This window comes from Candoia aspera, chromosome 3 (assembly GCF_035149785.1).
Source record: "Candoia aspera isolate rCanAsp1 chromosome 3, rCanAsp1.hap2, whole genome shotgun sequence".
NCBI lineage: Eukaryota > Metazoa > Chordata > Lepidosauria > Squamata > Boidae > Candoia > Candoia aspera.
The window spans coordinates 108,317,813-108,373,192 of record NC_086155.1 but is presented as its reverse complement, the minus strand read 5'-3'; the positions used below and the strand labels follow the sequence as shown (position 1 = coordinate 108,373,192).

Below are 55,380 nucleotides of genomic sequence, written 5' to 3'. Positions count from 1 at the left end.
TGTACCATTCATTCTGCTTCATTAAAACAGTTAAAGGACCACAGCCTCCTGATGCTTATTGTGTGAATGCTCGAATGAACAGGTGCTGACAGTGCTGTAACGAAAGTCTCTGGTGTTAAGCTCTAGCTAAATAGGTGTTCAAATGTCTGTTGACAGGAAAATAACTAAATCACTCAAGGGATACACATGCTTATCTTTTTTTTACTTGGCTCAAATGTCAGAGATTCCTCTCATCTTTTTAAATCTGAGTGATTAAACAGCTCCTTTCCTCCAGCTTACTTCATGTCAGCTTATAAAGTTCACTTATGTAATACAACACTAATCAAAATAATGTTTGTTTTTTTCTCTCAGTAAAAGTTCCTCCCTTCCACACGGTCTTGCAACATACTTTATGCAACATACTTCACTGCAAATACGGTACTGTGCATCTCATATTTCAAAGTTAATTCCCTCAGAGCTGCTTGGACAAGCTCGTGAAATCTCAGCAGATTCTACTGGGGGCTTCTGAAATGAGGTAAGATAATGACTATCTGTCAATCTCCTGCTGGAGATATTCCAGAGAAGGAATATATGCATAATAAGGATAAATCAAACTTTGCTGATGAATGCAGCTAAGGGATTGATTTGTCACTATAATCCTTTTAATTGTTCTTTAGAAATATATAATGCAGGGAGGACTAATTTTGCCAGCTGACCAGAATAATTAGTTGTTCACCTTTAATAGCAGTTTTGGTACAGAAAGTAAATTTTGTATGACTTTATGGAGATATATATTGTCACTCACCAATTTCAGCACATTTGTCCTGCTTAGTTGCAGGGTCTCCTTGTTTTCACACTGAACTCACCTAGTTCTTACAGTGAGGCTTATGAGGGGTTTTCAGCCAGGTGGTCACAGAGCCTGAAACTACAGTATTTAGGACTCAGAGGGTGTGGCACGGCCCAGGTCACTCAACTGGCTTTCATGCCTAAGTGAGGATTAAAACCAGAGTTTTCCCACTCCTTCTCCAGCTCCTTAACCACCTCACCATGTTGGCCGTCCACCAATTTCTGCACATGAAACTATTAAAGGCTTTGGCTGAATATGTTAAACTGCAATGGGCCCAGCAATTCAAAATAATATTCAGAGGAGGTGGGCAATGTGGTCATCAATTTAAATTGTATGGAAGCTCCAGATGTATGTATGCATATATGTGGGCTGACTCTCTATTTCTTTAAAAATCATTCACTTTTCACATCCTCAGAGAACTTTGGTACTTTAAGCCATGTATTCTTTTAAGGATGTTTTGAATTCAGACTTACTTCTTAGTGCTTGCTCATAGTTGGAGGTATAAGCTAAGACAAGGGTAGGCAACCAGCTAGCAGCCATGGCTCTTTCCTCTGGGGGCCCTAAAATCTCCACCACACTTGTTAATGATGGATAGATAGATATAGATAATTGATGCTGTAAACTGTTTTAAAATATTTTTAGTAGAATTTTTATACAATAAAAGTATAAACAAAGGAAAAATAAAGAAAAAAGATAGAAAAGAAGAAAAGTGAAAAAAAGAAAGAAAACAGAACTATGACTTCCACCCTTCCTTCTATCAAATTGCCATCTTACTCTTTCCCCTTCCTCTTTAACCTTTTTAATCTCCAAATTCTTAGACCATCAGTTCAGTCTTTTCTTCTTTCAGCAAAAATTCCATATAAGGTTTCCAGTCCTTTAAAAAAAAGTCTCTATTGTTTCTTCCCTGACCAAACTGGTCAATTTTGCCATTTCCACAAGCTCCATCAATTTTATAATACAATTTTCTACCGTGGGTATTTCATTATTCTTCCCTGTGGGTACAATAATCTTGCCGCAGTTACCACATACAATATTAGTTTCCCATATTTCTTTTCTAGTTCAGCAGATAATGAATACTTTAATTAAGAAAATAATTACATTTGACACCAACATATCACAAAATCTCTGGCATCATCCTTATTTCTAAGAATATTTCTGTGCCTTGCATGGGCATTATTCATAATAAAAAGAGGGGGGAGGGTATTCCAATAAGTGCCTTGCTTGGAAGCACCCACTGACCAGAGAATAGGGAAAGGCAACATGATCATAGTTGCAGGTATTTCACAGAACTAGGAGAAGTAGAACCTTGTTTGTTTTATTGTGACTGGCCACATATGCCAGTCATTTTATGAGCAAATGTCCTACCCATTCACCCCCATATTCTCAGAATTTCAAATGGACCTCCAGCACAAAAAGTTGCCTGTGACTTAGCGAAGAAATAGAAATTTCACTTCATGCCTTGGTTGCTCTTTTTTTTAAAAAAAACTAGTCTGGCTTATTTTAAGATTACTGTATATACTCCCATATAAGACTATCTGTGGCTATGCCAACCCTTGAATTTTTAACCAAAATACCATGAAAAATGTACCACCCACACCATACGAAAAATATAATTAGGTGCAGATTTATGGTCATCAGCATTTTTCTCCACTTTGTCTACTAACTGATTGCTTTGTTTACAGTCTTGCATGAAGAAAAGTTCTGGAGAACTTGAAAGCTTGCATACTATTTAGTGAACTGAAGTTGTCGTAATAAAGGTATTGCTTTATTTTTAAATGTATTAATTCTTCTGTTTATGCTTAGTTTTCATCTTTAATTTAAGTATATTCACCATCTCAGTCTTTGGGTTCTGCCAGTTTTGTGTATAATTGTCATGATATGCCTTACCATCATAATTCAAGATCATGGGATAAAATAAGAAGAAATGTTAATGGTGTGAATAACTAACGTTGGGAGAGTCAGTCTGGTGTAGTGGTTAAGGCACCAGGCTAGAAACTGGGAGACCAGGAGTTCTAGTTCTGCTTGAGGCACAAAGCCAGCTGGGTGACGTTGGGCAGTCACTCTGTCTCAGCCCTAGGAAAGAGGCAATGGCAAACCACTTCTGAAAAACCTTGCCAAGAAAACTGCAGGGACTAGTCCCGACAGTCACCAGGAGTCAAGACTGGCTCAAAGGTACCCCCACACCCAAAAAATCTTGGTAACACTGTTAACTTTTAACTGACAATGAGTTGGCATTTAAAAATTTCAGTTAAAGTATAATCAGCATGTCAAGCATAGTTAGGAAGCCGTACTAATCATTGTTAGCAAGGTATGGTTGTTTTTCTGTATCTATTGACATTAAGTGGAATTTTGCCAATAACAGCAAGATTAACAGCAGATATATTTATTCCTGACACAGTTTGAAGCAGAATAACATCTCTTTTCCATTCCTTAAGGAGATTTTGCCTTCTAAAAGCTAAGTGCAATATTTATTTCCTTGGTTTAGAGCAGCATTTTTCAAACTTGGCAACCTTAAGATGTGTGGACTTCAACTCCCAGAATTCCCCAGCCAGCAGTACATGTTGAAGTCCACATATCTTAAAGTTGCCAAGTTTGAAAAATGCTGGTTCAGAGAAAAGGTTGATAGTACACATATTTCCCAATTAGAAGATTTCCATTTCATGAGGACTACAGCTGATCCAAGCAATATATTTTAGGTGTATAGGTTTAAATCAGTAGTACACAAGAAAACCTCAAAGTTCTGTAACTCAGTTAATTATGTACTGGAGGGATTTCCAAATGGCTGGAAACAATCCATTTTCAGAAAGTTATGCAATATTTCCCAAGATAAATATTTGAGCATTTCAGCAAAATGAGGCAGGGAAGCAGGCAGAAGGATTGCCAGCCAACTCAGACACTAGAGTCCTTTCAAACTGAATGCTTTCTTTCACCATACAATACTACTGTATTGTGTGAAGGAGTCCATCAATTGCCAATAATATGCCATCAGCGATATGGTAATCGGTGCCAAAGAGGAGAAGGTCTCCTGTGCCTTATGGAGTTGTTAAGAGGAATGTTATACTAGAGATAATCAAAATATGAATAATCAATTAATATAATTAATGTAATAATATAATAACTCCTGAATATCTGTGTCTACAGAAATAAGAATAAACAATCACTGTACATATATGGGTGATTCACCACAATTTGTCTCAGAAAGCCATGTGCCAAGTCTGAAGAGCAGGCATGGTAACATTCTGTTCCACACTTTTTGCAAGAATTCTAGCAAATGACAAGCAGTTAACGGGCCATGTGAATTTCACAGGCCAACAATCCACTGATGACATGTAACCTTCCTGCAAACCCTTCTTCAGTTATGCACCCTTTTTGTCACCTACCCAGAGGAAATGTGAAACAGACAGAGATATGTTACTGAAGGGAAGCTCCAGACAAAATTTGGGAATTAAAACAAAGTACCTTGCATGAAATTTCCTGCCTGAGAAAAGCACATTTCAGAACTCAGACTTTAAAGATGTAATTTAAACATAATTATTAAGAAAGGTCCAACCAGCTGTCATGAGAAGTTGAAGTAGGAAGCTAATTTCATCTTTAAAAACAGCAACCCCATATGTTTCTACTCTTCTTGCTTCAAGAAGCCATGCCGAAAAAAGTAGCCATTGTTGGAGCAGGCGTGAGTGGACTGACCTCCGTCAAGTGCTGCCTGGAAGAGGGGCTGGAGCCAACCTGCTTTGAGCAAAGCGATGACATAGGGGGGCTGTGGAGATTCACAGTAAGTTATAATGGAGTGTGTAGACCCACCCATGTGTTATGTTGCTCAACTATGACAAGAGACAACTGTATGTTTGGACTATGTGAGGTTGACTCCTGTTACAGGATTATTTAAACAGCAAAGTAATTGAGATAAATAAAACTACTTTTTCCCTCAGCAGATCCAGATGAGAGAGAGCAAATTTCATCCCATTCTTCTAAAACTTCATGCTTGTCAATGATTAGCACAAAACTTATTTCAGACTCAGTTCCCCAGTCAAATTAGGCAGCTTTTCATTCCCTATTCAAGTCAAAGTGAGCTATTTTCTGAAGCATCAAATTGGGCTGAAACAAATCCTGTGGCTGCTGCACCTTAAGAGCAAATGGTAGTTCTGTAAAGCCCTTGAAGGATCTTAAGGGAATTCTCAAATCCATAGCAAACTATAATTCTCTTCATGGGAAGGAGATCTGTAATGTTTAAAAATGTAGTTCTATAACTGGTTGTATTTCAGGAGATGGAAAGAACTCACCTGTTAATTTTTATGTTCATGTAATACAATTTGTCACACAGAGGTGAGATTAAGCACCTCACTACACTTCAGATGCTTCTGAAATGAAAGGATTGGCCAGCTATAAGCTGTTGCCCAGGGGACACCCAAATGTGTTAACAGCACATTCTTCGAGGAGGCTCCTTTCGCAATTAATGTCGCCGGTTTCAGGGCAAGATTTGTTTAACTTTTATATATTTTAACTTTTATATTTTATATTTTAAATTCTATGTTTTACAGTATGCCTTATTTTAATTGTTATGCTTCTGACATGAATGAATGAATAAATAAATAAATACAATTTGTGGGATGTAAAGTAGAGAAATATGTTTTTCTTTTTTAAGTATCCAATGTTGTTGGTTTTGATTGCTACATAAAAAAGACCAAGGAACTAACTTATGAAAAATATTCTTGTAATATTTTATGGATAGGAGTATGTTGAAGACGGAAGACCCAGTGTGTACAAGTCAATGGTCAGTAACAGCTCTAAGGAGATGTCTGCATTCACAGATTTTCCATTCCCAGAAAATTTTCCAGCCTTTTTATCCCATGACCAACTCCTGGAATATCTGAGGATGTATACAAAACATTTTGATCTCCAGAAATACATTCAATTAAAGGTAAGCTTTAGAAGTACTAGAGAGCTGAACTTTCATGTTAAAAAAAAAGTATAACATTTATTTCTAGAGACTTTGGTTTAGTGCAACTCAAAACCAGAGTTTGCCGCTCAGACTGTAAACTTCCCAGAGCAAATAAATGAGTTTGGCTCAAAGAATCCACTTATTCACCCTCATTTCTACATTCATCTATTTATTTCTAACCTAAAAAGATCCCTATGAACTCAGAGCCAAGCACACTTGCAAGTTCAGTCCTTTCTGGATCATCACAATTGGTTATTTTCTGGAAATCTTTCAGACAAAAGTGATCAGCATAAAGAAGGGTCCTGATTTTTCTACCACTGGCCAGTGGGATGTGGTTACAGAGGCCAATGGAAAGCAGAAGTCAACCATTTTTGATGCTGTGATGGTTTGTGTTGGTTGCCTTACTGAGCCTTCATTGCCACTCAACAGTTACCCAGGTATATCTATTTCTGAGCATCTGTTTAATTTAAAAATGCACAATCAGGTAATTTAGTATTTACTTTCAAAATGCACAGGCAGCCATTCTTAAAAAGTGATCCACTGTTACAACAAAATGAGCCGAACTTTGTGTTTTCTAGAGTGCTTCAAGATCATTTTCTCTGCCATTAATACATCTGTTTTATTTTGTTCAGTTTAGGTTTAACTTTGTAATACTTAATGAAATGACAATATAATATGTATATGCACACATACTTAAGTACCTTTATAAACACAAAGACCACATTTGTAACATTAAACAAGATGAGAGTAAGAGCTGGTCCTCAGACTGATCCAAATTCAAGCAACCTTTAAGTAAACAAGCCAGCTGCAGCCCTCCCCATTATCAAGGAAGACACCTGCTTCCTCCAGTGTACCATAAGGATGTGAGGAAAAAGGTTCAGAAACTCTCCACCTTAATAGACACTGAGATACATTGGTTCTAAATTGAACATTAGTTCACTTGCTGGAATTCTCATTATGCATTCATCTTAATAAATTGTGCTAAAGAAAACTTCGAATTATCTTCGAATTTTAGTTTCTTGTGGTCAGAGGCTGCATTTGTTGGAATAGGGGATATTTGTTTGTGTTTTGGTTTCTGAGTGGAACAGAACGCATGGCAGGGAAGCAGCAATATCTGGTGGGCAAGGGGAAGCAAATATTGTTTGGAGGGAGATGATTTATACTGCAAAATAGATATGCTTACCCATGTGCAAACTTAATACACCTATTTTGGCCTTTTAGAAAAGTCCCCTGACCCAAAGAAAATAATGCCTTTGAAAATTGTCAGTTTTGCTGCTGAATTTTGCTGCTGCCATCTGGGAGGGCTCTGGAGGGACACAAAATGGACCCTAAGACCTTCTCCAATCCACAGTTGTCCACTTCTCTTTTAAAATAAAATTAATAAAATGACCAGTTGTAACTAAGTATATGTGTACTGTACGTAATGGGCCCAACAATAAAAATTTCTTTAAAAAATAAGAAATAAAGTCAAGCGTTACTACTGAGCCTTGTTGTTGTCCTACTTGAGGTCTGCACCATTATCTTTGGCTCTGGTTTCCCTGTTAGTTTCTACTTCCCCTCTTTATGGTATAGGATGAGATGGCCTCATTTCTGCCAATTTAAGTTCTTCCTTGTTTTTACAAGAGTCTCTATTGAATATGCTTTAAATTGACAAAGCAGGATCTCTTAAAAATTAAGCCATCCTAATTATGCAATCTTGCTTAAGAACTGGCACAGGCAAGTTGTGGCCCTCCAAATGTTGATCAACTGCTAATCCTATCATCTCTCATCTTGGTCATACTGGCAACTGATAGGAGTTGAATCTTGACAACAATTAGTGTTGTATTGTCTGTCTACTTTAGAATTACATTAGAGTTTTGCTGGATGACCAAGGTCTAAGTAGATCAGCATTCTTCACAAGAAACAAAGAAACCTACGGCTATAATCTCCTGGTTGACCTTCTGCCAACTTTTGAACATCTTCATAAAGAACAAAGAGAAGTAGCCTACAGCAGGGATCAGACATGGAAAAGTGTAGAGTAATTATGTGGCAGTGTCTAGCATAGGACTGTTATCATCAACTCTATTCTAGAAACATATTACTGAACACTGTTTTATGAAACTCAAATACAGTTATTAAATGAAGGGATATCAGCAACCCTTAAAATCTCCCAAAATGCTACCCATCTTTGTTTCTTACAGGAATATTGAGGAAAGCACTCTATGAATTTCTTAGATGGTGTCAATAATTGCCAAGCTACAGTTTCAGATTCCTCATGCAATAATGGGCTACAATATACTTTGTTGGGATCATGTAAGGGTACTGGGATAATACATGTAAAGCTCTTTGGATATTAAGGATGTTCTATATAAATGCCACAACTGCAACCAAGCTAGAATCTGATATTATTATTTTAAGTTTTATTTGGAGGCTAATTGGATTTGTCTTTGTTTCCCACAGGCCTAGAAAAGTTTAACGGTCACTATTTTCACAGCCGGGAATACAAAAACTCAGAGGTATTCAGGGATAAAAAAGTGCTTGTGATTGGCATGGGGAATTCTGGAGTTGATATTGCAGTGGAAGCCACTCAAACAGCAAAAAAGGTAGAGTATCTCAGAACTGCTTCACTTTTGGGAACCTGACTGGACTACATTTTAGCCTTGGTTTTGGTAGGGAAGCTCACTGACTGCTTTCTTATCAGTAGTGTTCTAATGTGAGGAACCCAATTCTGTGTAAATCTTCCTGAGGAAACTTCCCCCTCAGCTAATATGAGCATGAGAATAATAGGAATGATAATTAGCTTATGTAATTTATTCAGTAAAAGATGCTCCTTATTACAGTACTGAATAAGTTCAGAACTTAAGATAGGTGTGCTTGTTCCATACCAAATTTCTAATGCTAACAAACAGATGAGATCTTCCAGATGAAGGCATAATACCAGTAACTAAGTGAACTGATCACATGATATACGCCTTAAACAAAGGGCTTGAAGTTACAAGCAAGTTCATTCCTGTGCCAGTGTTTTTATATCTATGGACTGGGAAATGCCGTTTCAAAGCAGCAAATACCATTTTACAAATGACAGCTTAGGACCGCCTTTTGCTTGACAAGGTGATCTACAAACCTACTGGATACATACTTCTTGGTTCAGTCTGCCTTGTAATTTCTGGAATCCCCTTGTAGTAGCATAACGATGTGATGAGGGAAAGGAGCTCAAATGCAAATTACTGCCACCCAGCTGTAGCAATTCAGATGCCTGTAGGGTAAAAAGCTGGGGATTCTGTTCTCCCTTCCTCTCCCACAAGAGATAAAAGCAAACTTTATTTAACAAGAAAAGAGTTCACATATAAAGTCCCTTGTTAACATCAAATATGAATGTGCAACCATTCCCTGCTGAAGGAGAGAAAGGCAGAGTCGCCTCAACAAAGTAGCTGCCTCCAAATGAGTTAAAAAGGGGACCAAAAAGTTAAAAAACAAAGATGCAGCATTCCAGGCAGAGCACATGATCCTGGTCCACTACAAATTGCTCAGCTCAGGAACTTACAGAGGTTCAAGCTTGCCAAAGAAAAATGATGACTTAAGGACTATAAAGGTATGCTCATGAACAGAATCCCTCCTTTTATCATATATAAAACTGGGAATTGTGTACTATTTTCAATTTGTACAGAAACACAAGCACAAGAGACAAAACGAACTTAGCTAACACATACACATACAGCAAAATAAATAAAAGGTCTAATGCAGATTCCTGGCTGGAACATTGATCACCTTCCACACAAACAAGCTGAATGTCAGAGTTGTTGGGGAGATGGTACATCCTCGCTCTGGCACAGGATTTCCTTCCTTCTCTATGTTCACTATTTTTAAAAGAACAAGACTTTTTATCTGGAAGGGGAGAGGGGTAAGGATTCTCTTCTGAGCATATGAGCTATGCCTAAGAAGTGGTGTATATTCAAACTCAGATGCTGTCAGATATACAGACTAGCAGGGAGATTGCAGTATTATAAATACCGATTCACAACATCAGTATTAGCAGTTTGTAAGGCAGAGAGGATTTTTCACCATAGAGAATGCAGCAACATGGGAAAGTGTTTGCAATTCTTTTACAGAGAGAGGCAACAATTAAATTCTATGTTTAAGCATAGAATTGAGGGGGGAGGATGTGGCACTCAGTTACTGGCCTGCAAGTGAGCATCGATTGACTGCTGGGTCCCTCTGCTTGACTATTGGTCAGAAGGGGCTGGTAACTTTCTGTGGGCTCCAGATTCACAAAGGTATTTTGTGCAACTAGACAAACAGCCTTGATCAGTCATCCCCAATCAATACAGTCAAGAAACGGGCTCACTCACACTATCAGGTCCACAGGTTCGATGGCAAAACCAGGTCTTTCTTGGTTCAGTCTGCCTTGTAATTCCTGGAATCCCCTTGTAGCATGGGTCTAAAGCCAGCAGGGTCAGAGTGAGTCCAATCTCCAGAGGGTGGGTGCTGTGGCAGAAAAGGCTTCTCTTCCTGGGTCCCACCAGATGGGACTCCCTTGCAGACAGGACCCGGAGCATGCCTCTCCTGCTGGATCTAACAGGACTGGGGAGAGAGGGTGCCATACAATCCCTTGCTATTGCCCACATTGATTGAATATAAATCTGAAATACCTGGACAGCATCAAATTGCCTACCCTTCATACAAAAGCAAGGGCATAGTTTATTGGCAGACCACATGTTCTGCATGCAAAGGGTTAAAACTCTTCCATTTCCAGGTTGGACTGGGAAAATCTTCTCCCTGAAACTTTGAGTAACAAGTATAAATAATAATAAGTGAATGGACATGATGTACAGCATTTTGATGTAGAAAAATTCTACATGTTTCTACATAAGTCTCAAAACAGGATACAGAAGAATTTATTAAAATAAGCCTTAGGAAAAACTCTGATTTTCTATTCTATTGTTTGAAGCCTTAAGTGGAATGGTAGCTCCATCTTGTGTTTTTGAAAAACTGACTATGTCCCAAATATTTTTCTATGGCCAATGGAGAGATTCTTCATATGCCAAAGTACATTAACTATCTTCTGGTTTTCCCACTGAAAGCAGTACAGGGTTTTGTACAAGATTAGCAGAAGGAGCTTCTCCCATAGAAGGCTGACTGTACAGTTAAGATCATTTAGAGGGGCCTTCCTCTGATAGTCCCTTGTCAGTGATGTCACTGGAGCTTATTCTGCACGAAGGAAAGGGTCACAGAAGGAATATGAATTACTCCCTTACTGGTACTGAGTTAGTCTTCCAGTGGGTTGTGACTTTTTCTATATATGTTCTTTCTTTCTTTTTTAATTGTAAGCCACCATAGAGTTGCTAAGGAGTTGGGCAGCCTCAAAATTGAAATCCATCAATCAAAATATCGGCCTTTCAGAAAACCATGAAGATCTGGCTTGTCCCACAGGCAGTGGGGCCTGGATGTTAATTTACTGTAGCTCTAGCACATGTGTATAAATTACATCGGGGAAGTTGATATTTTTAATAGGGGCCTCAGCTTGGGTTTTGTTTTGTTTTTTTATGGATGGGAAGTTTGTTTTACCTAGTGGACACAGTCAGATGGATATCAGCAGGCCACATGATAGCCAGCAGAACTAAAAAAACCAGGTGGGCTTATATAAGAAGTAGATAGTTCCTGGATCTGTCTCAACCTAGCATGAAGTCTGACTGGAATTAATCTAGATAACTAATGTCTTCCAAGAGGGGCAGTACTGCATGGGTCTGTGTTATTCATGAAGCTTTATATCACCTCAGTCACAACTGACTCTAAGTAGTCCACCGCCCAATACTTTACTGTACATAATATGGGAAAGAGAGAGAAAGAATAGAGGTTCTCATCTTAAGAGATCCCAAACTTCTCTGGACTGAGATAATACTATAGGTAGTCTTCGCTTAACAATCATTCATTTAGTGACAGTTTGGATTTATGATGGTGCTGAAAAAACTGACTTATGACTGGTCCTCACACTTATGACTGTCGCAGCATCACCACGGTCACGTGATCGTGATTAGGGTGCTTGGCACCCAGTTTGCATTTATGAGTGTCACAATGTCCTGTGATCATTTTCGACCTTCCCGGTCAGCTTCTGGCAAACAAAACCAATGGGAGACCGCATGATTCACTTGACAACCATATGGTTCGCTTAATGCCCATGGTGATTTGCTTAACGGCTGCCACAAAAAGGTTGTTAAATTGGGTTGGATTCACTTAATGACCACTTTGCTTAGCAACCAAAATTCCAGTTCCAATTGTGGTCATTAAGTGAGGGCTACCTGTATTAAATATATTTTGAGTTGTAGATATGACTTGAGATTGTTGATTATATCAGGATGCTGCTATGTTTTCATGGTCTTCTGTTTTTCAGGTGATGATCAGCACAGAAAGAGGTGCTTGGGTAATAAGCCGTGTTTTTGATAATGGCTACCCCTGGGACATGGTGTTCCTATCTCGTTTTATGAATATTATCCGAAATAGCCTTCCTGGACATATCACAACAGCGTTGATTGCAAACAGAGTGAGCCAGTGGTTTAACCATGCAAACTATGGCTTAATTCCCCAAGACAGGTACTGGAAATAAATTGGAGGCTAAAGATGGGTACATAATAAAGTTGACCAATAAAAAAAAAATTCTTCTAAACTGTAAGTTTATAACATAAAATCCCAGTTGAAGGAAAATGGGAAGAAATAGTATTTCCAGGTTGAAAATGTAGAAATAGGCCTGATCTGGGAAAATTTTGTACCTCAGTCAGGAAAAGCAAAATCCCATTGCACAAATCTGCTGTACAAGTTTTTTTGTTTTTGTTTTTGTTTTTGCTTTTAATAAGGCTTGAATGGGAAAACTCCGTGTGTAGCCCAGACCAGGGCTTTTCTACTTCAGGGAATCAAGCAGTCACCCAAAGTATGCCATGTGGTTCATCGGTAACACGCAAGCCTGACATCAACATCAAAGTATGCTAGAATCTGTCAGGGCTAACACTGATCTCTGCCACATCATTTTTTTTCTTTTTTTCTCTTTTCTTTTTACTCTAGGGTCAAAAGCTGGGAGATCAAGCATGCTTATTGTTGAGGTTTTCCTACTAACAGATTAAGCTACTATTATACCTAATCATTTGGCCAGGTGAAGGGGTTGTATTAGATTGTCTCCTCTCACGTGCTTCATGCAAATAGCCTGGGGGAGGGGAGGAGCTGCCCGGACTTGTCTTCTCACTTCCTCTTTTTCTCACTGCCGATATGTAGCGAGTAAGGCTTGCTCCAAAGGGGGCTAAGTCCTTTAAATGTTTTGCTTTTGTTTTTGCTTTCTGTAAATAAATTATTTTTATAGAAATGCTTGGTGTGTGACTTTTTTGACCTCTCCTGGGCTAAAGGCTTTCCCAGCATCTGCAACAGGTTATGGGCCCAGTAAACAACGCAGTAAAACCCAGAGAGAAAAGAGAGATCAACTCCACACCTCATGCACAATTTAAAGGCAGGTAGCAAAGACCTGTGAAGATTTTCTTTGGAGCCACCTGGAGATTTTCCAGCAACTGCCGGTCTGCAGGAATTAGAAGCTAGCTGAGGTGACTTGCAAAAGAAGGAAGAAGCCATGGCTACCTCCCAGCCCTCAGTGATGCCTCTGGAGCGCCTATCAGAGACCAACTATTTGAATTGGGCCCTGAAGATGGAAATGTATCTTCGCAGAGAGGATCTTTGGCTGCCAATTGGTGAGCAAAACCCCCAAAATCCCAGTGCTGAATGGCTGAGACAGGATGAGCGGGCTAGAGCCACCATTATCCTGGGAGTTGAGGACAATCAGCTAGTCCACGTGCGAGGCATGCAGTCTGCAAAGCAACTTTGGGACGCTTTGAGAGACTTATATGTAAAGGCAACAGCAGGGAGTAAAGTTACTCTGACAAAAAAGCTGTACAGAGCCTACCTTGCAGAAGGAGATAGCCTTCCTGAGCACCTGCATTTTATTCAGCAGCTGTATGTTGAGTTGCAGGAGAGAGGAATGGAATTTACACCTCTCACAAAATCCTATATCCTCCTGTCCTCACTAAATGAAACGTGGGACACGCTGATTTGTACCCTGGAGGCTATGCCTGAAGCAGACCTCACCCCATTGTATGTTACACAGCGCTTACTCGCTGAATGGGAGAAGAGAGAGGAAAGATCCCCCCCCATCTCTTCTGGAAAGCTGCAAGACCAGAAAATGAGGGAAAAGAAGGGAAAGGAATCTGAGGCCACAGCACTAGCCAGCCAGCGATGCTTCACTTGTGGTTCAGCTGGACATTTGCAAAGAGACTGTGCCATGAGACCCAAGAGTAGAAAGACAGAGCAGAAGAACACAATGGCAACACAGAAGAAGGCTCTTCAGACAACCCAAATTGCACAGGTTGCTGAGAAGGGTAATTCTGATGTATGGGTGTTAGATTCTGGGGCCAGTTGTCATTTATGTAATTGTAAAAGCTTTTTTGTGTCACTGTCTAAAACTGAAAGACAAAGTGTATCTTTGGCTGATGGGTCTGTGACCAAAATTATGGGACAAGGTGACTTGTATTTATCCTGCTTAGGAGAAACTGTAAAAGGTGTGTTGTATGTGCCAAATTTACAATCAAACCTTTTATCTGTGGCACAATTGGCTGCAACAGGGTATATCATAACATTTAAGAAAAATGGTTGTGAGATACGTAAACATGGGAAATTGTGTGGTACTGGTATGTTAAAAGACTCCTTGTACATTGTGCAAAATGCAAGGAAGCCAAGCTGCAAGGCTGCAGTTGGCAACACACCATATCATGACCAATGTGTACACCTGATGCACAGGAGATTTGGTCATGCTAATTTTAAGTATATAGCACAAATGCCACAGCTGTGTGCTGACCTAAAGATAAAACCCTGTGATAAATACTTAGACTGTGTAGTTTGCAAAGAATGCAAAACACTAAAAGCTCCTGTGAGTAAGCACAGTGACAGAGTTACAACTAGACCTTTGGAAATTGTACACTCTGACATTATTGGTCCTTTTGCTCCAAGTCTTGGACAAGCAAGGTATGCAATGACCATCATTGATGATTTCTCAAGATACACATTTATCTACATCTTAAAACATAAAGATGAGGCATTTGAGAAATTTAAAAGTTTTGTGACATGGGCAAATGGAAAATTCCCTAGGCCTGTATCTGCACTCCAATGTGATAGAGGAGGAGAATACCTTTCTCACAAATTCAGAAGCTTCCTAGTGGAAAAAGGGATAGAACAAATTCTTTCTAACCCGTACACCCCTCAGCAAAATGGTGTTGCTGGAAGAAAGGGCAGAACCTTGCAAAATGCGATGGAATGCATGTTAAAAGATTCACGATTATGTTTTAAGTTCTGGGGAGAAGCTTTATCGACTGCTTGTTATGTTCAGAACAGGTTGTATAACTCTGATTCAGGACACTCCATTCCATTTGTTTTATGGTGTGAAACCAAACACAGGAAGAAGAATGGTAGCTTTCTGTTGAACCAAAGGGGAGATAATGGTAAAGTAATGTGAATGGAAAGACATATAAAGGTGTCAGAGAAGATTGGTTATGCATCTTAATCTGTAGTGTAAAAAGGGGAGTGTTGAGGTTTTCCTACTAACAGATTAAGCTACTATTATACCTAATCATTTGGCCAGGTGAAGGGGTTGTATTAGATTGTCTCCTCTCACGTGCTTCATGCAAATAGCCTGGGGGAGGGGAGGAGCTGCCCGGACTTGTCTTCTCACTTCCTCTTTTTCTCACTGCCGATATGTAGCGAGTAAGGCTTGCTCCAAAGGGGGCTAAGTCCTTTAAATGTTTTGCTTTTGTTTTTGCTTTCTGTAAATAAATTATTTGTATAGAAATGCTTGGTGTGTGACTTTTTTGACCTCTCCTGGGCTAAAGGCTTTCCCAGCATCTGCAACACTTATGGCTACAGATGACTATTTGATTAGTTCTACATTTAAATATACTGCATGTCTACAACTAAATTGTGCTTATTTGTTCATATATATTTTTAATATAAGGATATCAATAGCATGTTCAGTTTTATTCCTAAAATCATGAGATATCCCTCTTTCTCTCTCTCTCTATACACACACACACACACACCAAGGTATATTCTCCCGTCTGATTGTAGAAATATTTTAAAGTAGGGAATACTAAGGTCTGTAGAATAGAAGGCTGGATATCCCAAACTTCTCCCTCCCCTCCAGAAGTCCTCTAAGTCTTCACATCCTGATCCTTCCTCCTGCTTTAGTAAATTGGTGCTTCCTAACAAATCAAAATCCAAAACTTGAAATAATTTCTATAGTGCCATGTGCTGGCCATGTAGTCTAGCATTCTGACTAGATGATTCGGTACTCATTTCTTTCCCTTGGGAGACAGACCATCTCAATGGAGATCAACAGAATCAAACTTTATTGAGAGAGAGGGAGAATATAATGTAATGGGTTTTTTTAAATCTAAGGCGGGACTAGAACTCACGGTCTCCCGGTTTCTAGGCTCGTGCCTTAACCAACTACACTGGGCCAATCACTCTCTCTCAGCCCCAGGAAGCAGGCAATGGCAAACCACTTCCAAAAAACCTTGCCAAGAAAACTGAAGGGACTAGTCCAAAAAAACAAAAAACAAAACCCTAACTCAAAGGCACGCGAACACACACACACACACACATTAAAAGGCAAACATTCAATGGAGAAAGAGATAACTACAGAACTGTCAAGATCATAGTACTATAGCAGCCTGGAAACTAGTTAATAAAGAACTATCCAAAGAAAAATGAAAGCTGGCTGGGTGACTTTGGGCCAGTCACACACACTCAGCCCAACTCACCTCACAAGGTTGTTGTGGGAAGAATAGGAAGAGGAAGGAGTAATAGAGATGTTCCCTGCTTTATAAAAATAATAAAAGGTGGGATTTAAAAAATCTAAAAAAAAAAAATAGAACAGGCCACAATGTGGCAATGATCTGTTACAAATAAAGAGCTTGGTAGACAAATTCTCGGTAAAGAAATTAGGGATTCAAATTATTACCAATCATGAGATTCCAAAGAAAATTATATTTTCATGCATAGCCTGAATTATGAATGAATTTAATACCAATTCCATAATTTGTGCTGAGAGATGAAAAAAAGGACATGTTGCACAACACAGAAAACAAATCAAAAGGCTAGCACAAATTCATGGCTATACATATATCATATCTCTATAGAATTAACAGCCTTCTCAAAACAAATGTCTGCTTCCTTTTCTGAACTTCTACAGCTTCTTGGAGATTCCAAACATTAAGTGGGGGTTGCTGGAGAGATGGTAGCTATGTCCCTTCCCAATTTCCTTCTCCAGATTTCTTCCCTTTGTTTTAAAAAGACCAACCCTTTTCTTCATCCAGAGGACAGAATAGCTGGAGTAATCTGACGTGTATGTGACAAAGAACCATTCCTCGCTGATGGGGATATGGATTATATGCAGTCTGACATGCAGCCTCCATTCAAAACTTGAGCATTTGAAGGGGTGGGGGCTCCAAGGTTTAAAATTTTGTTCTACTGCTGATTGTGTTACCTCCTGAGACTACATCCTGGCCTTGCCTTAGGTAGATTCACTTCAGTCTTTCAGCACAAGGGAACGCTATTTGGTAGGGCAAAGCTGCAAGCAGAGTAATTTGCTAACTATAGTTGTACACATCTGGTCGTAACTGACAAGACAGCAAGCATTTTAAATTCCAGATCTGAAAGGGGTTTTTTCCTTACATAATGCTTAGTGTTTCTCCCTGAGTTTACAGGAGTAGTTTTCTAAGCTGTGATAGACAAAGACAGGTTTGCAGACTCTGCTTCTTTTGTCTTGTTTCAGAGATATAAATGAATTTTTCCTTTACCATAGTGCTAGATCTCGAGGCCGGCCAATGGAGTTTATGGGCAAGAGATTTGGGACACCTCAAAGGAAATACATCTTTATACCATGCTAATGGAGCTCACTTGTACAAGCTATGAGAACTGCCATTAGTTTAGCCAGCTTAGAACACACACACAAACATATATATTTTGGGAGGATAACATTATTAGCCCATATTTAGTCAGAGCTAAATGAATAAAAATTCCAGATTCAGAGTCAAAGAGAGATGTCTTTTTCATAACCTGCTTGCATGCTCCCCAGAAGCTAGCCCATGTTAGAAACCGTACTCTGATCCAGTAAGAGGGATGTATAAGAATGCTGAAAAGGAAAGATAGCCCAGGCAGTACCTTCTTTGCCTGAATATACTAACTGCCTTTATTTTTCTTCCTAGGAGTGTGATGAGAGAGCCTATATTAAACGATGCACTTCCTCCATGCATTCTCACTGGAAAGATCTCTATTATGCCTGCAGTGAAAGAGTTCAAAGAGAATGCTGTTGTATTTGTAAATGCTCCCACTGCAGAGGAAGTAGATATTGTTGTCTTTGCCACTGGATACAAAGCTTCTTTTCCTTTCATTGATGAATCAATCCTCAAGGTTGAAAACCGTCATGCTTCCTTGTACAAATACATCTTTCTTCCTCAACTAGAGAAACCAACACTAGCCATTGTCGGCTTCATCAAACCCTTTGGTGCAATCATGCCGGTTGTTGAAATCCAAGCACGCTGGGTCACACGTGTCTTTAATGGTATGTGGAATGAGATGCAAGCCTCTAATGAGTCCTTGAGCGAAATGCTGCTGGATCTCAGACTGGTGATATGAACTAAACTTGGTGTTCTTCGATAGTACCTTCCCCGTAGGAGCTACTAGCCTGCTTTCAGATGTATCTCTGCTCAGTACCATCATAGATATAGTGTAGATAACCAGCCCAGCAGATGCCATTACTGATGTTGATATTACTATTATATCTCATACCTTAATGGTTAACTCCAGGCAGTCCCCGACTGAGACACTGACCAGATCCATACTTGCTTGCTCTTAGCAGAGTGGCTGCATCCTGTACCATCTTACTATACTCTTTCCTTGAAGGAGTCCCCCTTGTTGTTCAGAGTTTTTGAAACTGGCCTGCTTCATTAATCTAAGAAACTCACTGTTCATAATAAACTTAGTTCATCTTATGCTGCTTGGCTCTGCTCACTCAAGTGAGCCTGCATTTTTCTACCTTCTAAAATAGAAGTAATTGGAGATTCAGGGGCCTTCTCTAACTTCAAGGTCTTTCCATCTGCTTTCCAGAATAACCTCTGTTCCAAAGATTGTACCCATTACATACCTCAGATGCATCCTTTGAACTGAAGCACACACCCCTTCTCACTTCTTCTACTCTTTAAACCCAGTTATTTACTTTATCTCTTCACTCTTGTTTGCAGAGGTGAGATGTAGGCAATGGAGAATAAGTAAGGAATATATAAAGAGGCAGGAGTAAGCCAATTCCCAGAGGCTGCAACTTGTTTCACTAGTCAGTCTTTTTTTGGGGGGGGGGAGGCACTGTTTTTAAGATTCTTAAGGGTGGGAATAGTAGTAGGAAGCCCTGGGGTGGCAAGCTACTCCCATTTCAGTCCTCAGAATATACCTCACATAGTTTTGAGAAAAACAAGTACACCTTCAACTGTAAGCAGATCACTCCAATTACAAGATAACCTCATGATCATTTCCTTTTGGGCATTTTTTATTTGCCACATCTTATTTGAAATCTTCATCTCACATAGTAATTTATGCTTATTGATGGATGAACAGCCAGTTTTTCTGTTTGGTAATAATCTTCCACTTAAGTTATTGTTTACTTGCTTTGGTACAAAAAAAAGTGCCTTGCTGAAACATTCCCTCACCTTTCAGGTTTGTGTAAATTGCCTCCAGTGAAAACCATGATGGCAGAAATCAATGAAAAGAAAAAAAACAAAGTCAACTGGTAAGTCTTTTTTGTGTAATGAAGATCATGTTGGGCCAAATCTCCTTGGTTGGAAAAAAATGCACTGGAATTGTTAGCTGACCAGCCTTCAGCACATGCTTGATCTTTGGAAAACACTTCAGGTTTTATACAGTGTCAATATTATTGATTGCTAATACTTTTATATCACACAGCAGATAAACTATCATCTCCTAAAACCAATCATAAACTAAAGCTCCTTCATTTGAGAGATGAAGGAGCTAAAATCTGCCGAGGTCTTTCCTTTGTCCAGAGCTAAGAGGAACCGGAGGGACTGGACAAATTGTCATCTAACAACCTCAGCCCACTAGTTTCAGGTCACATGGCTAAGTACTGGCATACAGTTAAAAAGGCTGTGAGCACTAAATTTTATTTCCATAAATGTTAATTGACTTAAACCAGATTACACAATTTAATCTTTTATACAAACATTCCATAAGCCTCACCAGCCTGATTTTAAATTCAGTTCTAGCAGAGGGCTGTTTCAATGCACATGGTGATACAATCTGAATTTCTTAATAATGTTCTACATTTATTCTTAGAAAACATATGATAATCTTTAGTGTACTGACCATCACAGTAGTCTTTGAGAGATTGGAAACAATATCCCTGTTCAGTCATGATGAAATTAATTAGGGGAAAAGACTAGTAGATTGTTATAAATCATACCATTCTGTACCGTATTTTAGATTCAGGATCCACTAAGTCCCAATATTTTAATTATGCTATTTTATTTTAAAGATTTTTATCCTAACCCTTCTGCCCAAAATGGTTCTTAGATTGGTGCCTTGCAATAAAAATAAGCACAATTATTAATACACATACAAAGCAGAAGAAATAACAATCATTTGATTGCAACTAATTCCCAAATCACTATATATGTCATTTGCTTGTTAACCCCATTTCCCTTACCTACTTCAGATTGCAGACACTGTTATTTTGCTTTTTCAATATACCTATTAATCTACAGCTCATAACTGATCAATAGCTTTGTGCAGAGAATGGGAGCAAGCCAGTGTTAATTGTACCTGTCTCAGACATAATACTTGCCAAGTTTACTACTCCCACCTGCTTTAAGCACTCCATGAATTCAAATAGCAAAAACAGAAACAAAAGTTTAAGGCACACCTATACAAGGAAAAAAAGCTTGAAGCCCCTCCCCTCCCCATGTACATACAGAGAATCCTTGAAGTTACGCCCTATATTTGTGTGCATTTGTCTGGTGGTGTAAGCACTGGCACATTCAAGCATTCACACAATGACAGTCGAGAGGCCAAGCTCCTTTTACTGTTTTAATGAAGCGAAATGACCAGCACAAGAGTAAAGCTGCGAATGGAGAATTCCCACTCAAACCTACATTTAAAACTACATTCACTTAATTACGTCTTTCCCCTCTTCCCACTAAAATATGTCACCCCACTTCCCAATCCAGGTGGCATCTCTGGTGTATCTCTGTTCTCTGGCCTTGATGTGTGAACACCATAAATCCCTAGCCATAATAATACAATTCACACTCCATCCCAGCACCCCCTCCCACCTGGCAACACGGCATCTGTTTCCAATGATAAGAAACTAGTGGAAGATGCTCCGATAAGGGGTTCTGTGAACCTTTTGATCGGAGGGATCTGACAGGTGGTGTCTGTACTTTTGGAGAACTACAGCACTTTCACTTCATGGTTGCACCTCAACATAGTAGATGAAGTATACTTGCCTTGCAAAGCTTGCCACGTGCTATCTGATCACTTACCGACTTCTTTGTTTAGTGACCATTCAAAGTTACAACAATGTAAAAAAAAAACAAGCTTTGCAACCAATCCTCACATTTATGACCATCGCAGTGTCCTGCAGTCTCAGGACTGCCATTCACATGCTTCACAACTGGCTCCCGACAAGCAGAGTTAGTGGAGAATGTGGAACTAAAGTCGCAAGTCAGTCATGTGATGTCTTGCTTAACAACCAAATGGGAAGTGATGTAAGTCCGTCACAGTCGTGTGATTTCCCACTTTGTGATCATGGCACTTAGCGATGGAGTTGCCAGTCCCAGTTGTGGTTACTAAGTGAGGACTACCTGTATACACCACTAGGGGAAGTGAGAGGAAAACAAAGGGAATGCATATATTTGAGAATGTTGAGACGTCTTGTCTCTTTTGCAGCACAGTTACTGGGAGGCTGTCAAGTTGCAGAGAACAAATACTCCCCTTATATGATACCCTTTAGACTATTGCAATGCACTCTACATCGGGCTACCCTTGAAGAGTATTCAGAAGCTTCAGCTGGTCCAGAATGCAGCTGCGCAGACAGTCATTGGGGCTGTGAAATCAGCCCATGTGACACCACTGTTACGTGAGCTGCATTGGGTACCAGTTTGCTTCCGGGTCCAATTCAAGGTGTTGGTTATTACCTTCAAAGCCCTACATGACATGGGACCAGGGTACCTGAGGGACCATCTCATCCCCATAACATTGACCCGCCCCACCCAGTCAGGCAGGGAGGGCATGCTACGGACCCCATCAGCAAAGGAATTTCATCTAGTGGGGTCCAGGAGGCGAGCCTTCTCTGCAGTGGTGTCTGCCCTTTGGAATATCTTGCCCCTGGAGCTGAGACGGGTCTCCTTACTCCTGGACTTCTGGAAGAAATTGAAGTCCTGGTTCTGCCACCTTGCTTGGGATGGGGAGAGTGATAGGGGTGGCTGGCACCATAGCACCCCTTATTGATTGTGGTTCCATCTCCACTTGGATTTTATATTTATTTTCTTATTTATATTTTTAACTATAACTTAGGTGGATATGTTTTTATCATTATTTTATTGTAAACCACCCAGAGTCCCCCACTGGGGGAGATGGGCAGTGACATAAATTTAATTAAATAAAAATAAATAAATATGATACCCTTAACTATTCAGCAATATAACAGCACTTAAAACTAATGTCTAAAATACTTGGATAAATGATTTTAAGAGAATTCTCTATCTGAAAATGCTATTTTGCCAATCACCATCTATCTGATCTTCAGTGTATGGAATTCAGAGAAAGGTCTCTGAGGAAGACAAGGGCCACATACAAAAGAAAGATCTCCTTTCAGGTATTTAGGGTAGGGTCCAGGCCACTGTTAAAGATAAAAGAGCTCTTTGAATTGTTCTAGAAACAGAACAGAAACCAATCTAGTTGTTTTAAGATGGGCTGCATTTATTACACTCTGCTCACTTACATTTATTCAGCAATCTTCTTGAGATGGAGATCAGAGTGGGGGGAGAAGAGAGCGCATTCCAGGCTGACAAACATTCTCACAGTTTGCTTTCCTTGGAGAAGGGGGACCTGCGAAGGTTGTAAATGAGGGCATTGGTCGCAAAGTTACTTTTTCATCACCATCATAACTGGGAACGGTTCCTAAATGAGTCAGTCGCTAAATGAGGACTAGCTGTATGAACATTTTCTTCAAGTGATGTCTCAAATTTTGCATGCAGATTTTGTCCATTTTCTGGAGCAATCAATTTTTGAACTGGTTTCCTGCTGAAAATTATGCTTCTAACTCAGAAAAGCAATGAAATAAATAAAACTGGCTCTCCTGGGGCCAGTGCAAACCTTTTGATTTTGTAGGGCAAATGATCATAGCTCTTCACAAAGCACCTGCTTTACATGCAGGTCAGATAAAAAGTTAATGGCATGTCCAGTTTTTAAAGTATCTTAAATGGAAAGGCTGAGAAAGATGTCTGCTTGAGCCATAATATAGTACAAAATATTAGGCCAGCTAACCAATGGATTGATTCTGTTTTTACTGGCCATTAGTACTGGCTGAACATCTAGTGGCCTGTACAAGGCTGAGTTTCACTTTGTCAAGGGACACGCAAATCCCTCTTTAAAGAGGTTTTGCAAAGAAACACAGTAGTCCTCACTTCTAAAACAGAAGCAGCTTCTCTTCTTCATTCTGAGCTGCTCCAGGGCCTCCTTCACAGCCAGGACTAGCATTTGATTGCTGGAAGACATTCTATGTGTGCACAAGAGCCCCTTTTGGATACTGGAAGGGCTGGTTGAAACTGTGTTGCCTTCATACCTCAGTGAGGTGAATTGTGTCACCTCTGCAGCGTGAGGCAAATAACGTTGTCTGACACATTACTAAGTTCATTTTTACTTTATCAGAAAAGCAAATGGTAAATGTTTCTGTTCATCTAACTTACATTATAACAACTACAGTATGCCTCCGAACAGAACTGTAGAAAGTAAAAGTTTTGGAGGAGGCTAGAGTGCCCAAGAAAAAGGACAGAATTTTCAGAGCCAGGTGGTATATTTCATTTACTAACTGTACGTATTTTCTGTCTCTTCCTTTGTGTTGTTTGATTAAGGTTTGGCCTGTCCTTTGATGAAGTTCTGAAAATAGATTGCCTTGTGTACTGTGATGAACTTGCTTCCTTTATGGGTATAAAACCTAGTGTGCCAGCTCTACTTCTCAAAGATCCCATACTAGCAATGAAGATTTTCTTTGGCCCCTGCTCTCCCTACCAGTTCCGTCTGACTGGACCAGGAAAGTGGGATGGAGCCAGAAACGCAATCCTGAACCAGTGGGAACGAGTCGTGAAACCTTTAAGAACTCGAGTTGTGGAAGATTCTGTGAATTGGTTCTCTTACCTATTGAAAATGTTTGCCATATTTGTTATCTTTGTTGGAATTTACCTTACTTTCAATTAGTTTTTGCAGATCACTTTGGGAGAGCCAGGTTCCAATTTCTCCTTCAAAAAGCGTGTGCTACTCCAGGCCCTCAGGCACCTCCACAAAAAAGTTTTGAGGGCAATCCTCAAAGTTCTCCAGAAGTTACTACAAAATGTTAACTTTGGATGAGATTATTATATTACATTATTACATGACTGGATAGTAATCACATTAATTATATTTAATTTTAATTAATGGTAAAAGAAGACATAAATGTTGACCTGATCCAGTTCACTACTTTTTGAAGTGCACCCTTGTCATGACACCAAAAAGCCATTATCTGGCCCTCAGCTTTAGCCATGACGTTTTCTTGTTCTTGTCAGTCATTCAGTTAACATAAATACTTAAAACTGCTGCTAGAATATATAAAAGTCTTAACTAATTGATCTTTCTGTGGCCAGAAAAGTAGGGCATGATTAAAGTTCCTGTTCTCCAAAAGCCAGTATTGAGAGCTATTGTGATAGTACTTATTGATAGATTTACTTTTCACAAGTGTTTCTAATCCCCTTCAAAATTATTCAAATGGATCATGCAACACTCTATATTGTGGAAGCAAATTTCATAATTTATGTGAAGGATACCTCTCTTCTTTCTAAAAGCAAAGCAGCTACACTGCTTTGCTTTACATTGATCCCAGCCTCTCTCATCAGGCAATTCTAGTGGCTGAAAGAGGCTCCTATGCTTATGCAGGAATCTCTTCCTGCCTGTCAGCCCTTCAAGGTAGTCCAAGCAGGAAACCAAAACCATGAGTACTAATGCTACCTTCATTGTAAGATTACAGTAACAGAATCTTGCACTTCCCCCTTCCCCTTCGTTTTATTTTCCAGAGAACTAAGGAGGGTCCCTTCTGAGACACTTTCCCCATCCTCATCCCTCCTTTGGATTCAGATTTCTCTAATCAGACTATTGTCAAGGCTGTGACTCTTCCTCCTGTCTCCCAAGGTTATTCTCACAGACCATTACATTGCCCTTCTAGTCAGCACCTGGAAGCATCAGAGGTTTTGGTGCATTTGCAGAGCACATATGTACTACTGGAACTGTGAGATGAAGTTTCAGATCAGTGTGAAACACTCTGATGTGAATTACTGTCATGTCAATTTGGCATCCAAGGGCAAACTTAGCCATTTCACAAAGGTCAGTAACTATAGTAGTTAATGGCTTGAATTTACCTTTACCCTTCCTCCCTCTGCTACCTGCGTGTCATGTCTTGTAATTCTGGATCTTCTAAGCATTGACCTTCAACTTCTCTTTTATGAATTTATTGGTACCCTCATGGTTTTAGATGGATTAGGGTTTTGAGAAGAGAAGTATAAATCAGATGTAAAAATGGCAATTTCCACTTAATATAAGAACATAAGAGCTCTGTCAGATCAGGCTGTAGACTCATCTAGTACAGCTTTGTGTGTCACACAGTGGCCAACTGGATGCATCTGGAAAGCTAAAAAGTTAACATCCAAAGGGGCTCCAAACCAACCTATCTGGGATACAAAGAGATGTCAGAGCTCCATGCCAGTGTTATAGATTTAAGCCATGATCAACCTTGTTTTCATTTGGAAGGCTCCCACGCAGGAATGATCTTTTTTTTCCCAGAATTTCTGGCCAATAGCTGCACAAACCCACCACTTATAAGGTGCCTTGTTTTGACTGATCTTGCAGATGCAAAATTATAAGAGAGCCAAGCTGAGAGATTTGTTTGAATGTTGCCTTCATTTCCATTTTGTTTTAATGAACTTAATTAAGTTTCTATTTACAGAGCTCATTAGAGAACAAGTGTTTAAAGAAAGTTAGTTACGTGACTGAAAATGTACTAACCAAGTCAGCCTCTCCAACCTATTACTCTCCAGATGTTTTAGACCATACCCTAAACCATCTTCATGTGGCTAGAAGCAAGGGATCTGAATCATTTAGCATTCTTGGTTGTGGTATTTTCCTAGTTTATTTTAACTCGTTTACTTACTAACGTGCTATTTACAAATGAAGAAACTGGTTTAATATCTTTGGCTACCATACACATATGATTCTATTTCTATTCCTACTGCAAATGTTTGCCACACCAGGACATTAATTTACTCTGTAAGACTGCCTTTTAAAATCATGGAAACACATTAAGAATATAAGATGACTCAGAACCTTGCTTTCAGCATTGCTGAACCTGATCCCTTTGGAAGGCTCCCATGTGGGATGTAAAAGCAATATGATTCCTTAACCTGGCAACTGACCTTGGAGGTTTCATTTGACTATGATAATTTATAGATATTGATATATGCAATTTTGTACCATAATTCTCACAAGTCTCAGTCACCAATGGTCAGACATAATGGGAACTATAATCCAAAAAATTGTGAAACTTCACAAGACCTCAGTCTGAACTTGGCAAAAAGGTCAGGATATGGATCGCTTATCTGAAGTTTCATAGTCTTATCTTAGATAAGCTCATGTTCGTGATATCAGTGATAGAACCTAACCTTGTCTTCTAAAACCTCTTTTTCTATTTCCTTTCATGTTTACCATACATTGGGTCTTCTCCAAAGAACTTTGCTTGCACTGTGTCCAAAATATTTACTGTAAACTTTAGCTTCATTATCTGTGCTTGCAGTGAGCAGTATGGTTTTACTTCATTTGGTATTGAATGACTTATGCTTGTTACAGTCCAAGGTAGTCTCAAAAACTTTCTCCAGTGCCACACTTCAAAGGCATTGAGCCATTAGCCTTTTTGATGGTTATATGTTAAGCTGGTAAGACCATGGCCTTGACAATATGTACTTTCACTGTCAAGATATTACACTTTTAATAAGCAAATTGCATTTTAAACACTTTAAATCATGTCATATTAAATATGTTTAACTTTAAATACCATTGCATAATAATTAGCAAAGATTTTCTGTTTGTATGCTCAGTAATAGTTACAGTATGGAAAAGATGGCAAATTTCAAAATGGAAAAAAAAAAGTTACAACCTATTTTGCTTTATAGCCTTTTTTATAGTTATATGTTAAAATTTGTAAGGCCATGACCTTGATATGTACCTTTGCTGTCAGATATACTATGTTTTAATAAGCAAATTGTACTATAAACACTTTAAATAATTTCATATTAATTACATTAGCAACATCAAACATCATTGCATAACAATTAGCAAAGATTTTCTATTTGTATTCACAATAACAGTTATAGAATGGGAAAGATGGCAAGTTTCAAAAGGAAAAGAATGTTACAACAGATTTTGCTTCATATTCAAAGGAATTATACATGCTTACATGTTGATATTTCTATAAAATAATAAACACTAAGATAATTCAAAGATGTGTTTTCTTTTCCTAAATTACTTTCCCTAAACTGGACAATTTCTTCACTTCAACAGTTCTCTGGTACATTAGGTTGTTATTCTGTAGATTGTGTGTGTGTGCATGTGCGCGCACGCACATGCCTTCAATCAATGTGTCATGCTCCCTGATCAAACGTTCCCAGAACATCTGATTGGACTCGCATGCATGAATGGAGTCAACATGTGTTAGGACTTGCAGGTCAGTGGAATTGGGAGGGGGAACATGCCAGGAGTGTGAAAGCATTCTGTTTGGGCTATCTCTGCTATCCAAGGTCAAGCTGCCAAGCTGTTGAAGACATCTGCAGGGAGCTGAACTGATTGGCACGAAGAGGGGGGCTGCATGTCTGAGTAAGGGAGAGGGTTTGGACTCATTGGACTGTTTAACGTGGGGAAAACGCGGGAATTTTCATTTGCAACTTTTTCTCTGTATCGTATGCTACACTCCATTAAAGAGATTTCTACTTGAACGTGTATGAATCGAATTTAATGGCAAGCTAAGTAATACAGTAATTACACAGTGATGACTCCTAGTGACTGCCTGGACTAATCCCTGCAGTTTTCTTGGCAAGATTTCAGAAGTGGTTTGCCATTGCCTCCTTCCTGAGGCTGAGAAAGAGTGACTAGCCCAAGCTCACCCAGGTGGTTTGGGCCTAAGGTAGGACTAGAACTGCCTGTCTCCTGGTTTCTAGCCTGATGCCTTAACCACTACACCAAAGTGGTTCTTCTGTAGAAAGAAACGACTAAAATGTGACATTTGTTGGCAATTTCATGTTTTGCAGTTGTTACAGAATTCCAGAATAGAGGGTCCTCCTCCCAGTGAATCATCCCAGCAATATATTTCTCAGTTGGACAGCTTTCTTGAAGCAGAGCTGTATGTTTGGACAGGCCAATCAAATTTATATCACCATCAGTTTCTGATGGTGCAGTGTAAGTTTTATTTGTCTTGGAAACTTTATTTATCCTATATTGACTACAACACTGCAAAAAAAGTGTGTATATGTGTGTGTGTATAAAACAGGGGAAAGCTGTTAGTGCTCTTGAAAATATTTTTCCAGTCTTTTCTATAATCAATTGCACTATTTTCTTCTGTCACAACTTTCAGCAGCAGCATTAGGATTAGACTAGGAAACCCCAGATAACTTCCCAGATAGCGACAAAGGTAATATGCCAATAGCCCCATCACCAAAATACCCTCCAAGTCACATAAACCAACCAGTTGAGGATGCAGCCTTATACCCTTTTGAATGGCACTGGAGCTGCTACAGGCTTGCTTGCTTGCTTGCTTGCTCATTATATCTGTGGAAATGCTTTCATCTGAATTCTGCGTGGCTGCACAGGAGTTAATACTGAAACATCATCTTCTGTTAGTAACTCTCATTTCCCAGTTTTTCCATTGTGGCAAAGATAGAACAACTCCATAGTGTCTTTTGAGTCATAATACTGGGAATCCTCCATCCAAAATGAACCTATGGTACCCTTCTTTTTCTTTTTAAATATGAAAGCAGGACATAATGAAGGACTTGATCTTTTCTCTTTAGAGAAGAGGAATTGGCTGTTTTTAACACACACCCCTGAAGAGTACAAGCCCTATCAGTGTCACGATCATCAACTTCCCTGCAATACCTTGATCAACCTGTTCATATAATTTTCACACTGGTCATGCAAGTGCCACACATGCAACATAGTGGTCACAAATCGCTCTCTCTGCATTCTAAATTCTGCTACAAGTCCTGCTCTCTGCCCAAGACCATCAGAGGCATTTTCATGGGGAAGAAAAGGATATCAACTCATTAACCTCTTAAAAATGTGCCATTCCCATCTTCCTTAATAGAAGAAACTTCTTCTCATTCTTCGTAAGAGGAGAATTGTTATCCAGTAACTGCAGAAATAGTGATGTTACATTGATCACCAGGAGGCATCTGATGACTAGTTTTATCCTTATTGGGGCTCCTCAGATACAGGTAGCCAGATGTTATTATACGGGGCTCAAACCTCCCACTGGGAAATAGACCTTCCCACTTAAGATGACTATATACAGAATTTGCCATCGTCTCTTTGTTTGGCTGGCAATGTCTTCAAATGGAAGAGACCGAGCTCCACCAGCCAAGCATGGAGGCAAGTAGCAAAGAAAAACCATAAATCTGGATTTAAAGATGAAGATCATCAAAGCGCATGATGAGGGGAAGAAAGTTAACATTATTGCGCTAGAAGAAGGGCTGGCCCATTCCACCATCTCCACTATCCTGAAGGATAAGGAAAATATTAGAGAGGCGATTAAAGAAGTACCAGGAATGGATGCCATTATTACCAGGCACCAAAAAGGACTCATCCATGAGATAGAAAAACTGCTTGTACTGTGGATTGAGGATCAAATCCAAAAGAGGATTCCGATTAGCCTTCTTCTGATTCAAGCTAAGGCACAGAGTATTTTCTCAATGCTGAAGGATAGAGCAGGTGAGGAATGCATCGAGACATTCACTGCCAGCCGTGGCTGGTTTCTGCGATTTCAAAGAAGATTTAATTATCATAACTTAGTGTACATACAACAGGTGAAGCCGCAAGCACTGACCAAGAAGCTGCCCAATGCTTTCCTGTCCAGCTTGATCAGATCATAGCAGAAGGCAACTATTGGCTGGAACAGATCTTCAGCGTGGATGAAACTGGGCTGTTCTGGAAGAAAATGCCAGAGCAGACCTACATCCACAAAGAGGCCAAAGCAATGCCTGGATATAAAGCATTCAAGGACAGAATAACCTTGTTGTTGGGTGGAAATGTCTCCAGATTCAAGCTGAAGCCATTCCTGATCCAGAAATCAGAGAACCCCCATGCCTTCAAAAACATCAGAAAGCACACACTCCCAGTTTCCTACCAAGCCAACCAAAAGTCTTGGATAATACAAGTGCTCTTTGAGGACTTATGAGCTGTTTTGTCCCCCAAGTAAAGATCTACTGCTTGGAGAACAGGATCCCTTTCAAAATTCTCCTGCTCCTTGATAATACCTCTGGACATCCTGTGTATCTTAGCAATCTCCACCCAGATGTAAAAGTAGTTTATCTCCCCAAAAACACCACCCCTCTCCTACAGCCCATGGACCAAGGAGCTATTGCAACATTCAAGGCCTACTATTTGTGTGCAATGTTTGCCAATGCCATAGCTGCAACAGAGAATGAAGGACTAACATTGTGGAACTTTTGGAAAAGCTACAGTATCCTCCATTGCATCACAAATGTGGCAGCAGCCTGGCAGGATGTCACCGCAAAATGCATGCAAGGGATTTGGAAAAACTGTTTAAAACATTTTGCTGCTTTTGTAAAAAGTTTTGAAGGTTTTGACCACAATGAAGATTTACAAAATATCAATCGGGACATTTTGACACTCACCAAATCCCTTGATTTAGAAGTTGATGGTGAGGATGTGAAAGATTTGATAGCCTACACTGAGGGAGAGCTTTCCAACAAAGATTTAACAGAACTGCAAGACGAATTGGACGGACGAGGGTTGTTGGGGTGGGTGGAGTAGAAGAGGAAGAGAAAGATGTCAAAGCAGGAGGAGAACGTATTGCATTTTAGTCCCAAAAGTTAACACTGAAAAGATTGGCAGAGTTTTTCTCAATAGCGAACTGTGCTTTATCATTTTTATAAGGTGTGGATCCAAATGTGCAGCATGTTGGCAAGGTACACAGAGAAAATGATAACACCTTAAAGTGCTATCGGAAACTGTATGAAGAAAAACAGAAAAAAACAGTGCAAGCCACACTTGCTGGGTTCTTCAGGAAAATTACTCCTTCCCCGACTGTACTCCCTCGCCATCCACAGGAACAGAAGACTCAGATGATCCTCAGCCATCAACCAGCTGTACCAGCCTATCCAACATCACCACAGGAGAAGACTAGTCTGGCTGTATATTTATACAATAGTAGCCACTTTAACACTCTTACAGTATTTTGCAATTTATTTTTGTATTGTTATGCAATGTTATCCCTATAATAATAATACTTATATTAAGCAATGTAATTGTGTATTCCTGTATAGTATATTGCTAAGTTATTGTTCTTATTGTTATTAAAAATGTTTTATACTGTTATGTTAAAAATGTTGTTCAGTTCACTGAAGGATAACTGAAATTAATTACAGAAGTTTTAAAGGGAAAAAGTGTTTAAGGGGGAAAAGTTTCTGAACTATTCAGAACGTTTTTCTCGTACCAAAGGGAGGGGAAAAAGTTCCTCAGAAGCATGCTAGATGTGAGAGAGTGTTGTATTAACCTCTTTTAAAAACATACAATTAACAGTCTAGAAAAAGTGCAACTATTATACACACTGTAAAAAAAGTACAGTAGTGTAATCCATTTTATCTGTACAGAACATCGACAATTACAATAGTTTCATTAAGATGCATTCACAGCACTCTTATGCAATTCATGGAAATACGGTTCTAGGAACCAAGAAAACTTGGGAACCTTTGTATTAGGGTACAGTATACCCATATAGGGACGCGGTGGCGCTGCGGGTTAAACCGCTGCGCTGCTGAGCTTGCCGATCGGAAGGTCGGCGGTTCGAATCCGCGCAACGGGGTGAGCTCCCATTGCTAGTCCCAGCTCCTGCTCACCTAGCAGTTTGAAAACATGCAAATGTGAGCAGATCAATAGGTACCGCTTCGGCGGGAAGGTAACGGCGTTCCGTGTCGTCATGCCGGCCACATGACCACGGACGGGTCTACGGACAACGCCGGCTCTAACGGCTTAGAAACGGAGATGAGCACCGCCCCCGAGAGTCGGACACGCCTGGATTTTACGTCAAGGGAAACCTTTACCTTTACCTACAGTATACCCATACACATAAACTCGACATTACAGTAACAGATCACAGTTCCACAATTCCTCAGCCAATGTCTTCTGGTACTCCTCACCCACACATCGATCTATGAATGCTACCATAAAGAGGGAACAGCCAGGTACTGTATATAAATCTGATTGTTTTTATAAAAATCAGATTTATATACAGTACTATACAGTAACAAAAACTGCAGAGTTTACTACAGCAGGAAAAAAAGTTACAGTACTCTACAGTATCTTTAACCCTGTTTAGTACTGTACTGTAGAACAAAGATTCCAATGAAGACCGTACAGTAAAAGTTTTTCATAATCAACCAGTAATACTAGTTGAAAATAACAGTAATATTAACTGAAAATAATACTACGGTAGCCACGGAAGCATTTCCATAGTCATGTTTTGGTGGAAAACATATGTGTAATGATTGCCTATCCAAAATAACCATCAGACTCACACAGGACTTCTATGGAAATCTAATTTAATAACGAACAGTATGCAGGTTCACAGACAAAGCTGAGAATATCAAAAGCGTGAGATTTCTCCCAATTAATCCACAAGCAATCCTAAACCCCTCCCCCCAATGTCAGCACAATTCCACTCCCTTGCAGGTGTTCATAACGGTTGCTGGCAGCCTTCGGGTAATGTCCTTGACCAGTCAAAATAGCCCAAGCATGCATTCCTCTGTACTCGCATCATCCAGCTCGCTGCCTGCTACAAGTGAACAGTAGCAGCCCCCTCCTGTACAACAACACGTGTCAGCACCAGCATGGCATGGGAACTTGTTGCGATGTTTCAGTAACACTGGAACAGGAACCATGACATTATGACTATCGCACTCCACCCCCCACCCCCCAGTACTGCAGGAGAAAAGCTTTTGTGGGTAGGTCAAAGTCAGATAGCTGGATGATTCCCACAGTATGCACCAATGCCTGAATCATATCTCTGTTTGGGAGTATTGCAAGTCAAATGCAAGTCATATAATTTGCGTAGTTCTCACAGGGAAAAACAGTGTATGTAAATACACCAGTAAATCACTTCCTTTTACCTTACACTTGGTGCAATGTAGACTAGCCTCCTCGTGGTGCACCCTGGGCAACGTGACTTGTCACGGCTAAATAGTCTTCACATCTGGCTGCTGGACCTCACAAGGATTTCCCAGCAAGAAAAAAAAGCAGCATGAACACCAAACTGCTATGCCATACGATTAAAAAAAAAACACCTTACTCTCAATCTTTACCTAGGCACTGCTGGAACGTTTGTTGAACAGTAATGTAATGTAAACCAGTCCATCCTCCAGGAAATAAAGCCAGACTGCTCACTTGAGGGACTGATATCAAAGGCAAAACTGAAATACGTTGGCCACATAATGAGAAGACAGGACACCCTGGAGAAGATGCTGATGCTAGGGAGAGCGGAGGGCAAAAGGAAGAGGGGCCGACCAAGGGCAAGGTGGATGGAGGATATTCTAGAGGTGATGGACTCGTCCCTGGGGGAGCTGGGGGTGTTGACGACCGACAGGAAGCTCTGGCGTGGGCTGGTCCATGAAGTCACGAAGAGTCGGAAGTGACTAAAGGAATAAACAATGTAATGTTGAAGAGGGGAGAAATGAAGCAGGTACAAAGTGCTTCCTGTTAAAGTGATAGCCTTTGGTTAATGGAAACCATAAAAAATTTAATAAACCTCTCCACAAACTTTCCCCATAACTCTGGCAGATTGTGCAATGCTGCCTTCTATAAAGCTGTATGAGGGGAGCCTGCTGTTTACATTAAATGTTACAGGTTAAAGAGCAAAGGAGGAAACATTCCTCTCAGTTATGTCGCCTGTTTGAGGTACCTACAATCATTCTCCTTAGCCCGCAAAAGCTCTGCAGTTATTCTTCTGTGAAAGCGGCTACTGGGGGGAACATTTTTGCTCTCCTCTCTACCCATCCCCCCATTTCTTTTCCTCCCTTTCTTTCTGTTAATTCCTGCCAGAAAGCTTGAGTCAAAGTCCTTTGGACAGCAGTGATCTCTCTTTTCCTCCTTGGCTCCTCTTCCACACTCAACATTTTAGAAAAGCTGCATTCAGGCTGTTTCAGGGAAAGAAATCTGGAGCTATTTTGTTTCTTAGCCACAGTTGTAATAACAGACTTTAGCTCTTGTTCCTTTTTTGCCCAGCACTTGTGATAAAATCTCAAGTCCAAAATATTTTTGCCCAAAGGCAGATAAATTTGCACAGGCAGGTTCTGCAAACAACACCGTTAAGTGAATATTGCACAGATGTCTCATGTAGAATGCATTGGAGATATCCTTGTTGTGATCACAGAAGTCACTGGTGGGCAAAAATGTTTTGGCAAGCAAAAAAAAAAAAGAACACGCTCAAGTTTTTATAAAAACAGGATGTATATCAATATGATTTTGCTTGCAAAAAAGTTTGCTTAGAAATTTGCTTGGAAAAAAGTGTGCTCAGAAAGGCAACTTCAGAAATAAGTTTTGGGAACACAGTATTTTAGCCTTAGGACAAATCCACATGAGGGCTTTGCACAGTCCCTCGACTGGTTTTGAGAGCCAAGAGGTACTTCCCTGCACTCCACATTTTAGCTGCAATGCTGTGTTGAAAACCAACTCCATAGACTGTATTTTTGTGGATATTTTGGCAGCAGAGAGAAGGAGTTTCTTTGTAAAAAGGAAGTCAGAGGTGCAAAAAAGTAAAAATCCAACTTTATGCAGTTTGTTGTAGAGGAAAGAAAAATGAGTCCAGATTGGTTTTGTGCAAAACAGAATATTTGTGATAGCTTGCAGTTTATTTCATGGTCAGCATTTAATCTCTACAAATTAAATACCGAAACCTTAACCATTCTGTAGTTGTGTAGGGAAGGGGAAGGCTCTGCTGTGAAATGAATTCTGCATTTTCTTAGATGCACCCTTTCTTGGTTCTTTTTGTTTTTACTTTGCAAAATTCAAAATAATTCACCATACTTCTAAATCTGCACAGATGCATATAAACTAGTGTATGTAAATGTATGGCATGTAATTAGGGCTGCTATTTCTTGAAACGGGCAGGCTGCAGTTTCATAGACTCCCCTACTCAAAAAGTCAGAGAAAAGTACAGAGGAAGGTATGGATTTATGATTAAGCTTGTCAGTGCTTTGCTCTTGGATTATTAGAATCAAAACTTAAGAAACCCCTCCATGTCTTTGAGCATATCAATCACCTCTCATGTTAGGTCACACTTCATGCTAGGTCATAACATAATTTGCTTGATGTGGGTCATCGTGTCATCGAGGACTGTCGCGCCTTCTTCTGACAAATCCTCAAATGAGGAAAGAGAGGAACTACTGAGGCGGGGTTCAGAAGAAACAGTCAAGGCACAGTTCCCAATTCAAGCGAGGCTGGGCTGTGCAATGTTCCCCCAGGTGAGGGAACTTAATCTAGAATCCACCAGTTGCTGCCTGGATTTCTCCCCAGAGGAGACTGATGCTTGCAGAGAATACGCAGGAATAGGAGAAGACTGATGCTTGGGAGTGCAGGAAACCTCATACAGACCTTTCAGGAGTAGGTCTGATGCAAAGCTGTACACAAATAACTGAGGAGATATGCCCCCTATCGCAGCATTTAACCCTGTGCCTTCCTTTCAGTCTGCTGTACCAGCAACTGTCTGCTAATGCTGAACTGCTTGTACTCACTCTTGGATGTGGTTTCATGTGCTGGGGCCCAGTTCCTGTGACCTTTCGTCACCTTTAGGGTTTCTCTGTGGTAGCGACTCAGGCCTGGCAAACCGAATTCACAGCCATTGACCCTGCTTTTATTGTGGACTTTCTCTCACCTTCTCTATAGCATCTCTTCCTCCTCCATAAGTAAAGATTTAAAGCTGCCATGATAAGGCAGAATGCCAACCATATTATGGAGTTTGGCAAGTCATGCCAAAGCAGCTAATTTTGGCTTATTGAACAACCCATGGTTTAAAAATAATGGGATACTGTGAGCTGGCAATGCAACCACTCTCCTTAACTTGACTTAAAATGCTATAGCACCATTCACTTTTTTATTTTTACTTTGCTTTGTTTCATGACCCAACCACCCCACCCCATAACCCTTAGAATCTGGTAGTAAAGGTTTCCCTTGACATTAAGTCCAGTCGTGTCCGACTCTAGGGGGCGGTGCTCATCTCCGTTTCAAAGCCTTGGAGCCGGCGTTGTCCATAGGACACTTCCGGGTCATGTGGCCAGCATGACTCACGGAACGCCGTTACCTTCCCGCCGAAGCGGTACCAATTAATCTACTCACATTTGCATGTTTTCGAACTGCTTGGTGTGCAGGAGCTGGGACGAGCAACGGGAGCTCACTCCGCCGCGCGGTTTCGAACCGCCGACCTTCCGATCAACAGCTCAGCAGCTCAGTGGTTTAACCCGCAGCGCCACCACGTCCCTTTAGAATCTGGAGTCTCTGTGTATTCTCCATATTTATTTTTACCAGTTTTTATGAGTATCTCTGACACTGCATAGAAGAACATTGTTCAGGAATGGGGAGTACTAGTAAAGCTCTGTTAGGAGGGAAGAGCACACACATGAGAAAAGAAGAGTAATTTCAGCCTTAGGCATGAGAGCCGGCTGGGTGACCTTGGGCCAGTCACTCTCTCTCAGCCCAACCCACCTCACTGGGTTGTTGTTGTGGGGAAAAGAGGAGGAGGAAGCAGTATTAGGCATGTTCACCACTGTAAGCTATATTATTATTATTATTATTATTATTATTATTATTATTATTATTATTAAAGGTGGGATAAAAAATCTAAAAACATTTTTGCACTCCAATGTATAGTATAAGCAGTGTCTGAATTTACCAAGCTAACAGATATTACTGGCAAATATATGTTTTAAGGAACAGAGAAGTACTTGCTGCTTATGCAACTTCTTGGTGACATCACGGAAATAATAAAAATATTGCTACAGCATTACAACCTTCGTACTTTGTGTCCAGCAGCTAGTAGCATGTGAATTAATGCCAGCATAAGCTGCCTCTTCAGAAAAGTCTCTACCCTGACACCAAGCTATGGGGCGAACAGTGGCAATTATTGGGGCAGGGGTGAGTGGGCTGGTCTCTCTCAAATGCTGCCTGGAGGAAGGACTGGAGCCTACCTGCTTTGAGAAGAATGATGTCATCGGGGGACTTTGGCAATTCACAGTAAGTAGCATTAATTCAAATTTAAAACTCTGAAGAAAAACATCAAAATGTAGTAATTCTTTTTTTTTTTTTGCTGTTCAGTCAAGCCTGATCCTTGGCAACTGCCTTGACCAGTCCCTGCAGTTTTCGTGGCAAGAATTCGGTTTGCCATTGCCTCCTTCCTAGGGCTGAGAGAGAGTGATTTAAGTCACCCAGCTTGCTTTCATGCCTAAGGTGGAACTAGAACTCACAGTCTCCTGGTTTCTAGCCCGTTGCCTCACCCACTAGCCCAAACTGGCTCTCATAGTAATTCTACAAGCATCAACAGAGAAGAACTTCACTTGGATCCAAAGTTGTTCTGGGGTTTGGGGGTTTTTTCTGTGTGTTGGGGGGACTCTGTTTTGCCTGTTCCATCAAACAGAAAGGTGGGGTCATTAAACTAAAATCACTGCTTTGCCCCCCAGGGAAGATGGTACAATTATTAAAGTATGTTTTTAAATAATTCCCATGAATTAATAGGGAGATTCTATAGACCAAAAACGAAGCAAGAGATAATCTTGCTCTGAGCAACCATAAGCTGTTGTTGCTGGGAGTGTCTGTCCCAAGTAACGTAATTGTGAAGGAAGGGTATATGTGGGAAGCAACACCTGACTACTGGCACAGATGTCAGAAGGGGCCAAGGGTGGCACCAAGGCAGGCAGAGTGAAAAAAAGGAAGATAAGTAAAAGATGAAGCTGTTGGAAGTGTTATAAACAACTCCCTGAGAATGCTGCCCTGCTGCCAAGTGCTGTTCTCTCTTAGAACAAGTGCCATGCACATATGGAGTTGTACATGTATGATATATACTCTCAGATGAATGTGCATAGTTAGGAGATATTAAAACTTCCTATAGTACCATCACATTCTACTAACATAGCTTAGATATCTAAAAACACCTTTATTGATGGAGTTTTTAAAGGTTAATAAAAGAACTCCAAGTAGCTAACAGCAATCTTGCAGAGTAAAAGCATGAACCAAAAGAGAACTTGCACATTAAGCTTAATTATGTTCAGAAATAAATTCAGTCTTCACACTGTAGTTAGATGAAGAAAAATAGAGATAGCTCACTTTTATTCAGTAGATCTGGATACAGGTAGATTCATAGTAGAAAGCATTTAATCATCACCAGTTCTTTGTAGACACTTTCTATGTGGAATAGAAAGTCTGCATGTAAGGGAGATGGTAGGGAGAGGGCTGCATTCCTGCAGCACCTCCTGCTTGCACGTCTGCCAGAAGGGTAATGGAGACTGTTAATCCCCAAGCCCAAGAAGGAGGAGGAAGAGGAAATCAGGTGACCCATGCGACATCCCACAAACACAGCAGAGCTGTGTTTACTAGAAAGACCCCCTTATGCTTATGAGACAATGCTGAGTTGACCCCTCATAATTCCAACATTTATAACCTTTCCTCTTTGGTGAATCACAGAGAAAACAGGCTTTCTCTGCTTGCAGAATGTGGTTGTAATAGTATTTTGGTAGTTTCTGAGATGTTTTTGATGTATGGTACTGTTATCCTTTTTATGGCTTCTGTTCGTTGTGTTGTAGTGGGTTGAATGGTCAGGCACTTTTTGATAAAGTTGAGTGGGTATCCATTTTGTTGAAAGATGCTGTATAGATGATCTGTTTCCTTCTTCTGGTGTAATATGAAAATTCAAGGTCACCAACCACATATAAAAGTAGCAATATACCAATGCTCAGCAGAGCTGGATAAAACCAGATTTATCCCACAGCTAAAACCAGATTACATGAAAAGAGTAGGCTGCAATGCAAAACACTTTCAAAATGATTTTAAAGGCTTATGAATATTTTACTATACTTCATATGTACTACCATTGTACAGGAAATTCCTGAAAAGGGAAGGACCAATGTTTACAGATCTGTGGTGACCAATACATCCAAGGAAATGACCTGCTTCAGGGACTTCCCATTTCCAGAAAGTTGTCCTAACTATCTGCACCACTCCATTTTTCTGGAGTACCTCAAGGATTATGCTAAACATTTCCACCTTCTGGACTGCATCCAGTTTAAGGTAAGGGGGAAATTAACAGATATTTCTGCAACAGTCAGAATAGGAAAGGGCTGGAGCTGTCAAGTGACATTTCAACCACTGTGATATGTTAAAAATACTAGAACTCCACAAGATTAGACCAAAGAGATTTCATCTGCTCTAACATCCCATTATTGGCATTCGCCAGGCAGCTGCCTCTGGGAAGCTCATAAGCAGGGCATGAAAAATATATACCATCCTTGCAGTCTGCCCTCTAACCCTCTACAGGACACAGAAATACAGTGTTTCTGATCATATGTGCAACAACCTTTGAGTGGGTTATGCCAGAACTTGTAAAAACCTGGAGTTTAACCTTTAGACTGGCTTTAGATAGGAAAAGGGACACACAGTGTCTGCTAGACACGGAAAGCAGAGAGATTTATTACTGAACCAAGGATTTCTTCTGAGTGCTCCAGTTAGCTTTCATGCTTTTGAGAATCTCCACTCTCTTATCTACTAATCTCACAAATCTCAACGGAACACAAAGTAACAACAAAACTGGGAATGTCATCACTCTATAATGATGCAGAGTTACTTTGTTTTGTTTTGGGGGTTTTACAAGACTATGGTATACAGCATCAGAAAACATCCAGATTTCATAACTACTGGACAATGGGTAGTTTATACTGAGACTAATGGGCAACAGGCACCAGCCATCTTCGATGCAGTTATGATTTGCAGTGGCCATTATGCAGAAGTTAATCTACCCCTAGATTCTTTTCCTGGTAAGTTGCGAACAAATTTGCTAAATACGCATAAGCTAATGTGATTGTGGTTCTAGCCCCTCAAAAAACCTGGTCTTGCTGTTTTGTAATGCCAGGTTAATTCAAAAGAAAACAAATAGTCCACAATTTGATCAGGTGTGAGAAAGCCAAGTGCATTCTTCTTGGGGGACAAAAATGACCTTAAGACTAGTAGACTGGTCACAAGGTGGGGGCCTCTAGGCTTGAGGAAGGTAACATGAAACTTCAGTTGATACAGAATTCAAGAGCTAACCTGGTGGGGGGAATATGCAAAGTGACCACATCACATTGGCGCTCGAAGTATTGCACTGGCTGCTTGTTCATTTCCAGGCAAAATGCAAAGTGTTGGGTATAAGTCCTATACAACTTAGATCCAGGTTTCTTAAGAGAATGTTTCTTTCTATAAGAACTTCCACAGTTGCTGAGAGCAGTGATGAGGTTTACCTAAAGGGGGGTCATCTGGCATTGACTCAGGGTCAAGCCTTCTTGGTTGCCACTTCAATTCTTTGGAATGTCCTTTCTGCAGGAATTATACAATTCCTGTCATATCCTTTTTGGATTTTAATTTTTTCATAGATGAGAGATGGATCATTACAATCACTGCCTCGGGCAGTAGAATTTAAATGGCATTACAGGCAGTAAAACAAGAAATCTGTCTCACAGGATGCCCTCTTACATGGAAAGAAAACAGAAGGAAATCAGTCCCCATTTACAGTGGAGTAGATCTGATGTCTGAGTTTCATTGGACCAGAGCTATTTAGTCCAGCATAATGTTGCCAGTAGATCCAGCCAGGTGCTCCTGAAAAACTCTTAAATAGAATATTAAGAGGGGTGGATACAGGAAAGGACATTTTAAGGTGCTGCAGAGAGGTGCTACTTTTGCATTCACACATGCTCTGAAGCCCCTTTGGGGGATTAAATCCAGTGTGCTGGACAGCCGTCTTACATACAATGTAATTCGCTTTCAGTTAAAAAATGGGGCCATGTAGAAGCCTCTTGCTGTGGTATTTCCCTTAACTCTCTTGGCAGATAGCCTCTGATGTAGACGAACAAACTCTATGAAGTTTAATAAAGAAACCCTTGGTGCTGTATTGAGCAGCTGGTAATAATGAAAAGGAATGTTTTATTGCCAGGGGAGAAATATCTCTTGAAATGTGACATTGTCTTCTCTCTCTCTCTCTCTGTCATTTTACAGGATTGGAAAACTTTAAAGGCCATTACATGCATAGCTGGGAATACAGAGATGAAAAAGGGTTGGAGGGTAAAAAGGTTCTGGTAGTTGGTGCTGGAAACACTGGAGGGGATGTTGCTGTGGAAGTGAGCCGCACAGCTGCCAAGGTATCATTTGCTGAACCAATGATCGCTGTGCTCATTTGTCTCTTCAGTAGGAAATAAGTACTAATCATCTTGGAATCATCATCATCATCATCATCAACATCATCATCATCATCCAAGATCAAGTTTAAAAGAGCAGAGTCAGAAGCAGTGAAGCATGTTTTTGCCATATCTCTAGTGCAAAGCCATGGCCTACCTGTTGCTCTTTCATGAGGATTCATAAGCCAAGTACATGACAGATAAACATTACAACGTTTATAACTACAGTATTTCTTTCTGAGTTACTGATCATGACTGGCATAGCTATTGCAACAAAGTTGGCCTAAGTACCATGCATCTTCTGAAAGCCTTCATTTTATCTGTTCTTATGGTGCTACTTAAGCTGTTCTTTTTTTCTCCTCCAAGTATGTCTAAGGGCATACTAAAAACGATAGTTTGTTCAGCAAACTATTCCCGGGCTGCAAAATCCTATCAAAGGACCTAGTGGTTGAAAGAATACACCCATCGTCTGAATGTTCCAGTTCTAAGCCATAATGATGCAATCAAAGAGTTCCCTGACTATTTCAGAATGATTCCCCCTCCCCACACACACTGATTTCTAACTCTTTCTTGAAAATATTGCCAAAAGTTTTTAGCTTGCCGAATTCTGTAGCCTCATATAAGTTATGCATTAGTGGGTCATATTACTTCTCAAATCCCTTAGTTCTAAACCTGATATAACATTGCTCTTCCATATCATGTACCTCCATGGGATATTGTTTTAATATTTTTGTTTTGGATGTATTGGTAATGCCGTCTATGTTACCAAAGGATTTAACCTCCTTTTGGCCTTTTACTGCTAGACTAAGTCTGTTCCCACTCATCAGCAGCTGAGAGTCCCTAGGAATGCTCTTTACAGTTTTTTCCCCCCTTAGGTCTTTCTCAGCACCAGAAATGGAGCATGGGTGGTGAGTCGCATGTCAAAAGCTGGCTGGCCTTCTGATATGGTCTTCCAAACTCGATTTCTGAACTCCATTCAAAGGTTTCTTCCTGCAGGCATTATGAACGACTTATTGGCAAAGAAATTCAACCAATGGTTTGATCATAAGAATTACGGATTGATCCCTATTAAAAGGTAATCTCTGTTATTATGGATTAAATTGTATTTGCCAAAATGCTGAGCTTACAAAAGATGAGGTCTGCAGGTAAATAACAACTAACTTGCTATCTACAGGACAACGATCTTTGACAAATTTTCTTTTCCCAGTGCATTTTTAACAAACTGCTCTTCTTCAAGGGAAATATATACTGTAAAATCACTAGCTGGTTTATTTGCTGATCCTTGGGCCTTTTCCCAGAGTGATCTGTGAACTACCTTCCTGAAGAATTCTCAAATCCATATTAGGCCACTTGTTGTTTATGACACACAAAATTATTTTTGTTTTCCCCGAAGAGCAGATTGCTGAACTGAAATTGTTAAAAAAAAAAAAAATTTTTAATATTGGGATTGCATTTATAAAGCAATACTTTGCATTTGTAAGAGTTTTAAAGCTCTTGCAAATGTAACACTGGCTCCCTGTTACATAAGGCATCGAAAAGCTGTGCATCATTTGCATACTGGTGATTAAAAGAAATGAATTTAGAAAGTTTAAGAGAACTTCTGAACTGAAGAAGAGATTATGCCTGTAGGCCCCTGTACCAAACCTGTCACCCACTGTATTCAGCCTGACCTGTTAGCAACTTGTTCGCCCAACTGCTGGCCAGCCAGCCAGTCAACTACCATAGTAGGGTCACTTCTCATATCCTCTCTTGCTGATAAAAATATCTCACTTGGAGGACACTCTATGCCTGGCCATGCTGAAACATCTGAGGCCAAAAGAGAAGGGGGAAGAAATGGAATTTCTATGGCAGCTGATGGCAAGCCAGATTGGGATCAGAGTTCTGCTCTCTTCTATCTGCTATCTACCTCTACCCAACTGAAGAAGTAGCCAACATTCAGAAGTGTTTGATATCTAGACAAGCAGGTGGTGGGAATAAAAAGGTATGCTGACATTGTTTGTCTGTGCAGTATGAGTCAGTATGAACAGGAAAGTTTGCAATCTCTCAGAAGCAAAATAGGGTAGTACTGTACGTGAAAATGAGAATAAGCAAATGGGGATAGTTGAGCTAACCGTGCTTCTTTTTACTTTTGTTCTTTTAAACAGCTCATTGACATGTGTGGTTTTAAATGACGAACTGCCCAGCTGCATCCTCTGTGGTTCAGTAGTTGTAAAGCCAAATGTAAAGAAGTTTGCTGAGACTTCTGCCATATTTGAAGATGGAACTGTAGAAGAAAACATAGATGTGGTCATTTTTACTACAGGCTATACTGTGGGACGCGGTGGCGCTGCGGGTTAAACCGCTGAGCTGCCGATCGGAAGGTCGGCGGTTCGAAACCGCGCAGCGGGGTGAGCTCCTGTTGCTCGTCCCAGCTCCTGCTCACCTAGCAGTTCGAAAACATGCAAATGTGAGTAGATCAATAGGTACCGCTTCGGCGGGAAGGTAACGGCGTTCCGAGTCGTCATGCTGGCCACAAGACCCGGAAGTGTCCTATGGACAACGCCGGCTCCAAGGCTTAGAAACGGAGATGAGCACCGCCCCCTAGAGTCGGACACGACTGGACTTTACGTCAAGGGAAACCTTTACCTTTACCTTATACTGCTTCATTTCCCTTCCTGGAAGAATCTCTTCGTAGTGTTTGCAAAAGCAGTACATTTCTTTATCAACAGATATTCCCTCCACACCTGGAGAAGCCCACACTTGCCTTTATAGGCTTTATATCAGTAATGGGATCTATTCTACCAGCAGTGGAACTTCAGGCTCGCTGGGTTACAAGACTGTTTAATGGTAAGGCTAATCTATAAACAGCAATGTTTTGGCTTTAAGTTGCTTTCCAGTTTAATATTAATATTAAATTTAATACTAAAATATTCTCATGTTTTTCTGCACCTACTGTATGTGCGCTTTACATTTTATGAAGCCAAAATTCATAGAAATCTCATTACAGTGCTACTTCCTAATTAAATGGCATGTTAGTTTTCAGAATGCCAGCTAAGCAACTGCTCTCTTTATTATGAGATCCATAAAAAAGCAATTAGGGAGATCCTTCAACTGCATTTTTGGGGCTTATACCTATCACATCTCCAGCCCTCATTTTCAAAATGGCCTGGAATACACTAATTGTTAAATGTGGAATTTTACTGATATGGTGATTGCTGAGTCCCACAGGGTGGAAGACTGGATGTCCCAAACCTCCTCTGCCCAAACCCTCTGGTCCCACATCCGGCTGTGGGGTAGTAGCTTGGTAATTTCTGGGGCTGTCACCTATCTGCCAAGTAGAGTCTTAGAAGGGGAGATCTATCCCTTAACCTTAATATGCAAGAAAGATAGGACTCTCACATCACTCAGTGCTGTCTTTCTGGCAGTTAAAAGTCAAAATGCAAAAGGTGAGATAAATTCAATAATCTCACCTCCTTGCTATGCTGCAAAATGGAACACTTACCAGAAGATTAAGCCCTTTCCTATTTGGAAGATAAATCACTCTCACAGGAGATGAATACATTAAAAGGAAAAAAGGTAACATGGAACCCCACTTTTTACTGTTAAGGATCAAAATGCAAACATTCAGTGTGAAAGTAGATAATTACAGAGCTGCCCAAATCAAAGTAATATAGCTGCTTGCAAAATAGTTAATAAAGTAAAATCCACAAGAAAATGCAGGATCTAGACAAACAAGATAATGATGGTCTGCTACAAATGAAGAGCCTTCAGTCACAGTCAGAGAGACAGAGAGACTGGAGATGTCTCAAATTATTGTTACAAACACATGAATTGGACCTATACAGAAAGCTTAGATGGTTTTATTGATGCTTAATGTTGCTATTGCTTAATCTCCTACAAATAAATGCAAGATAACAGGAAAAAAATGTTCTTAGTTAAGACCTCCAGTTAACACAGCTATTCCAATTTTGACTATGTTCATACAGTATGGCTGTACCTAATTCACAAATGCTTTTAGAAGACGTACTTCAGACGTCTCACCAGGATAGCTCTTCTCTGCTACTAATTAAGGCAGCTACATCTTTTAAAAAGTTGGAAGCAGCTCTCATACAGAAGCCCCCCAAACACTTGGTTCCTTTAATAAATAGAGAGATGTTGTCTTCATATAAGACTTCAAGCACATCTTCCAAATAATTTTTGAAGTATACAAGTCCTAGGTAAAGGTAAAGGTTTCCCTTGACGTAAAGTCCAGTCGTGTCCGACTCTAGGGGGCGGTGCTCATCTCCGTTTCTAAGCCTTTAGAGCCAGCGTTGTCCATAGGACAATTCCGGGTCATGTGGCCAGCATGACTCACGGAACGCCGTTACCTTCCCGCCGAAGCGGCACCTATTGATCTACTCACATTTGCATGTTTTCGAACTGCTAGGTTGGCAGGAGCTGGGACGAGCAACGGGAGCTCACTCCGCCGCGCGGTTTCGAACCGCCGACCTTCCGATCGACAGCTCAGCGGTTTAACCCGCAGCGCCACCGCGTCCCTGTACAAGTCCTAATGCTAAGCTATTTTTTGATTTGCCTTACTTCGATGACTAAAACCAGACTGTGGACCCAGTTGTGAAGAAGGAGTAGATTAACCAAAACCTATAACCATGTTGTTCTAGGTTATGTTAGCCATGATCTAGCATGTTATCCAAAAATGGAATAGTGGCTAATCTGGTTTAGACATCATTAGTTAACAGGAAAATTAGCAACATATAGGAGTGGCCACAAAAAAGAGCTGTGCCTGCATTGTTTTTCACATACATGTCCTGTGTGCTTGGTCTTGAAAACAATGGGAGTGAGAAATTGATTAACCTGTAACACACCACATTGGTGGCATATGGGTAAGCCTTCAGAAGTTGCTGATTAGATAGATAGATAGATAGATAGATAGATAGATAGATAGATAGATAGATAGATAGATAGAATTGCCAGTGGAAAGGTTGCTTGGAAAACTGCTCTCAGCAGCAAAATCAGCAGAGGCTGTGAACACTTTGGTTAATCATCTGTGGCATGATTAATTGGATAGTCCTCTGATCACTGTTAACACTAAGTGTGTGACTAGCCATAGGGTGTGAGCCTAACAGGCCATCTCTCCCTACAGAAACTCAAAGCAACAGCTGAGGATGTTGTGGTCAAAGGATAGCAGCTCATCCAATCTTATTTCTTTTCCTTACTCACGATCTAGTAAGCTGCCTCCAGTGAACAGAATGATGAATGAAATTGCTAAGCAGAAGAAAAGGCTCCTTAAAAAGTATGAAATGTTATATATTATTCTAAAAGCTGTAGTCAGTGCTTTTTGTCTCTCCAGCTTCAGTGAATTAGAAAAGAAAATGTTAAATCAGGACTAAATAAACATTAATTCAAGATTCTGGAATACGGTACCATTCTGGCAGGATACCTGGAAAGGAATATATGCAAAGTTCCTGGAAGGAAGGAGTTAAGAGACAGAAACTCTTTAAAGAGAAGACGCAATAGTCCTAAAGTAAGACAAGGCAAGGGACGCGGTGGCGCTGCAGGTTAAACCGCTGAGCTGCTGAGCTTGCCGATCGAAAGATCGGCGGTTCGAATCCGCGCTGCGAGGTGAGCTCCCGTTGCTAGTCCCAGCTCCTGCACACCAAGCAGTTCGAAAACATGCCAATGTGAGTAGATTAATTGGTACCGCTTCGGCGGGAAGGTAACGGCGTTCCGTGCAGTCATGCTGGCCACATGACCACGGACGGGTCCTTACGGACAACGCCGGCTCCAAGGCTTAGAAACGGAGATGAGCACCGCCCCCTAGAGTCAGACTCGACTGGACTTTACGTCAAGGGAAACCTTTACCTTTACCTAAGACAAGGCAAAACACATCACAAAGTGGAACTAGGTGAAGTGGAAAGGGTATAGCAAAGATCCACACTGTTTTTTAAATGTAAAAACAATATCTATTTCTAGCTCAGCTCCTGGTGCTTTCTTGGACATGTGTTAGCAAGTGGTCCTCAATGGACATTATCCTGTCCTGTTTTAGAAAGAAAGATTGAGCCTAAGGTCTCAGTCTCACATCCCCCTAACCACAGCATGAACATGCTCCAGTTTTAAATGCCATATCCCGAAGGCATTGCCTTCATTTTATCCTCAGTCCCTAGCTGAAGCAGTTTTAACTTATCTTTAGCTGTCCCAGTTGTTGGAAGGAAATCTTACCAGGGTCCGTTCCTAGCCAGGAATGAAGATACGCAGGCAGTTGCTTGAACAGAGGTGATTGCTTTATTGTTCAAGAGCACAAAATACAGAGAAGTCAGCTGTCAGAGGTGGCCACACTTGTATTTCCCTACCAGCCCTTTATATAGGGATCTGGGTCTTATTGTTAGTGAAAAGGGTGCAAAAGGTGATGTTTTTTCTTAGTCGGATCTTGCTTAGTTGGTTTCCTGGAAGGGGCACTCTCTAAGAATTCTGAGAGAGTGTAATTGACTAGAGATCAGAGGCATTCCTGTGGTCACACCCCCTATGTTTTTGTGGTTTCTTGCTCTTTAGTCAATTAAGATCTCTGCAGGGCTGTGGCTTTTGCCCCTTGGGTTTAGATTATTGTTATTCTGAGGGGAAGCTCCTTTTCCTTTTCTTATGCTAAGGTGATGCCTCTCTGCCTTTGTCCTCTTTGTTTCCAGACCTGATCAGCTTGCAGGGAATTTGATCAGGTTATCAGGAGGTTTCTTTATGTCTCATCCTATTATTCTATTGTGATCCTTTATGTTTAAGTTGTTTCCCTTCTATTTTTAATATTGGTCTTTTGTCCTGAAGTTTCCATCCTCTTACCTGGTTTGGGGAAGTGTTTTTGGTGGGAGGCATCTAAGGGGGGGGGGGGGAGACATGGTTTGAAAATGGCAGTTTGGAAGAGAAAGGGGGGGTTTGCTTGAGCCCTTCCAACACAGTTTAAAAGTCGCCTTTTCCCCTTTCTCCTGATACAATATAACTTGGCTCATTTCATCAGTGATGTGGTCACTCAGGATTGGGATATGCCCAGATTCTCTTTGGGCATGAAGAGACTGGACATCTACCCACATAATGCCTCACCAATGTTTTCCAAAGCTCTTATCAAATCTTGTGTGTCAAATCAATTCAAATCTTTATTACACATATAGTCTTGTGTGTTATGTTAGTTAGGTAACTTGACAGATTGCTAAACCAGCCATCCTAGGCAGCTGCCTATCTGCACCCAGCCCTACATTCAGGACTGCAACTGAAGGTATTTTTTTTTTCTTTCTGCAGGGGGTGCATAATGGGTAGGGAAGGGAAGCTGGGACAATATAACGTACCAATCACTTCCTTTAATTTGTCCTGCATTGGAAGAGTAAGGATAGAGCCAGCTACCACTTTGTTACTGTGGCATTGTAAGGCTCGACAATTGGGACAGTGCATTTTCTGTTGGCATACTTTTCTGCTGGTGGATATTATTGGTATATAGCTGTGGCCTAAGAATTGATGTTTCACTTATGCAGGCAAAAAAGCTAACAGGTATGACACAAGAGTGTGTAACTCTTCCTGGCTGTTTTAATATTCTCCATCAAGTAATTTTTCTCTAAATAGACACTGAATTCTATTTTCAGAGCTACCATGTATGCCCTGTGGATAGAAAGGTGAGATAGAAATCATATACCAAACATAAAAAGGAATCACCCAGGAAGATTCAACGTTACTCCAGAGAGAAGGGTTAGGTGTGGTGTCAATATTTCCTGCAAATGGCCCCAGTCCCTTTAATGGCATTAGTGAATGTAGAGTGGGTTTGAAAATCCAGGATTTGGGGGGGGGGGGCTTCCGGTGGGGACATGGCCGACTGAACAGCTGTGTCCATGAGCTACGCGGACAGAACTAACAGCACTGGGGGGGGGGGGGTTGGCTCGGGCAGGCTTTTTCTCGAAGCTCAGAGAGATTTCACGGAAGAAAATGCTCAGAATCATCCCATTTGTCCTCTGAAATGGCAACTTGCAGCCTGAGTATTGCAAATAGCATTCACGCCAATTGGGTAAGAGTTGCTGGGAAGCTGGGACGTCATCATTTCCAAGCTGCACTGTAGCCTTAAGGGACACTGGGTTGAGCCACCCCATTTCTAAATCACCCAATTTATATTTTTTTTAAAGTTATGTACCCTAAGAGAGACTTTCTACAGCAAGGGGAAACGACCTCTCTTGGTGCTTGTTGTTATTTTGGGGATTAATTATTTAAAAAATGTTAAAGCTTTGGCTTGTTTTCCCATTTGGATATTGAGGAGGATTGAGAATAAATAATTGTCTCCCTGTTATTATTTTTATATTGAATTTGAAGGATTTAACATTTTCTTACACGTTGAATCTGGTGTTTCAAATCTTCAGTTTTCTGTTCACTTTCCCTGGAGCTGCTAGTTAGCATACTTCCTCTTGTGTCAACAACTTTCGGAGATCTTCCATTAACTCCTTAACTCCTATGTTCGCCAGTCAAGTATCTAGGGGACGTCATAATCTACTGCCTGTAATATAGAGGATCTCAAGGAGAATGTCTCGGAGTTTCATTGTGAGCTTCGCTGTGAGTTTAAACAGATCTTTTATGATACCTGTCAAGCTATTTTGCAAGATATTAGGGACATTGCAGAAATGTTTAAAATGTTTCATCTGGCTGAGGAGGTTGTGAAAGAAGTTGATTCTAGTGAAGATGGAGATGATTCTACTGACTGTGAAACTGAAGCTCTTGTTGTGCCAGATGATCAGATTTTAGTGTTGAAGGAATTAAAAGAACAGATTGAATTGCAAATCACAAATGCAGTTGTTTTTTGATGGAATGTAATGGGAAAGAAGAGGCCCTGTTCTGTGGGAGGTTTTTTACTGAGAAGTCAGAGTTTCCAAGGGGGGCAGTTGGGCTGTTCGATTTCTGTATGAAAAATGCCTCGTGTGTAAAATGGAGATACGTAAATGTTTTGGTTTATTTTGAGGTGGGGTAGAGAATTAAGAATGTTTATTTGGATTGATATCAAGGCTTGTATGATTTCATCTTTTTTAATGATTTGGATTAAGATTTACTGGATTGCTTTTTAAGGTTTGTTTGATTTTTAAGATTTATAAGATATAATAATCATTGCTTGGTTTTAGGTTTTAATAGGGTTAAGGTTGTTATAGTATTATTAATTATAAAAGTAAATAATTTAAATGTTTTTATAATTTGATTTCTATTATAGTGGACAGAAATATATAGAATAGTGGTAGGAAGGAAATAATTAAATAAATGTTTTGGGGGGAAAGTTGATTTAGAGATAGATAGATAGATAGATAGATAGATAGATAGATAGATAGATAGATAGATAGATAGATTCTTTTAATATAAGGGGAAGGAGCAATTATGTTTAGTGATTTCTATAATGTGCTAATGGAATAATTTATAGAAATAATGTGATCTTGGTTTGATATAAAGTAAGGGATTGATTATGGAATTTGCTGTATATTCTTGTTGTTGAAAGTCAGAAGTCACCTCTTTATGTAATCTTTAAAATTCTTTTTTCTTCTGTTTCACATGTTTTTGGTTTTCATTCCTTTTTCTTTTTTGTAGTTTTTATCTTTGTTTCAAACTTAATAAAATTCTTATTAAAAAAAAGAAAATCCAGGATTTTTCAGCCTTAAACCATAGGAGGAAGGATGTATGTATGTGTATATTATATGGTGGGGTTATTACTTTTCTTCCATCGATATGGTGCCATCATGTGGCTAAAGAAAATAATGTCCACTACAGCTTGACTCATGAAATGTTTCCAGGCAGTCATCTCTTAATACCACTAAGAAAACAATACTGTGTAGTAGCTATTCTCCCTTTTCCTTTGGGCTTTGTGTGGGACAAGGGGGGCAGGGGAGAGTTACAGGTAGAAGGCATTGTAATCTTCACCCTTTTCCCTGTAAAAGTCTGCGGATGAAGCATAATAAAAAAACCTCACTTACACTAGAAGCATCCGAGTTATTCAAGTGTGATGACTATCCAGAATTGTGGCTTCTCTGCATAGTTAGGCACTTCTGATGAGATACATTTGATTTCAGATAACCATGTTATATGTGTGGTTTGGATATATATGACAATAGCAGGATTTTTTGTTGGTGGTTTTGTTTTAATCAGGAATAATATTAAGAAAAGCAAATAATATGCTACTGGGTTTTTCCTGTGCTAGAGAAGAGGGATGTAAACAGATTGCAGAGACAAGGCAAAACTTGAGGAGACCTGGGCAATTCACTGCTCTTGGTCGAAGATAATTTGCTGTTCTAAAGGACACTCAACTCATCTACATGTGAATGGGTCACATTTAACTTCAGAGAGGAAGGAAACTTTCTGTTGTTCAAACATCCCAAAAGAAAACTCAAACTATTACTCAGTAGGGTCTATCAGGATTCCTCTCCTCATGAATGAAACTCTGGCTGATAAGCTAAGCCATGGCTTAATGGAGGGACAGACGTTTTCTTCCACTCAGTGTGGTACTTGGCCTATAAGTCGCATGCTCAGAGCTGCACTCCCAAAGGGCGTGGATCTGGTCAAGGGTAGTTTTTATTTATTTAATTTAGACTGAATTAAATTTTGCTATATAGTATCTTCTACTTACTCTCTTGTTGTTGTTTATTCGTTTAGTCACTTCCGACTCTTCGTGACTTCATGGACCAGCCCACGCCAGAGCTTCCTGTCAGTACTTACTCTCTACATATATTCTACTATATATTTTGCATTTATTTAACAAATTTAACTTTCACAAGTCTCTGGTTTAGACTGATGCATGAACCTAGCCTCCATTTCCATAGAATGCACTTCTCTCATTCAAACCTATCACATCAAGGTGCACAATAAGTGTCCCTTTGGATGTTGTTGAACTACAACTCCCAGCAGCCAAAGTCAGCATGGTATGGCAATTGCCCCACAAGTTCCACTTGTCTTTCTCACCATCTATACTGGGCTACAGAATACTGATTACTATTCCCATTTGTTTTCTGTTCTAGGGGTACTTCCAGCACAGAGAAAGAAAAGACATTGTTTATTCGCTACATGGATGAAATTGCGGTTTGCATAGGAGTTAAGCCCAACGTGCCATTGCTCTTACTACAGGACCCCAAGCGGCTTTGAAGATCTTCTTTGGTCCTTGTACCTCTTACCAGTATCACCTTTGTGGACCTAATAAGTGGGAGAAAGCTAGAAATGCCATTCTGACTCAGTGGGACCGTGTTCTCAAGCCCCTGAAGACTCGGGCCATAGACAACTCTTCAAAACACACCATGCCATCCTTTTGGGAAAAAATCTTTAGCTTGTCTACATTCTTTGTAGCTGCTGCACTCATATTTATATACTTCTGTACTCATTTTATACTGGATTAAGAAACAGCTAGGTATCACATACACACTATATCTATTTTCAAGTTTTGTACTTTAATCATGGATGTTGGTGGTAAATACATCTTAGGACTTTATTTTGTAATTTTTAAAAACTTAATTACAACAGGAATACAAAATAATATGGCGTTGAAAGCAGTGTACAAAATGCACACATACTCTGGACTTGGAAAAACAATCTTGCAATATACCTTTACTCAAAAATACATTCATGTCTGATGAGACTTATTTCCTGATATGTTCAGCCCATGAAAACTGAATGATTGTTATCATTATGGGTTATGCAGAATAGCAACCTGACTTTATGTGAAACTGTATGTTTTATATTTGTTTCCTTTTCCATGATCTTCTCAGTTTTCATCAGATTCAGGCAAACTGTAGACAACTGTCCTATAATCCCTCCTCACTGATTGTCTATTGTTTCGAATATTGCAGGTTCTAAGCTGCATCAATCATCTTAACATTAAAATGTAACGAAGTATAATGCTCAAAGCAATCTAATCAAAAATAAACATTTACATCCGCTAAGTGTACCGTAATAAGCCTTGTATCTCTACGAAATACATATAGTAGGAGCCTAGTTATGAAACACAGTCATCTCCCTTAATGGAATGAGAGTATTGCCCCCTTAAAAAATGGGAATGTGTCAGACTTTTTGTGATCTGATTCCAGGAGAAGTCAATAGGAGACTTCTCCTGGAATCAGATCACAAAAAGTCTGGCACATTCCCCCCTTTTTAAGGGGGCAATTAAACCTTTAAAGCTTTTGGGTGCCATGAGCTGCTGATGACTGACTAAAATAATGCTGGGCTAAAAATAATAAATAAAATAGTAAAAAATAAAAATAACCTCATGTCCTCCTAACCCCGTCCAGAACATGCCCCAGTAACAGTGTTATATGTCATTTCCAGTCCTCAGCTAAGGCAGCTGGAACTCATGGTTTTAAAGTATTGTTTCTCCTTTTCCCCAGATGGATTTTGCTGTTGACATGCTCTAGCCCAGTCCATCAATGAGGTGGTTGGCAATGCAGCCAGGGGCTGGCTTTTGCTGAGCTCTGACTATTCCCTTTAGGCTGCTGTGGGCAGCACAGTCCTTCCCCCTGGTTGCTGGGGCCTGCTCTCGATGACCATTTTGGCTTCAGCTGCAGGAGAGGCTGGATACCTGCCTTCCACGAAAACATATGCTCTTGCGTAATGCCTGACTGGAGTCTCCAAAGCACTTTTCAGGGCTTGCTTGGATGCCTGATATACACAAGTTTAGCACAGTTCTGAAAAACAGGGCATTTGTCCTGTGTTGCACAAAAGGTTGATTTAAACTGGGAAAGTGCCAGGTTCTCCCAGCTTTATTTTACTGGTTTGGTCACCCATGATGATATTATACATTTTCCACCGCTTCTGCCTACGAGGGGTTTCTTACAGAAGTCTGTTTTGATGTGGCCATTTTGCCTCCTCCACAGGCTACTTTCAGGTGGTGCCTGCAATGGCCTCTTGCTGCAAGTACTATCATTTCTTTGAAGGATTGCTTGAAGAGTTTGCTCACTATTGGCCACTCCCTCCCACTTCACCGCATGCTCTGCCTCTGTGCCTGTTAGCCCAACTGATAAGGCACAGGCATGGAAGCAGGGCATGAGGCGAAGTGTGGGGAGCACCCTCAATGCATCTTGCAACTCCTCCTCCAAACCAATATTCAGTCTATTTCTAAACACTTCTCTAGTAATCTCTTGAAAGTGTGGTAAGCCTGTATCCAAAATTAGCTCAGCTGACAGGTCTCAGGTATGGAAGAAAAGAGTACCTCGACCTGCTAGCTGGGCAGCTTCACACGGACCAAAGCCACCATTCAGAGCATCCTCCTACACTTGCCATCCTCCCACCCTGCCACTGCACATGTTAAAGAAGATGTAAAAGCCTGTTCATGGCAGTTAAAATGTGTGTAGCAACACAAAAGGACATATTCTTCCCCATCGATATCTCATTATGATAGAATATGTCATATTGCAGTTCTATCAAAATTAACTTATTATTGAAGATTAATTAATGTACAGCCAACAAAAAGGACTTATTGAAATGCAAGTAATTTACTTGCATTATTTGGTTATAATTACAGGTAGTCCTTGCTTAATGGCGGTAATTGGGACCAGTATTTCTGTTGCTAAGTGATGCAGTCATAAAGCACAATGTCCCATGATCATGCCACT

General features: G+C 40.2%; 2 protein-coding genes across 3 annotated transcripts; both read left to right on the top strand.

Moving 5' to 3' along the window:
- Nucleotides 1-421: 421 nt before the first annotated feature.
- Nucleotides 422-27,587, top strand: LOC134493776 (flavin-containing monooxygenase 1-like). Of its 2 annotated transcripts, none has more exons than XM_063298549.1 (10): nucleotides 422-514; nucleotides 2,509-2,583; nucleotides 4,465-4,598; nucleotides 5,556-5,744; nucleotides 6,040-6,202; nucleotides 8,205-8,347; nucleotides 12,133-12,332; nucleotides 18,032-18,387; nucleotides 19,533-19,605; nucleotides 23,963-27,587. In XM_063298549.1, exons 3-10 carry the CDS (start codon nucleotides 4,467-4,469, stop codon nucleotides 24,303-24,305), a joined length of 1,599 nt encoding a protein of 532 aa, XP_063154619.1. In that variant the 5' UTR covers nucleotides 422-514; nucleotides 2,509-2,583; nucleotides 4,465-4,466; the 3' UTR covers nucleotides 24,306-27,587. The 2 variants fall into 2 exon arrangements, with proteins under 2 accessions (XP_063154619.1, XP_063154618.1); XM_063298548.1 differs by having other exon boundaries at nucleotides 4,462-4,598.
- Nucleotides 27,588-37,411: 9,824 nt separating this feature from the next.
- Nucleotides 37,412-53,200, top strand: LOC134493775 (dimethylaniline monooxygenase [N-oxide-forming] 4-like). Its single transcript, XM_063298547.1, is given in 10 exon segments — nucleotides 37,412-37,637; nucleotides 39,495-39,683; nucleotides 40,264-40,426; nucleotides 41,640-41,782; nucleotides 42,694-42,893; nucleotides 43,963-44,114; nucleotides 44,444-44,675; nucleotides 47,022-47,087; nucleotides 52,801-52,913; nucleotides 52,916-53,200. Coding segments are annotated over 10 exon segments (1,647 nt in total). The 5' UTR covers nucleotides 37,412-37,505; the 3' UTR covers nucleotides 53,173-53,200.
- Nucleotides 53,201-55,380: the final 2,180 nt, after the last annotated feature.

Coding starts and splice junctions, on each gene's coding strand:
- LOC134493776 (XM_063298549.1), top strand. CDS start 4,467: ATGCCGAAAAAAGTAGCCATTGTTGGAGCAGGCGTGAGTGGACTGACC. Junction 12,333..18,031: donor GGCTTAATTCCCCAAGACAG/GTACTGGAAATA, acceptor TTTTCTTCCTAG/GAGTGTGATGAGAGAGCCTA. Junction 18,388..19,532: donor GGTCACACGTGTCTTTAATG/GTATGTGGAATG, acceptor CTCACCTTTCAG/GTTTGTGTAAATTGCCTCCA.